At 35.3% G+C, this 60948-nt stretch overlaps 1 protein-coding gene across 3 annotated transcripts; it reads left to right on the top strand.

The window, feature by feature from the left end:
* The first annotated feature begins 256 nt into the window (after positions 1-256).
* On the top strand, positions 257-47734 carry ClpX (Caseinolytic protease chaperone subunit). Of its 3 annotated transcripts, none has more exons than XM_069835759.1 (13): positions 257-361; positions 11650-11768; positions 12880-13119; positions 14267-14409; positions 17566-17752; positions 22621-22815; positions 27327-27491; positions 33206-33306; positions 33422-33577; positions 34609-34779; positions 37393-37521; positions 40377-40469; positions 40886-47734. In XM_069835759.1, exons 2-13 carry the CDS (start codon positions 11696-11698, stop codon positions 41060-41062), a joined length of 1830 nt encoding a protein of 609 aa, XP_069691860.1. In that variant the 5' UTR covers positions 257-361; positions 11650-11695; the 3' UTR covers positions 41063-47734. The 3 variants fall into 3 exon arrangements, with proteins under 3 accessions (XP_069691860.1, XP_069691861.1, XP_069691862.1); XM_069835760.1 differs by lacking the exon at positions 257-361 and adding an exon at positions 510-649; XM_069835761.1 differs by lacking the exon at positions 257-361 and adding an exon at positions 713-887.
* The last annotated feature ends 13214 nt before the right edge of the window (positions 47735-60948 follow it).

The raw sequence follows: 60948 nt of genomic DNA, 5'->3' as shown, positions 1-60948 counted from the left end.
AGCCGGTTCTGACGGCAGCCTGGGGTTATTTCATTCGTTGTCGTATAAAGTGCAAATTTTTTGTCCTAACTCATATAGGTCTTATAATATCCAAACGTTCCTTTATAATATATTAACGTTATCTGCTTATGAAACTGTAACTGGCGTAACTACGCTAAGGTCAAGTACGAAATCATCCAGTGAACTCTACAACGTACACTTCGTAAATATAGCAATGGTAAATAACAGTATGTAGAATTGGTATTATCTTTGCGAGGTTGGCAGTCCTTCATCTTTGCCAATATGTCGCAAGATGTGGCACTGGATGCTGACCTCTAGCAGAAGTCTTTCAAGTAGTGAGAAGTTGGGGAAATGAGTAGAGGTAGAGTTTGTTTTGTTTTCTCAGAAACCTAAAACACAAAAAGTATATCGACATACATGCTGTGATGAATTGGGAACTTTTGAGAACGAACAAAAAAACTACTGTGAAAGTAATACGTATTTTAAACTTCGATTTATAAAGTGGACCTGACTTCGTTGTATTCTTACATGACGTCATGTTTATATGTCAGACTTTTTAAGCCATAGTCAAGGTCTTTCAGTTGATGATTCTGTTAATCATGTAGCAGTATTGTGGCACAGTATTTGCCTTTAGTTATTACAACATTAGGTATATATTAACTTGCGTATTAATAATGTGTTTTATATACAGTATACACGTAACTGCGTTTCGAAGAAAGCCGTCTAGACTGCAGGCCTACTGTATTTCCAAAATAACGAGTGCATTTATACATTATTTAATTATGTAGATGCATTTATTATGTTACTGCTCATATTTTGAAGTATTGTTTGTGATTTATATGCGTAGTGTGTAAGCAAGTTTGGCTGTTGGCAGTGTTTACATTCAGGTAGGTTTGGTGTGGATGGTAAACATGAACTCGTGCCAATTGATTGGGTAAGTAAGAGTGTTGTACTGTTAATGGTTTTCGTTTGGCCACTTCTGGCTGTCATTTCTACAATTAGGTACGTATTCTGAAAGAATTCTTATTGTATTGATTTGGCATAATTTGTTCTATGATTCACGACGAAGTCATTAAAACCCAAATTTCGGCGTTTTAAATCTACTTTGGGATCAGTTAATACATTTAGGAGATGATAGTGCTATTTTTAGTTTCTGAGAATTGTCATATGAGATTTATTTCTTTAGTAACAGTGTTGCTTTAACTGCTGGGATCAACTGATTTGGAATAGATAGAATCATGTAGGATAGTATGTTTTATTTTCGCTAGCAGAGTTAAGATCATAAGGCCTTGTCTTTATTATTATTATTATTATTATTATTATTATTATTATTATTATTATTATTGTATGTAGCACATATTGGCGAATCCAGAAATGTATATAGGTAGTGTGTTAGTTGGGAGGCCGGAGGGAAAAAGACCTGTGGGGAGGCCGAGACGTAGATGGGAGGATAATATTAAAATTGATTTGAGGGAGGTGGGATATGATTATAGGCCTAGAGACTGGATTAATCTTGCTCAGGATAGGGACTGATGACAGGCTTATGTGAGGGCGGGATTGAACCTCCAGGTTCCTTAAAAGCCATTTGTAAGTATTATTACTACTACTACTACTACTACTACTACTACTACTACTACTTACCACTACAAACACCACCACCACCACCATCATCATGTGTGTGTTTATTTACTAATAAACTAAACTAAGCTTATGAGAATAAATTACGGTAATTTCGAAAATAATTTTAAGTGGTGAAAATATAAAAAAAATCCGAGCTTTGAATGGACTCGCTGAGTTATAATGTACCTTAGTAGTAGGCCTAATATTAATTTCTTTAGTAGTAGCCCATGTTATTTTACTATATTACCAGTAAAGCTAAGTAATGTACCGGTAGCATGTATAGGCGAATCCAGAAATGCAGTGTTAGTTGGGAGGCCAGAGGGAAAAGACCTTTTGGGGAGGCCGAGACGCAGATGGAAGGATAATATAAAAATGGATTTGAGTGAGGTGGGATATGATGGTAGAGACTGGATTAATCTTGTTCAGGATAGGGAGTGATGGTGGGCTTATGTGAGGGCAGCAAAGAATCTCCGGGTTCCTTAAAAGCCATTTGTAAGTACAAAAGTAAAGTTAAATAATGCAAGTTATTATTTATTTTGGTGTATCTTTACAATTGCATTACCAAAGAAAGGTAAGATGTAGGTCTGTATTATAAGCCTGCCTACACACTAGGCTTCTAGTCGAGTCATACATACCGTAAAGAAAAGACAAATTGAGCTGTAACGTGAATTTCGCACTGGAATAAGAGTGGAAGGTTACTGTGAAAGTGTAGCCGGGAGAGGTGGGATTGTATGCCTTGCATGTAAGCTTTTTGGTAGGTACATAGGTAGATATTTTCGTAAGGTCGAGTGTCTGTGACAGGTTAGGTTTGGTTAGTTCTGGCTTTTGGTATGCCTTGCATATACGCATTTTGGTTAGTAGGTGAGTAATGTATGGTTTTAAGGATAGGGACTGATGGCGGGTTTATGTGAGGGCGGCAATGAACATCTGAGTTCTTTGAAAGCCATTTGTAAGTAAGCTGGGTATGGTTAGATATCCGCTTTTGTTTACGAACATAATTGTAAAGAATTATCGTTATTTTTTTTTATCATATATAGAGATAGTCAAATGTTATTAATACAGGGCGTCAGAGCCATCTAGATCAGAAAACTTGTCTGCTGCTTAAATCCAATAGCTGGATAGTGAAAAATTATTATTATTAGTATTATTATATTATTATTATTATTATTATTATTATTATTATTATTGCTGCTGCTACTACTACTACCACTATCACCACCATCACGTGTGTGTTCATATACCAATAAACTAAACTAAACTTATGAGAATAAATTAATTTCGAAAATAATTTATAAGTGGTGAAAATTAGCAAAAAAGCCCAGCTTTGAATGGACTGGCTGAATTATAATGTTCCTTAGTAATAGGTCTAATATTAATTAATTAATAATAATTATCAATATTAAAATACCCCTCATTTCTCATGAGAAACAAGAACTGAAAAGACTACAATGGACCTAATGTTGTCAGCAAATAGCTGGAAGATTGATTGCTTGATTAAATCCGATAGGTTCCTACAAGTCCACTGCTAGAATGGGTTGCGAGTATTTGACAGTGACATTGTTTGTTTGGCTTTGATTTAGTGCAGGTCGTTTGTTCTGTCATGGTGTGCGGCAATAGTAAACATATATTCATTAAGGGAACGTAGCTATAGGCTATACATATACAACACATATCTACATAAAGAATAGGAAATTGTGTGGTAAAACCAGGCGAAAATTCATACTTAATTAATATCCTGATAGATCAGAACCCTCTAGATAGATATATCAAAGTTATTTGATAGACTGAATGAACAAAATGATTTAAAATAAAGCTACCTACACAGAATTCAAATATTTCATTAACTTAATTAAAGCCCCAAGATTACAATTATTGTAGGCGTAATTTTTGTAATTGGATGTTAGAAAAAGTGAATAAATGGATTCCAAATGTTAAATAAAGTGTATAAAACGAATCCTCATATGCTAGATGAACTGAAAGAAAATACACAAAAAGGAATTCCTAGGTCTATTACATTAGAAGAACTGATGCATGTGAATGACAATTTCTTGAGAAGATGTGAAATATGTGTAAAAAAAAATGGACATCACATACAGCATTTACTGTGAACAGAATGAGTAGGCCTACTGGATGTTATTTTGTTACATATACTTAAGTCTTAATCCAGTTAACTCCCAAGAACACTCATCCCTGTTTAGCAGTAGAGACGTAGCTATCTGTCTGGTATGCAACTAAAAAATTTCCCGATCTAGATTGCCCAGATGCACTGTATTTGAACAATTCTCATTCTGTCCTCTTCTTGTTTTTGACACACTAACACAGGGAATTTTTTATCTTTTGTTATCTGTTCGTGAATGTTAAAAATTCCCTAAATGATAGCTCATGGCGAAATAATTTTTAGAAAGAGCTTGAGAATATAAAACCCTAGAAATCAAGATCGTTATTAGTTATTGTTTTTGTCACCAGAATAACTGGCATTCAAACAGGATACGACTCACTGTTTGGTGCTCCTCTCTGTATCATGAACCTTTTAAGATGTTTTTTAAATTTACTGTGACTCAAGAGAAATTGTTGGAAAAATAATTTTAAATCTATTGTAATAAAATTTGCTTCGCATTTACCCTGTGTCATACTCGATCTAATATAGGGGTAGACAAAGTATGGCCTGTGGGCTAAATACAGCCCTTCAATGTGTTCTGTTTGTCTGTAGGATAACTACCAGGTAGTGTTGGTGTGTGATATGAAGACCTGTGATTTTGTCGCTGTGATAGGGTTGTCATTGGTTGCGACTGTGACTCTAGTTCCAAAATCTTCCCCAAGAAAAGAATGAGACAATCGAATATTCTTAAGTCTCAGATGTAAGACACTGCGCAGGATCGGAGACTAGAGCACTGATATACAAGATAACGGATATATGAGTTAGGCTACTTAAATTCAGACTATTTGGTTTGTTGCTAGCACTGTTCCGAAATGCACTTCAAAAACTGCAAAAAATATGGTAATATGACGTAAATAACAGATAAATATATATACATAAATCATGTAGTTAAATCGACATTTGAATCTTCATGACTAGATTGACAGTCCGAGCAGAAATGAAAACTTCCATGTCGTCTCAATAGCTCAGATGCCAAGTCTTCTGGATAACATGTAGAAGCGAGCGGGTTCGATTCCTAGTCTTTGCCAACAACTTTTTTTTTTTTTTATTGAATAACGCTGAAATAGAGCTTTACAGATTCCTGAGATTAAGTGTTAATGATTACAGACTATACAAAATTACAAATTGTAATATTATAAACGTTAATCTAATGAATGTAATTACACCATATATATATATACAGGATGTTTAAAAAATACGGGGCATAATTTCAGGTATGTATTTACCACATGTAGACAATCAAAATAGTTCATTACAACATGTGTCCGGAAATGCTTTATTTCCGAGTTATGGCCTTCACAACATTGAAATTCACCGGAACCATACCTCATGTTTTAGAAGACACTCCACTGATCAATCGTCAACACATTCACTTCTTGCATGATGGCGCTCCTGCACACTTCAGTCGTATGGCTCGCCGGTACTTGGATCGAAGGCTTTCTGATCGATGGATAGGTAGAGGTGGCCCAATTGCTTGGCCTCCACGCTCACCTGATCTGAACCCTCTCGATTTCTACTTGTGGGGCCATTTAAAATCATTGGTTTATTCGTCTCCGGTGCCTGATTTGGAATCCCTTCGGAATCGAATTGTGGCATGTTCTGAGGACATACGCAATACTCCTGGAGTTTGGGATCGTGTTCACAGGTCAATGAGACATCGATGTGAGGTCTGTATTCAAGCAAGAGGTGGACATTTTGAACATCTTCTGTAATGACAACGACCTGGGGAAAGAAAAACGTTCCGGTGAATTTCAATGTTGTGAAGGCCATAACTCGGAAATGAAGCATTTCCGGACACATGTTGTAATGAACTATTTTGATTGTCTACATGTGGGAAATACATACCTGAAATTATGCCCCGTATTTTTTAAACACCCTGTGTATGTATATATATATATATATATATATATATATTAATAACCAACAATTAGAATGAAATTGAAAAAAAATGTAAACTGCTTTAACAACAAGCATTTAAAATATATTAACCGTATCAGCCACCGAGACAATATGGAGAGACAGACATTTATCCGGCTTTTTAGTCTCACCGCAGGCAGTTCCCATCCAAAATACTGACAAAGAATATTATAGCGCGGAGACAAAGAGAAAGGCAGAAAATAGGAAAGACTGGAGAATGCTGGATTTGCAGTGAAGATCTGCCCTTGGGGAGAATTCTATGAATGAATATTATAGCCCGGGCCATTTAGAAAGATGTTCCCAGAGGGAAAACATGCGAGTGACAGTGCTGACTTCCCCTCCTCGAGAAGGCTTTAAATCAAGTTTTTCATTTAATTTACTGTAGTCTATAGATCTCACATTAGTATTGAAGTTTCAAGATGTGGAATAAGTCACAATTTTATAATATTACAATTGTATAAATTTTTGTACTATATAGATGAAGAGGCGACATATGGCATATGAGCTGTGTGACAGGGGAAAGAATGAGCTATCAGGAGCAGAATTGTTACATGATGGTTAATACTATACGAATCTACTGACACGAAAGTTCATCTATCTTCTCCCTCTATACCCATTGGTCACAGGATAAGTCTTGCCTCTGCTACTATAATATAGCTCACTTCAAAATTAGTTTCATGGTGCTTGGCGCTTGGTAGAAAATATCCTGAGTAAATCTGTGATCGGTAAGGCTGCCGTACAGCATCTTAAGATCCCGGTTTGAGGACATTATCTACCATGTGAAACAATAGTCACTTGCCAAAGGGGAAAAACATTAATATTTGACATGATAATTGTAGGAGCATGATAAAAACAAGGACTACGACAAGGACAAAAACAAGGACGACGAGGATCACAACATGAACTGCAACAAGCACAACAACAAAGATCACAATAATGAATAAGACCACGATAACGACCCTGACGAAGAAAATAAGGATCATGATAAGGACCACAGTAAAGACAACAAGGATCAGCATAAGGGCCCTGACAAAGACAATGAAGACCATGATAAGGACTATGACAAGGTCGACAAGAACCACGATAGGTCAAAGTATCACTACATGAATCATGGTCCTTGTCATGATCCGTGTCTTGGTACTTGGGATCCTTATCGTGATCCATGTCGTGGTCCTTATCGTGATCGTTGCCATAGATCTTATAATGATCCTTGTTGTCTTTGTCACTGTCCTTATCGTGGTCATCGTTGTCTTTGTTATGTTTCTTATCGTGGTCCTTGTCTTTGTTGTGGTCCTTATCCTTGTCACTGTAATGGCCCTTATAGTTCTTGTTGTCATTATCACGGTCCTTATTGTGATACTTATTGTCTTTGTTATGGTCCTTATAGTGGTCTTGGTCCTTATTGTGGTTCAAGTCGTGAGCCTTATCGTGAACTTTGTCCTCATCATGGTCCATTTCGTAATTATTATCGTGGCCCTTGTCTTTGTCCATGTCGCGTTATATTAGTCCTTGTTTTCTTGTCATGGTTCTTATCGTGATCCTTAATTTTTTTATCGTGGTCCTTGTTATCTTTGTCATGTCCTTTATCTTGATCTTTGTCGTCTTTATCGTGATGCTTGTTGGCATTGTAATAGTACTTATCGTCTTCCTTGCTGCTTTTGTCTTAGTCCTTATTAGGTATTTGTTGTCTTTGTCATGTTTCTTATCGTGGTCCTTGTTGTCTTTGTTGTGGTCCTTTATCATGATCCTTGTCACTGTAATGGCCCTTATAGTTCTTGTTTTTATCACGATCCTTATCGTGATATTTATTGTCTTTGTTATAGTCCTTATAGTGGTCTTGGTCCTTACCGTGGTTCAAGTCGTGAGCCTTATCATGAACTTTGCCCTCATCATTGGTCATTTTGTAATATATCGTGGCCCTTGTCTTTGTCCATGTCGCGTTTCTTATATTGGTCCTTGTTTTCTTGTCATGGTTCTTATCGTGATCCTTAATTTTTTTGTCGTGGTCCTTGTTGTCTTTGTCATGTCCCTTATCTTGATCTTTTTTGTCTTCATCGTAAGCCTTGTTGGCATTGCAATAGTACTTATTGTCTTCCTTGCTGCTTTTGTCATAGTCATTATTAGGTATTTGTTGTCTTTGTCATTGTCCTTATCGTGGTCTTGGCCCCTATCATGATTCTTGTCATGATTCTTATCGTGATTCTTGTCGTGGTCCATGTTGGGATCTTCATTATGGTCTTTGTTATTATCGTGGTCCTATAGTGGTCCTTGTCGATCTCATAGTTCTTATCGAAATCCTGTCCCTTGTGATTCTTATCGTGCCCCAATGTCGTGATCGCTTTCATATCATTCTCGTAGTGCTCGTCGTAGCCCATATGATGATCCTCATCGTGGTCTTTGTCTTTGTGGTTCTTGTCATTCTCATAGTTTTTATCGCAATCGTTGTCCTTGTGATCTCTATCATAATCTTCCTTATGATAACTGTCGTGGTCCTTATAGTGATCCCTATCAGTGCTTTTCGGGACCATATCGCCATCTTTATCGTGGTCCTGATCTTTGCGTTGTCCTTGTCGTGGTCCTTGTTATCTTTGACGCAGTCCTTATCGCGATCCTTTCGTGGTCTTTTTATGACTCTTTCTTGGCTCTTATCATAGTCCTTCCTTGGTCCTTGACGTGATTCTTATCGTGATACTTATCATTCTTCATGTCGTGGTCCTTATCGTGATCGTTGTCTTTATCGCAGCCATTAGAGCGGTCCTTGTTGTTTTCTCCATGGTCCTTATCATAATGCTTGTTGCCATTGTAATGTTCTTTATCGTTCCACTTGTCATTATCATGGTCTTTATAGTGGGATTTCTTTTTTTTTTTTTTTTTGTCATGGTCCTTAACTTGTTAAATTTCGAAGTCCTTATCGTGGTCCATGTCGTGGTTCCTACCATGATCCTTGTTTTGCTTGTCGTCCATGTCGCGATTCTTATCATGATCTTTGTCGTGGTATTAATCGTGGTCCATATCTGTGATCCTTATCGTGACCCATGTCGGACTCCTTATCGTGATCCTTGTCAGGGTGCTTGTCGCAGTTCACTCCGTGATCCTTATCCTGGTCCTTGTCGTGATCCTTATCGTGATCAATGTTGTGGTCCTTATTGTCCTCGTTGTGAACCTTATCGCGGTCCTTAACGTGATCCTTATCGTGGATCATATTGAGATCCTTATTGTGATACTTATTTTGAAGCTTGTCGTGTTTCATATCGTGATCCTTACCTACCATGGTCTCTTTCGTAGTCATCGTGCTTCTTGTCGTGGTCCATTTTGTGATCCTTATCGTTTTCCTTACCGTGGTTCATGTCGTGATTCTTATTGTGGTCCTTGTCGTTCATATCTTTGTCCTTTTCGTGGTCCTTATGAAGGTCGTTGATATCTTTGTCCTTTTCGTGGTCCTTATCGTTTCTAATAGTCCTTTTCGTGGTTCGCAATCGATATTTTTTATCGTGTTCGCTCCTAATATCCGCAGCACCCCATATTATGTTTGTAACTATTCAAAGTAACTTGTAGACTTGCTTAAATTTAAAAACTACAACTTAATGATGAATCGTGATTTCTTTGTATCTTGGGTGTTTTATCCATGTGGTCAAATTTAAGATATCCCTTATTGTCAGAGATCTTTAATAATGGATCCAGCAGCTGTCTTTCCCAAGTGACTAGAGGTAGCCAATAATATTGCAATATAAGCTTACGTGTGTCGAGCTTCTGTCATATACATCACACGTGGAAGCAGTAAGTAATTAATTACAAAACTTGGAAACTTTCTATTATGACACAAGGTTGAAACACCCGAAAGTTACACCATTACTCAACCACCATTTAAGCCTCAAGTGTAATTGTTTGAATCTCCTGGTATAAATATCCGGTACCTGAACATGTAGTTGGACTTGCTTGGAGGTGGAAGGAAACAGAGAACCTTCACGGTCACATGAGTTGAAGTATGTGAGTCACGTGGTAACGTCATATTACAGTAATCAGAATCCCCGAGTCTCTATTCTGAATGTCGTAAGAGAAAATGTCTTATTCATTGTGCCACTGTTGATTTGCTTTTTCATAACATTATGTCTGATTATAAATCAGAAAGTGTAACAGAAATGTTAGCGCACCTGCGTAATGTTAGTAATATGGAATATCACGTTCGTAAATAAATGAGGTGACTCTGGAATTCTGTTCATTTTATTTGTCTCGTACTTCATTCACTGCTTTGAAGTATATACTCGTGACCTTGAATGTATTTAATTCGAGCACCTCCTAGTGCATTTTATTACGGACTCAATTTTCCATTTAAATTTTTCCTCTCCTCTCCTGCAGAAAAAGCAGCTGAGGCAGATTTTTTTCTATACTGAAATCCAGATAAGAAGAATATTCAGGCAAACAAACATCTGATGCGAAATATATTATGCCGCTGTGATACGTAATGCGATTTGTTATCTTATTGCAACGCAGGAACGCTCCACGTGCGTTCGGTTAATATGGAAATTAGTTTCATTTACTAAGAAGACAGGCATTGAATTCTGTAATGCATTTTTATAATACCTTGTTGATGATTAATCCAATTTTTCCATACAAGAACGATGTGAAGGTAAATAAACGTTTAATAATTGTATGGATTTGTATTACGCAGTCTTAATGCTGCTGCATGTGCAGAGTGTTAATTTTCTTTACGAGTATTACAATTTTCAGAATGGGCCTAGGGATCACTAAATCTGTCACATGAACACCAGTAGTTCTTTGACTCAATGTGTAATATGTACCATGACATTAGCTACCCGTCTCCCAATGCTAAGGTTATTGAGTCATGCGACTTATAGGACATCTTTATTACTTTTGTCCAACATATAATAACTTAGCTCATTGCTATGTTGGTATTTAATATACCTAACCATAAATTAGTTACTGTATCCTTCATATTCATGTTACTAAGATTGCTAAGGACAATTGGATTGGTTTACAAAAGCCACAAAGCAGAAAGTGACCAACTTAATTTTACAGAACATTATTGTATGATACTAATATAATATTTAATATTAAGTTACTATACCTTATTTATTTATTATAACTATTTATTAAGAGGTATTTGATAACATTTTGTATTATATACTGTACATACGTAAATACATTTAATCCATTCGTGAAAGCAGATTCACATATGCCTTACGCATGTAGGCCTGCCAAATACTTCCACTCGTAAATAAAATACACGTTCACTTACTTGTGTAATAAATAATTTTTACTGATAGGGGTAATGTGACTAATTCCAGAAATAGCACAAGATTTATGAGAAATGTTTGCATGCAGCTTATTGTATCCAGAATTTGAATAATTATCTATGTCTAATTGCTAAGCACCGCCTCTGAACGTAATTTTTTTAGATCTCGCACATTCTTCTCTGTGAGTCAGCTTTGTGAAACCCTGCGTTCCAAGTTCTTCGATATTTTCTTCGCATTTGTATTCTGATGTTAATGAAACATTTTCAACTCTATTTTATGTCGTTAAAATTGAATATAATAATAATAATAATAATAATAATAATAATAATAGCTATTTTTAATTCAACTGGCTACAGCCTGGAAGGTCCCGGGTTCAGTCCAATGTGGTGGTGAAATTTTTCTCCAAAACTTCCAGAACGACCCTGAGGATCACTCATTCTCTCATGCAATCTTTTCCGGGGATAAAAGGTGGTTGGAGCATGGTACAAACCCACACCATCTCATTCTAGTGTCAAGGTCATGAAAACCTGGAGCTCTACCTCCATGCCCTCCAAGCACCTTCGTAGCTTGTAAAGGGTATCATTACCCTTATTATCATCATTATTATTATTATTATTATTATTATTATTATTATTATTATTATTATTATTATCATCAACGTGTTTGGCACTACAGGGAGTTCTTTTTATCTCTTTTCAGACAAATTCAGCATATTGATTTCGCATCATAATTAAGCCAAACAGCAATGGGTAGTGTACGATATGGTTTTGTTTCTGCTGGAAAGCTTGTAAATATACGAAGATGCAGTATTCAACATGGTAAGTTTTTTTTCACTACATTCTTGTTTTCTTTGTAGTAACAATTGGACCGTGACTTTGATTTTGCAGATTTAATAACGTTAATAAGCAATAAGATTTTTTTTTTGTATGGCATTGCTTTTGAACAAGCAGATTTGAAAAACATCAGACCAATAACATTGGCAGATCCTGAATTCTAGAAAACAGAATTTTCTGGAATTTGAAAAATAGTCTACAATAGATTGTATACGAATTTTGAAAAGTGATAGTAAACTTCTATTAAGACTAAACATTTTGAAACATTTCCATCAAACAATGAAACTACATATTAATATATAACAAATAAAATGTTGCCTGTATCAAATTAAAATATTAAGATTTAAAATAAAGGTGATAGGCTAATTCAAAATGCTCAAGGAACCTTCGATAATGCTTATGATAATTTTTTCCACAGTAAATACCAAAAGTTTTTAATATGCTTTATGTAAATTTGGATACACTACCCGTACTATCTAAAAGTTATCCCAATTTCAACCAAGATGTAAAATTTTGTCTTCTTTTTTGTAATTATTATACATATCAAGATAATTATTGATGTTATGATAATTACTCCTATTATTATTAAGTAGAATTCGTGATATATTTCTCAATTTGTACACACCACGCTGATCAATTAATGACAAAAAGTGGAGTGCAATTTAAGCACAAAAAGGTGTTTTATTTATTTATTTATTTAATCTGGTGGAGTTAAGGCCATGAGATCTTTACCACAACACCAGAAATAAATAAAAAAAAAATGCAGAGAGAAGAAGTAAATAAGAAAAAGAAATAAAAGTACTAATACAAAGACAAAGGTCTAACAATAGAGTCGGCCTGGGTAACGCAGTCGGTATAGCATTGGTCTTCTGTGCTCGAGGTTGTGGGTTCGATCCCAGCCCAGGTCGATGGCATTTAAGTGTGCTTAAATGCGACAAGCTAATGTCAGATTTCTGGCTTGTAAAAGAACTCTTGTGGGACCAAATTCTGGTACACTGGCAACGCTGATATAACCTCGGCAGTTGTGTTGTTAAATAAATCATAATTTAAATTTCTAACAAGTAGTTCAAATTTTTAAGTAATCTTTATTTTGTAGGAATTATGTGCTACGTGTTCCGCATGGGATCGGCATCATTAATAAAACGTGGATTGATGACCACCTCACCCTTCTTCAAGATGGTAACGAACACTCCTACCAACGATTCTGGAGGAGGTGTTAAAGTTGAAGGTGGTGGGAAAAAAGGAACATCTGGCAAAGGAACAGGAAAAGATGGTGGAAATCATCTTACTTGTCCAAAATGTGGTGATCCCTGCACACATGTCGAGACCTTTGTATGTAAGTTGACATTATTTACACATCTTCATATCAATATTACATTTGGTATTTTTTTTATTTAAGTAGTTCATGCATTTGATATAATTTTTATATTTCTATCTGTTTAGTTAAAAAAATTGTGAATTTGAACCTTTGGAACAAGATAAATATATGAGTTAATAGTAGCAGGACCCTTCATAGATCTGGAATAAAACTACTCACTTTGCAAAATTTGTCACATTGAAACTTTCAAACACATACTATTGAAATTCTCAATAAAAGAAAAAAGTCCTTCCAAAATGAGGTAAAGAATTAAATACACCATTCTGAACGAAGTATACTGAAATCTTACCCAATCTGAAATATATACAGTATAATGAGATATGCAGTTCCAAAACCCTCTGAATTGATTCAAGCAAAGTTTTCAGGAAACTGAAAAATAATTTACTGCTTTTGTTTTTATTTTGAGATGACTAGTTATTTAGAGGATATTGGATAAGTGACTTTTTTTTTTTCAGATTAACTTTTTCACTATATGTAGAGCTCTTTGAAACATAATTGATATACAGGATGAGTAAAAAGTATGGAACAATGCTTGTAACTTTCTTATTTGTAATTTTATGAAGAAACTATTTATACAAAAGTTGTAGGGTATCAAAGAAGGAATATTTTGAATATATTTTCAAATACTATGCTTTTTATTTATAAAGGGTGTGCCAATGAGTCTTTTTTTTTTAAATGGCACCATGTTAATAGATTTACTGGTCTGTAAATCCATTCCCATTTTTGGATTCTCATATTTTTTACGCCATTTATAAACTATTGTTTTGTAAAAATTACCTCTTTTGATGACATGTATGTGTATTGAACAAAGGGAAATTTTAATGCTTCAGTATATCAATTTGAGGAGGCTTTGGATTAAACAATTTTACTGCAGACAAAAGCTAATAGAAACATGTGAATAAAGATAATTAAAAAAAACACACACACACATACACGCACGCACACAGCTATATCTCCCCCTCCCTCTTCCCATCTCCCTGTGTGTGGCAGTATTATGCAGTAAAATCCACTATATATCCTAATCTGCAGTGTAAATGATGACGTTATATCCGATAAGCATTGTAACATTATTAGAATAAATAATGAATAAACATTTCACTTGCAGCTTCTACAAGATTTGTAAAATGTGAAAAATGCCACCACTTCTTTGTGGTTCTGTCTGAAGTGGACACCAAGAAAAGCTTGAAAGAAGGGCGTGAGGATCAGAAGAGTGGATTTTTTCGGAAACCTCCACCTCCTCCTAAAAAGGTAATTTAATTAGTGTAATAGGAATTTCTTTTGTGATGTGGTATGGAATAAATCTGCATATATTAAGAACTTGTCTAAATGCTTTGAGGAGTTTATTTGTGATAAGAAAATCTTTAGTGATTATGGAATTCTTTTTGAAGATTAGATTAGATTAGATTTAGGACAAGATGTAAGCCTTTTTGCATATCAGTTAGTGAACTTTTTTTGTACATCCCAAGATATATGAGATTATTAACCCAGTTCCGCACCTTCAGCAAGATTTAACAACCTTGTTAGAAATCTTCAAAATCTTTGTAATCATACTACAGTCTGATTTTTATTTTCTTGATTAGACTATTTCTGCAGTTTTATAGATCTGTCTTAAGTCTAAGACATGAGACCGTCAGTTCGACTTTCTTCCCTAAGAAACTCATACAGAAGAACTTCATTACTCGTTGCTCTTGGTAGTTTTAAATCTGTGCACTTTTAGTTCAGTAGGAACGACTTGACTACCTACCATTGATAAGTTTTATATACACTGTGTATGTAAAGTCATGGTGCACTTTTTGAATAGTCACACGAAAGCAATGAAACAAGATAGAAATGTAAAACCTTCACCAAATGAAAGAAAATCTCTCCAAGTTTGCATACCTGTTCAATGCAGTTTGATGCGGCTTCCGTTTGTTGCTCTACACACATCTAAACAATATTCTAATTCTTTTCATATACGACTAAGGACATGAGATGGTGTAACAGAGTGAGAATATTATCTTTGATTCTCTCTTTTAAATGATCAATGTCATTGATACGAACACTGTACACACGTTGCTTGACATAGCCCCACAAGTAAAAGTTTAAAGGCGTCTTCTATCCACCCCTTCCTATCCACTGCATACAGAAACTCGCAAATAATGTGGAAGATCATCATGTTGAAAGATGACACCTTCATCTTGAATTTGTGACACTGCATACAATTGCAAAATGTCAAGGTAATTGTTTGATGTCACAGTCTGCTTCGTAAATAAATATGGGCTTTTAATTTTATTTTATTATGCATGAGACTCACTGATTTTCAGAAGCTCATATCCTCACTTTATGTCGATGAACATGACCACACACATGGACTGTGGCCTCATCACTAAACACAATCTTCTGTAAGAATTGTTCATCATTGTCCATCTCATCAAACATCTGTACAGCAAACTCAAATCGTTTGGGTTTATCAGTTGGACGGATAGTGTGTAACAACTGCAGTTTGTAACCTGTAAAATGGAGACATTTCTTTAAAACATTATGAACTGTAGTCTTCTTCAAGCCTAGATTTCGAGCACAAGTATGGACTGATTTCTTGGGGCTCTTTAGGTAGCTATCCCGTATAGCTTCAACAGACTCGCCACTAACCAAAGGCCTACTAGAACGTTTTTGTTCCAGCAAGCTGCCAGTTTCCTTCAGCTGCTGACGACCTGGTTGGTGAGTTGGTATAGCGCTGGCCTTCTATGCCCAAGGTTGCGGGTTCGATCCCGGGCCAGGTCGATGGCATTTAAGTGTGCTTAAATGCGACAGGCTCATGTCAGTAGATTTACTGGCGTGTAAAAGAACTCCTGCAGGACAAAATTCCGGCACATCCGGCGACGCTGATATAACTTCTGCAGTTGCGAGTGTCGTTAAATAAAACATAACATTATAACATCCTTCAGCTGCTTATCACGCTGGTGAATGTTATTTCTGTGTGATGGCTTATCATTATACACGCGACAATATTCGCGACAAATACACGTCACGGATTCAAATTTTGCAAGCCATAGGATGCATTGAACTTTCCTTTGCACCTCCACATCTTGACTAAATGGCGATTCGCTTTATTGTTGTGTTGCATCATTACCTCTGCACGCACAGAATTGAAATTTATGTATCAGAAACTCTTTGAAATACTTTTCAATGTATCATAAGTTTCATCCTTTGCTTTTGTTTCGTTTAGCCATTATAAGTGTTCAAAATTGCACCATGACTTTATGGACACAGTGTATATATTGAAAAAAGTGAAAGGACCTTAATCCACAGTGCAACATTGCAGCTAGAGAAGGGAGCACAAGGCAGTACACGTACGCTGCTTACATCTGTATTGCGATATGAAAAGAGACTTTTACCGGCAATGTTGCCAGACTGCTGGAACTTCCAACTTAATTTTCTAATTAACTGTGCATTTAATCACAAAACTTAAACATAGATATTCTATTCATTTAAGTGTACCCTGACGTCCCTTTCAATGTGCAAGGTTATTTCACTTCCACTCTGTATAATTTTTTGGGGGAGGGGGGCAGGTGTGTACAAATTTATATGAGCCATAATATATTCCTCGTCCAATATAATACAGATGTAAATAAATACAGATGAAGAATATTGATGCACCATTTGCGTGTAGTGTTCGTAGTAGTCAACCATAATTTACGTCACGGCAAATATGTGCAGTTCTTGAGAATGCTATTTCAGTATTTGGGCAGTAATGTATTATTTATATATAAAAAAAGGATCCAATTTAATTCAGAATACAAATACAAGCCTACCTTTTACATCCATCAAAAGACTAATTAAAAATAAATATAATATCAAGCAAAATCAAGCACTATGTACCAAAGCCAAAGATAAAAAATGGAGCATTTTAATAAAAAAAAAACAGAAATTATTCCAGAAATCCCACGTAAATCTGCAGTAGCAAAATTCAGACTGCTTACGGAACACGATTATTTGGCCAAACATTTGAATAAAATAGGAATTTACACAAATCCAAATTGCCCTCTATGCAACAAAGAAGAAGAAATGACTGAAGATCATCTACAAACCTGTGAAGTTCTATCTGATGGATCCACTACAGAGAAATATTGGAGAGCAAGAACGCTAATGGCTTCGTTGCCAAAGCCCGGCATTAGATAACAACAACATATATATATATATATATATATATATATATATATATATATATATATATATATATAAAACGTAAAAATTAAGAAGTGACTAGGTGTTATGTCACTGTAACATAAATTTAAATGATTCGGTTACTCTCGTTTTGATATCCATTCAATTTTTATGGAAGTAATTGATGACTATAATTGAATTTATATTGTATAACAAAAATCGTCACTTTGTGTTTAACTAACAAATCCTTTATACTTACAGATATACGAGTACCTGAACAAACACGTTGTAGGACAAGAACATGCTAAGAAGGTTCTATCTGTAGCTGTATATAATCATTATAAAAGAATATACAACAACATCCCACCTCAGCAACAGAATAACAACAGTCATCGACAAGACATGGCTGTTATGGAACAAGGACCCCAACAATCATTCACTCATAGAGGTAAGGTCATTCTACCAGTTATAAATCAGTAAATTTGTTACTTTGCTAGAAGAATTTCATTGCTGATGTGGAGGCATATACAAGGTTCTGTATGATTTATTACTTTCTGTAATAAGATGGAGAGGACAGTGATTAACAGCATTGAATATTGACATAGACCAGAAACAGCTTTCAAATCTTGCCTGATCCACTTATCAAGAGACAGTGATCTTTTCTGTGTTGTTATTCTGTTCTATCAATGAGAACACTTTATATTTATTCATGTAATTATTTATGTATGATTGTAGTCGAAAATAGATAAGATTACAGTGTGATTTTACAAACTGTGTTGTTAAAAATGTAGTTTGTGAATGTTTATTTTACTATCAGAGAACTAACTATAGTCCCGTCACTCTAATTTCTGGCAGCCAATCACGTTGCAGGTCGGCTACATTTAAACGTGTGTGTCTTGTGATTCACTGATTCATTTCTTAAGGCTCGATAAATACTTAATATAATCGCCCGCCATTTTAGCTCTTTCGTTGGCGTTCGCAGAAAGCACACGAAGACGTTATTTGCTGCTCAATTATTTGCTGAATTACAGTGCGTTTGATTTATTATCATAGGAGCTACGACATGATAATGTTTAACGGTGTGGCAAATAGATTCCTCGTATGGTAGCTCGGCAACGTAAGAACAAAAATGGCTAACGATACTACCTACCTAGACTTTATAGAGCCTTCACTTTCTAAGACGTAAGCAAAGAGGCGGAGTCACGCCGGAAATAACAGTGTCGGGACTATAGCATTGTTGACGACATTTTCGTTGTCACCACCAACACCACTGCTGCTGGCACCACTCTGTCATTATCACTATCACTACTACTATCACATCATCATCATCATCATCATCATCATCGACCTCTCTTTATTTAACTTTGCCCTACGCAACTACCTAGGTTGCCTAGGCTTAAATCCGGCACTGCCAGGGGCCATTAACAGAAAGAAAATAATTTCATTGGAAAAATTTGTTGTAACAGACAGAGCAATTGTTGAGCTATTTTTCAACATATTCCCCACCGGAATTGAGACATTTATCATATGGAATCGATAGAGAGGTGCAGATGGCTGTCAAACACTGGTTCTGATCCCAGGCGGCTGACTTCTGCGACACAAGGATATAAAAATTGATTCCATGGTATGACAGATGTCTCATTTCCAGTGGGGGATCTATTGATAAATAGTGCTACAATTGCTGTATCTGATTCAATAAATCTTTTCATGGAATTGTGCTTTTTTTCTGTAAACGGGCCCAGGGAAAATCACTTTCTGGATTGCCTCATAATTGCAGTCAAGTGGCCAAAATATGTGTGAGCACTTCTTTTGACATTATTAACATGGTGAAAAAAAAATTTAACTTTCTTGTCTGCCCCATCAGAATGTTTGCTTATAAGAAGTTTTAGTTTTACCATTTAAAGATCACTGTGACTTGACTCATCATCATCATCATCATCATCATCATCATCATCATCATCAATATCATCATCGTCCTCATCCTCATTGTCATTATCATTGTCGTCGTCGTCATCTTCATCATCATTTTTTCACTCAGTTGTGGGTCATCTCAGAACATAAACTCCTCCACAAAGTCCTGTCTTGTCACAGTTTCTTCTCTTGAATTCCTTCCCAATCATAGCCTCTCTCTTTTAAGTCTAGGCATATTTGATCTAACCATCTAGTCTGATTTCTTTCTAATATTCTTACACCTTTGACGTCCATTTCCAATGTCCTTGGTATTCTTCTTTCATTTATTCTTCTCAAATGACCGAACCATTTCACTGTTGTGTTTTTTAATTTTTGAACTCCTAATGTCTGTATAATAACTTCATTTCTGATTTTGTCCCGTCTTGTTTTCTTTTCTACGCTTCTTAAAAAACTTCATTTCTCCTGCCTGAATTCTACTTATGTCCTTCTTAGTCATGGTACAGGTCTCAGCACCATATGTAACTGTGTGACTTGATTATTAATGTAAATAAGCAAATTATATAGTACCATAGAGTGTTGAAGATAAGCTCGACTTTTTGGAATATGAAAAGGCAAAATATAAACTTGGACCACTAAAAAATAAAAGGATAGCAGAAATCTTAGACTGAAATAATAAGTGTGATAGAATTTTGTTTCTGCTTCTCCCAGACAAAGACACTACAATTCCCATTTAAATTCAAAACAAACTCTCAAGTAAAATAAATGTACAAATAATGAAAAACTAATAAGGAAACAAAGCACTGGATGTCTGAATGAAAGGTATCCAGGATTAAAAATTTATATTTCGAAAATAATTAATTTATCTACATTGAGCTTACTTCATCACAAAGGGAATCTTTGAAAGTTTTTTTCGATACTCCACGTAAGTGCATACACCAGTTGGTGACGCGCATACATGAGCTTAGTAATGATGGTGACACCACAGGAACAGGTTCAATGTGTGTTGTGGGTAGCAGAGTTACAGTCTGTTACATCTGTGCAACATTGTTTCAGACATCAACCTCCTACACAGAAAAGCATTCAATTCTGGGACAATAAACTGAGAACTACAGGTAGTCTACTGCATGTAAAATCTCCTGGAAAATCCCAGATCTCTGAAGAAAATGTCAATCACATTAGAGAGGCATTTCAATGAAGTTTGTGTAAAAGACTGTGTCTGAGGGCATACAAGATTCAAATGATTCATGCACTGAAACCCAGTAACATAGTCGCACATATAAACTTCGCTGTAGACATGCTAGAGAGATTTGATACATCACTCAACTTTCTCCTCCAAGTATGCTTCTCAGGGTTATGTAAAGACCATCGTCTACCTGGTTAAATAACAATCTTCCAACACCTAAAAAACCGCATAAGGGATGCTGTGGCTATGGTAACACCAAACATGCATCATGCCACATGAAACATAGTCGAGTATCGTCTGGATATTTGTTGTGACACCAGAGAAGCCCATATTGAACTCTATTCAGAAAGTTCTATACTCAGAGAAAACTTTGACAGTTTCCCTATGTAGAGATATAATCAATAAGTGTGTATAATAAATGATTTGTAAGATATAATTTTTTTTTATTTTGGATATCTTTCATCCGGACATCTTGTAATAGGAATGGACAGTGCTTACTTGGAAAAGGAAGGAAGCAGAAGACGACTAGACATGAAGTCTCTAAATGTGAGTGAAGTGAAGAGAATGTTGAAACGTTGGAAGTTAGGAAAGGTGTTGAAGATAATAAGAAAGGAAGAAATGATGTCTCGAAAGGGTAAGAGGGGGTAAATCAAAGCTGTGTGTTCAAGTAAGGAACTGGAAGACTGCTCAAAATTTCTGAAACATGTTCATATAGACCTAAGTGTATTTTAATCTTCTGAAGTAATAAACCTCTCCCCTTCCCTCCAGAAATCACATCTTTAGTTCTTCAGATGAGGGAGTTTGTCTCTCTTGCCCAACTCAGTGCTTTTACATAAAAACTAGTTACCCTATTATGTAACTGCTAACATCAGCTATTATTATATTGTATTTAGTTGCTTTCTGCTGTAGATTCTTGCCATCAAATTTATTGATATCTAAATTAATTGAATGTCTGAAAATTATATGGTGTAAGCCACAAAATGCAAATTTTACAGGAGAACTGAAGTAATACGAGTTCTTAGGCTTTTGTTGTGGTGATTGTGTTCAGATGTATTTTGCCTGTGCAACTGTGTCCTGGAACTTAACATCTCCAAACGTTCTAGGACACAGTGGTATACCATAAGGTCTACATTTGCATTAAATAATCTATGAAAATTTATATAATTCACGCAAATAACCTGTTCCAAATTTGAACTTAGACAATCTAATTAATGACTAAATTTAAAATTTAAGTAATTTATTTATACTTACATTATGATGAAGTGAAGAAAAATGATTGGAAGAATTTTAAATGTGAATATGGAGAAGAATGAAGTGTGTGAAATGGACGGACAAAATAGGCAATGAAATTGTGCTAGAAAGAGTGGGTGACGAAAGAATAATACTGAAACCAATAAGAAAGAGAAAATAGGTTGGGTCATTGGCTGAGAAGAAACTGTCTACTGAAGGATGCACTGAAAGGAATGATGGATGGGAAAAATGTTTGGGGCAGAAGAAAACATCAGATGATGGACAACATTAAAATATATGGATTGTATATGGAGACGAAGAGGAAGGTGGAAAAGAGGGGAGATTATAGAATGCTGGGTTTGCAGTAAAGGACCTGCCCTTGGGCTGAAAATTATGAATGAATGAACGAACTTGCACATTGTAGCTGCATGGTCTAAGACAGCATCGTGTGGGGATAGTGTTTTGTAATAAGCTCTGGTTTTAGTCCTTCTAGGAGAGTCCTTATTAAATTTTGGCCAGCATAAGAGACCGATTGCCATCCAGTATCATGATGAATTTGGGAAGCTACAATGAGTAGTGAAATCTGGTTCCTAAATCAGCTGTAACTGCTGGAGGGGTCATCATGCTAACCTCAATGTTACCCCCATACTGTTGGATGATCGTTCACCTCTGCTGAGGGATGTGGACGTGAAATCAGCAGTCGGCTGGTTGGCCTTGATCCTCCATGGACTGTCACGCGAAGGAAGGAAGAGAAGAAAAATATTTGCTTAGATTGTAGAAATTTTCAAATGTGTTTTTTCTCCTGTGAAACTTTTATTATGTGGCTTACATTTGTGTCATTCTGAACATTTCAGTTATATTTAGATTTTGTTCACATTTATTCATCTTAGTTGAGTATGTAATATTTGCCTAAGTTTCCTTATGAAATGTATCATTGTAAGTATTATTGTAGGCATTTGAATAGACAAACCTTACCATGGTAATGTTTGCAGATCTGCTGCACATAACAGGAATTGGACATGGTACTTCAGGTCTCGGTGTGGGTTTTCAGCACACACCACCACCTGAACCAGAACCCCGAAGACCTGCATCAGGCAACACGCTAGGAAGTGATATTCTAGATTCAAATAGTCATGAATTGAAGTTGGAAAAGAGTAATATTCTTCTTCTGGGCCCCACAGGATCAGGTTTGTATTCAAGCTGTGATTATTATTTTTTATTTATCTATTTGTAAGAATGGAAGCTTGATATTTTCTGCATGCTGCCTTAAATATATACTGGGTGTTCATTTCCAAGTGTGTCATGACGTCACTGTTGTGAGTCAGCGATTTGAAGCGAGTTTCAGCTTTTATGTCAGAGAAGTTGCCTATTATTCAAGGCATTCAATCTGAACTTGAGAACGTGTACGGTATAACTTGAACGTCATAGCAACAGATGGCAGTCTGTATGGTCTGTGTGCTACCATTACCTCTTTCGAATTGTGTTTTGCGCGGGCAAGTCGTATGCAGGATATTTGTTGTCATCAGTTGCGTATGTCAACATTCCACACACAAATCCAATGCTCTGTGTCCATGTTGACCGTCGAACTTAATGTCAACAAATATGTACGTAATCGTCCTAACCCTCTCGCCATATCCCGACAGTAAGGAAAAAACTCAGTTCAGTACGTGTTTCCAAACAGTTCACATTCCTGCCACTACCGGCGTTACCATACGTATCAGTACGTACTCTTCAGAGTGAACGCCATACTTGCTAGGCAACTTCTCTGGCACATAGGTAATATGCCTTTGCAGAAGTGTAGGAAGATTGAATTCTCTAGGCTCATCTGCTAGCCACATAACGGCATACGGCGAGCCATGACACACTTTGAACTGAACACGCAGTATATACAGTATATATATATATATATATATATATATATATATATATATATATATATATATATATATATATATATATATATCACGTATAGCTGTCAAGTGTTGCAGTTTTCATGTGGAGCTTCTTTAAAATGTCTGAATTGAGACTTCTTTTTGTGCCAGAGATTTCATTGATTATGATAAAAATTACAGTTAGATGATGATCAGGAGAGGAATAGGAGAAGGGGAATAATGTGATGAAGATAGAAGACATTGAGACATTCATTATATTTATATATAATATGCGGCAAAGCAAACAACACTGAAATATTATTTAATTGCGTTGGTATAGTATGTGTTCAAAATGTGTACCATCACATGCCACACATTGTTCGTAATGTTTTTGAAGATTATTCAACATGTTGATGAACAAAGGTTGCTGTAAGGATACAAAAAAAAGACGTTATCTTCTCGCATAATTCGGGAATATTTGTAGGTGGGTCATCTGTCTTGAAAATTGATTCTTTCAACATGCTGCATATGTAGGCATCTGGGGAACAGGAAGGGTATAGGAATAGACTTCCACGAGATATTAGGTGATCTCCAAAGTGTCGTTGCAGAAGGGCAAGTGATTCCCTTGGCTACTTAGTGACTCGTGATGAGTGCACCTTTGTGCTTGTATTATGTCTACTGTTACACATACATGAGGGTAGGCCAACAAAGGGCAACACAGTAGATAGAACTTAAAAATGAGAGGAATTCAATCTGGCATCGGAACTTGAATCTGATGTGGCTTAGTGACTAAAGTGCCAGCATGTAAAGCTGGAAACCTGGGTTCGAATCTTGGTGCCGGAGAGAATTTTTCTCCATTCTACTGGTTCTTCACCATATGGAAACACAGAATTACTGTACTGAAACTCCATATGGGCTATTCCATATGAAATCGATCAGTAAAAAACCTCGCATTTTTTTAATACTCTAATTTTTTCCCTATTTATACAAGGTGCTGAGGAGAGTGCATTTTCAAAAATATACTATCGAAAGTCAAATGGTTTTCGTACTATTGAGCGATAAATTTAGCGTATTTTATAAAAACAAGCCTCTTTCAGCGCTCAGAACTCTGGAACCATTTACTGCAGAACATTGAACGGGAGCTCATTTTGAAGCTGACATTTGGTAGGTTATGATAAGAAGTAATCCTTATTTTTATTGTATACAGAGAGCCACATAATCTGATTTTACTTACTTTTAGGCTTTTTGCCCATTTGTAAAAGTGTAAAAAATATTGAGAAAAAACCTTGCATTATTAAGAGGGATTCGGCATTGTTTGCTTAGTGGCTGGCAATAAGTTTCGAGGCTATTAAATAAATTATTTTCACATGCCTAGACTTGAATGGCGCAGTACCGCATGCACTGGCCAAGAGATGAAGATAAGCGAGTGTTGGGCGTCATTTTACTCCTGTGTTTATGAAAACCTGTGATAAAGCTAGCCCAGCTATGCTCTTCTAGACAAAACACGTGTTTATGTCTCCTGGCCTTGCTTGTCTCGGCTAGCTCCCGCCTCAAGGTCAGATGGTTAGTTCATGCGCGTACTATTTATTTTCTTTATTTGATATTTTCAATACTTTCTTATCAACGGTGCACCAGTAAAAAATATGTGTTTATTTGTACTTTCAATGCGGAATCTAACCATATATTTTAAAAATATTTTTTTCGTGGTCAAAGGTGTCTTAATGAAGAAAAATCTAAATTTCTCCATTTCCATAAAAAGTAAGAAAAACTGTTTACATGTCAACATAAACTTTAATTTCTCAGCATCAAATAAACCATGATTTTGATCATTGGGTGAAAGGGTTTCGTAGCCACAACAGTTTAAAGTTGCTAATTTTATGAAAATACGATAAATGAAAATATTTTAAATTTAAACACTATGAAGTTGTGATGCCTCAAACTCTGCACAAAGCATTGTATCATAGTTGTCAACGGACAGAAAAAGTTTCATTGTATTTAAAAATTGCAAGGTCAATTTTCTCTATATTTCGGTCGATTTGAGATGGAATAGCTCGTATGTACTTCGGTACATCATAGTAATATTCTCTGTTGGTGCTTCATAAGAAATGTAATGGATTTAACCATTTTCATTAACTTAAATCTATGTGATAGTGTTGAAGGATATTATTTCTTGTTATACATAATTTTGTTTTGTAAGATATTACCTAAAAGAAATGCGTTTATGTGTAGCTAGGTTTTATTTTTATAATGAATTATTGCTGTAATATGAGTTTAAATAATTTTATTGTCGTCATTCCGGTGAATGTTGCAGTTTTGTGGAACAAATTAACAATGGTAATGGATGCTCCATGGTATATATAATCCTCTGTGTGTTAGTGTTTATATACAGTGAGTTCGTAACTCGGCCAGACCACTAAAACATTCAAATTTGAAAATTGTACTTTCAATAATTGTTCCTTTTAAAATTATTCATGTTTATTTTTTATTTCATCATCCTTAATTAAAAGTTTTCTTGTTTATTTCATCATCCCTAATTAAAACTTTTCTAACACTTGTGTAACTCCGCACTTCGATTATTGTGACGTTTTGTTAAGTGACCTAAGTTCTGAATTGTCAGTCAAGTTACAGCGAGCTCAGAATATGTGCGTCAGATACGTGTGCAACATCCGACGGTGTGATCACATATCACCGTCCTTCGCAAGTCTCTCGTGGTTCCGACTTAAAAAAACGTAGAACTTTACACTCTTTGTCTTTACTCTTTCGAATTCTGCACACTTCAACACCAAATTACCTTTCGTCTCGTTTCTCTTATCTATACTCTAACCACGACGTAAATACCAGATCACTTATCTGTGGCACGCTAAGTATACCTCTTCATAGAACATCTTATTATTCATCATCTTTTACAATATCCACCTCGCGTCAATGGAATTCCTTGTCACAAAGTATTAGGGGCTGCAAGACAATAAACACCTTTAAGAACAGCTTAAAAGATAACCTTATTAGCATTTCACTCCAATCATACTGATTTAAACTATCACTGACTACATTGTTACTTTTTTCTTTAGACATCATCCTGATTGTGCTGTATTTTAATTGTCTCATAATAATCTCTTTCTATTATCTAATATTATTTGAGATATATTAACATTCTATGTATTTTAGTTTAATTCTGCTACACAGTTTATTTCAGTGTTTAATTAATAGTTCATAGTATTTTGTTGTTTAATTTGTAAATAACTTTTGTATACATGTAACTCTCATCTAAATCAAATTGTTGAATTCTTTGTAAGTTCATGCATATGTATATACACTTTTTGCTGGTTGAGTGGAAGAGAAGGCCTTACGGCCTTAACTCTGCCAGCTAAAATAAATCATTATTATTATTATATTATTTAGGTTATGTTATAACGGTCCGGCCGAACTGCGAACACACTATATTTATGGCTTTCGGTTTAGTAAACTCAATCTCAACCTTAACACAATGGTGGAACTGTGATATTACTCCAGTTTTGGAAATATGATGGTGTCAGTGGTGAATTCAGGCATCTTTTAAGTAGCAGGTTCTGCCTTATGTAATTATATTATATAAAAGAATAAAGATATCTTAATCTTAACATTTTTCGTTGCATTCACGGTCTGGTTTGCATCATTTCACCACTGAACAGAATCATTGGGACTGTCTATTTTATCTGCTTCGTGACTTGAAATTTTTTGGTTGTTATGTTTTGACATGTCTAGATTTTTTCTGTTCTTGCTTTGCAGTTTATGCCATATTGTAATAGAAGTCAGGAAATGATTAATTTGAAGTACTTTTTTTTATACAGGAAAAACGTTACTTGCACAAACAATTGCCCAATGCCTGGATGTGCCATTTGCAATCTGTGACTGCACAACATTGACTCAAGCAGGTTATGTGGGTGAAGATATAGAAAGTGTTATTGCTAAGTTACTGCAGGATGCAAACTACAGTGTTGATAGAGCTCAGATGGGTATGTTGACAGAATTTTCATATAATGGAACTGAAAAAATTACATATGAGCTGTCTAAGATAATTCTTTATTAATACAGTTACTTCCAGTATTTAATTTTGATATGGACAGTAAATGGCCAATAAAATTTGCCTGGAGCCTCTCATTCAGAGACTGGGTTGTTTTACATGCAGTAAATAAATTTGACACACTAGCCTCCCAGCTTTACGGCCATCTGAAGGTAAGCATGCTAAGGATTTTTATTGCCATTAAAAATCCGTATCTCTTAACCAGGTTTAAACATTGTAAATACTAGATCAGTGAGAGTAACTGTGAGCATTAAATTTATTTGTACTATGATGCCACAGAATACGAACTCTTTTCTAAAAAAATTCATCATGTTTTAATTTATCATATTGTACGAAACTGTATAATGTTTGTGATGTTCACTTTATATTTCAGAATTCCCGTTTGTATGATCAGACCCAAAACTGTTCTGTACAAGTTCACTATTACAGATTTTACAAAAAAAGAGTTCCTTTTACATTTATCTTCACGTAATTAGAATTGTCAGTTCTTTCAACATTCAGTATTTTATCAGTACTTCTTTTATATAATGGAGGATAGTCTAAAGTAGGGCTGCCATATTTAAAAATTGAAAATCCAGGACATTAAAAAAAAAAGAAACTTGATATGGGCTATGCAGTAGACTCTTGATTTAACGGACTAATAGGGACTAAGGGGTGTCCATTAAATCTGAAAGTCCGTTTAGTTGCGAATTTTTTAAAGGGTAATATTTTGTAATACAACACTGAAATTTTAACACTGCAGTACAGTACAATCTATTACTATTTTAATATGAAACACTATACAGTATTAGGGTCTGATTATAAATACAGTACCAGTACAGTAATAAAAAACACTTTACAGACTGTTTTAGTGATAAAAAATCCCCTTTCTGTTAGTTACTGATGGTCCAAAAGAATATGCAAGCATTTATTGGTAGAAGGTTGCTGTGAACTAGTAGTCTGAATGAAGAAAGCATCGATCTTCAGTTGGTTTCCAATTGGATGCTATTTCTTTATTACTAAAGATCGAAACTGTCTAAAATAATTCAGAAACAGAGATTTTAAAATATATCTGTTAAATCTGAAGTCTGTTGAATCGAGGTCTGTTAAATCGAGGGTCTACTGTATTGTTATAAATGAATGAAAAACATTATTGAGATGTTCTTGTTTCATTTTCATCACTCTGGGTCCATGCGTGGATATACTTCCTGGAATAATGGATTTGTTGCAGTAATTTTTTATGTTTATGTTCTGTATTTACTTTTGTAATCTAATAACAAGATTTACCAACAAAAATGTAATTTTCTTCGTGGCATTATTGTGGTCATCAACTGTAAAATTACCAAGGAATTTAGGGGAAGTCAATATAGTTACATAAAACTAACTTCAAATATGAAACTCTTCAGCAAGAGACTGATGGAATCAAAGAGTAATACCGACAACAATAACCATATCCAGACTTTTGTCCGTGATGTACCAATGAAACATGTTTAATTCAATACGAATCTACATGGTTGAATAGTGATCTTATGTCCAATGTTGCTGCCCTATTGAGCTGTCATACCTATAAATTCATCATCATCATCATCATCATCATCATCATCATCATCATCGTCATCATCATCATCATCCCTCCAATATTAGGCCATGTGGCCTGTTACAGTCTCAGAAGAATTGTCCCTCCAGCGTTTCTTGAGACATCCCAGTGATCTCTTTCCTTGAGAGAGATAACGAAGTATAGCTCTTGGGATTCTGTGTGATGACATCTGTTGTAGATGGCCCATTCAGTTGGTCTGGTAATTTTGTAGCCTATATAGTGGAAAATCGGCTTTAGTTCCGATTTCTCCATTACTTCCTCATTTCGTTTGTGGTCCCATCTTATATGTATATCCTGCTGTATATAGCATAAATCACATCTCAGTAGCTATTATTCTGCTTTCATCCCTTCTTTTTATTGTCCATGCTTCACTACAGTAGCTTAACACTGGCCTTGCAAGGGTTTTATAGATATATATTCTTGTGGTTTTTTGTACTAATGATGGTTTCATGATAATTATTCCCATGGGTTTTGTAAATTTTGTAATTTTGTTTGCTATATCTGCTTTTTCCTCAAATGACAAATTATAACCCAAATATATGAACTCATTTACTCTTTTCAAAATTTCAGCGTCCAAAACTATTTTGCTTGGTACAGGGTATTTTCCACAAAAGGCCAATATGTCTGTTGTATAACACAATACACATCCTGAGAATGAGTCAGTTGTCGGCAACAACTTGCTGCAAGTAGTGCTGAATAAGCACCAATCACCATCTTCATCTGCGGATGAACACAGTTTCTTTTGTTTACATCAGGATCAACATTAGGTCGCCTTTAGTTTAGGGATTAAGTAATGAAAAGAATAATGTGGATTAACCTTGTTATCAGCAGTGTGAAGTCTTGCGAATTCATGATGCAGATAAATATTTAATCAGAGTTTAAAGAAACTGATAACTTACAGTGGAATTTAGATAGAATAAAACTTCGATGAAATACTCTCCAACTCGCAGAACGAAATTTTGAATTGTTTTACAGGAAACACTTTAAACTTAAATTTTAGAATTGAATAATTTAGAAGAAATATAAGTGTTATGTGTTTTTATGCTCCCAAGGGAATTTTTAATGAGTATGAATTTCGAAACCTCCCGTAAAACTGTGCACATTTTACATTATACTTCTTGACACTGTAAATCAGCAAAAATGAATGGATGCATGCAAATCGTATTTAGGTATCTTTACACCACTGAAAAAAAAAAAGTGCAAAGAATATTAATAGAAAACCAGAACGAATATAGACTTTCTACAAGAACTAGGGTAACTAACTTCAGATCACAAAAATGCAGGCGACTTGTCATGGCAAATTTTAGTGCAATTTTTTTGGGGTGTGAAGCCAGGATTCATTGATGGAATGGTTTATATTTACAATATAAAACTATGAATTTAATTGTGATACAAATATGACTTAAGTCACAATATTGAGTAAAATAATGTTTAAAAATATGCATCTTTTTTTAACTTTAACTTTTTTACATTTGTCAACAGGATGCTGAAGAAAAAAAATAACTTTTTAAAAATCATATGTGTAAACAATTACACCAGAGATTACAGGATCACTAAAACAGAATTCTATATTCTATTGATTGATACCTGCTGAACTATCGATTTTAATGTCAGATTGTATCTAAATATATTTGGCAGGTATTATTATTAGATTATATAAAAAAATTAGCTATCATAATTGATAAAGAAAAAATATTGGAGGATTAGAAAGTCAATATGGAAACTGGGAGAATAAAAATAAATTCAAATATGGGAGTTACCAGAAAATATGAGAGAGTTGGTTACAGTCAGAGGCGGCTCCTCAGGGCAGGCAGGGTAGGCTAAGCCTACCTCAACACATTTAGAAAAACCTAAAAGTGGATATTTATTAACTACCCCAACACATTTGGAAAACCTTATATAATTATATACTCTTGTCTAGGTGCTTAGAAATTCTTCAATTAACTATGAATGGGATTTTTTGAGGGTTAGTTGGACGTTGCTTACTACTGGCAGTTCGATTTATGCGACAAGAATACACTGGACAGATCACGATGTGTCAGAAGGTAGGCACAAGCGAAGTTAGCCGACCTTCCACGTAACTTCAAAGCTGGCCCTGGAGTAAGCATTAAAAGAGATCGCTATTCTAAATGCTTTCTTAGCGCATGCGTTCTATGCTTAAGCCAGCGCGCTAAAATTCTGCCTGCCCTAACGAGAACCCACGAGCATTATCGAACACCTACGATTTGCGAAATTTCTGTTTGAAAGTTTCACGAGTTGGAACGTAGATTGTTACGAGTAGTATAACAGTTTTTAAACAGTGTGTTTTAAAAGATGTTTTTTTTAACAGTGTATTTTAGAAAATGTGATTTTTGCAAGTACGTACTGTATATTAATGTTACGTATATTTGGTGATTTATAGTTAATTTAAGTGATAACAATAATATTATATTATGACTGATATAATAAGTAAACTGTTACGTTGTCGTTTTCGCGTCGTAATGACATTGAAAAGAGAAGTATTTTGGACAATGGACGACCCACTCCTGCATTAAGCTGTATTGTTCATAAAGTCAATGCTAAAGGTGCAAGAAAATTTAATCCTTCATGGTATGAAATGGAAATATAAAAATTGGAGGTTTATCTTTCGAACAGGTGGAAAAATTCAAATATCTTGGAGCAACAGTAACAAATATAAATGATACTCGGGAGGAAATTAAACACAGAATAAATATGGGAAATGCCTGTTATTATTCGATTGAGAAGCTTTTGTCATCTAGTCTGCTGTCAAAAAATCTGAAAGTTAGAATTTATAAAACAGTTATATTACCGGTTGTTCTGTATGGTAGTGAAACTTGGACTCTCACTTTGAGAGAGGAACATAGGTTAAGGGTGTTTGAGAATAAGGTGCTTAGGAAAATATTTGGGGCTAAGAAGGATGAAGTTACAGGAGAATGGAGAAAGTTACACAACACAGAACTGCATGCATTGTATTCTTCACCTGACATAATTAGGAACATTAAATCCAGACGTTTGAGATGGGCAGGGCATATAGCACGTATGAGCGAATCCAGTAATGCATATATAGTGTGTTAGTTGGGAGGCCGGAGGAAAAAAGACATTTGGGGAGGTCGAAACGTAGATGGGAGAATAATATTAAAATGGATTTGAGGGAGGTGGGATATGATGATAGAGACTGGATTAACCTTGCACAGTGTAGGGACCGATGGCGGGCTTATGTGAGGGCGGCAATGAACCTGCGGATTCTTTAAAAGCCATTTGTAAGTAAGTAAGTATGGTATGAAACACATAAATGGCTAACAGGAAGTGAAGTTAAAGCTAAGCTGTAGGTGGTCACGTTTGTTATTGTAATCTAAAGAAGGTACTTGGAATCAGATCATATTTGTAACTCGGTAAGTCTAAAGAGACTTGAAAAGAATTTGAATCCAATTTCGGAAATGTTGTCTGAACAACAAGGGTTGCAAGACAACAGTATAACAATAAACTAGAAAAAACCGACAAATTATGAGACGGCTCATTGATGTAACAGTATTGTTATGTAAGCAAGAGTTAAGTTTTCAGGGGGCATGATGAAAGCGAGCTGTCATTGAATCGCGGGAATTACATAAAAATGTTCTGTAAATTTTGCCTACCCTGAACATTTGACTACGAGCCGCCACTGGTTACAGTACAATTTGATCAGTGTTGCCAGTAAGTTTGCAATGACGAAAATTCTGGTGTGGGTGGACAGGACATCTACATTTTAAAATTTATATGCTATATCAGCGATATGCTTCATTTCACCCAAGTATTTGTACGAGTTTTCAGAAATCTGCTCCCCCTAAAACCTGTTGCCTTGTCAAGTGCTTGTTTGCCACCTTCTTAAATACTGTCCTGGATGAATGAATAAGTGAATAAATAATTTACGAATTTTAAAAGCTATAGGTATTGTAAGAGAGATTAATCATAAGGTGATTTGTTTGAACTAAATTTTATTTATTTAAAAGATTTTTATGCCAATTTATGTTAAAAATTAAACTCATTGCATTCAGGGAAATGTGGCTCCTTTTTAAATTTGTAAATTACCGCAGGTATTGTGTTCCTGGATGAAGTTGACAAAATTGGAGCAGTTCCAGGAATTCATCAATTGAGGGATGTAGGAGGTGAGGGTGTACAGCAAGGGATGCTCAAGGTAAATAAAACATCTTATTGCACATAATTTTTTTAGACCAATGACTATTGAATGGTTTTTCGTGTCATTTTCGAGAACTGTTTTTCCATCACTTTATTTGTTGTTTATTTAATAGATGTTGGAGGGAACTATTGTAAACGTGCCAGAGAGAAACTCCCCTCGGAAATTACGTGGAGAAACTGTGCAGGTGGATACAACAAATATATTATTTGTAGCATCCGGAGCGTATACTGGCCTAGACAGGTTAATCAGCCGGAGAAAGAATGAAAAGGTAAATCTGTATTTTGTATTGCTAATAAAGAAAATAGTTGCAAATTTGCATTATTATAATTTAATACTATCTCCTTGTGTTCATTAAATTGTACAGAGTAGCATGATGAAAAATTAACTGGTTACATTTTGTTTGTTTAGTTACTGGACCATTTTGATGATGACAATTATTGTCACATTAGTTTGTTCTTAGTTAATCAAAATTGAAGGAATTGGAAATAACAGAACAAAATATATTCATTCATTCATTTAGTGTTCTGTCTAAGGGCAGGTCTTTCACTGCAAATCCAACTTTCTCCAATCTTTCCTATTTTCTGCCTTCCTCTTTGTTTCCTCATATGATCCATATATCTTAATGTCGTCTATCATCTGATATCTTCTTCTACCCTGAACTCTTCTCTCATTCACCATTCCTTCCAGTGCATTCTTCAGTAGGCAGTTTCTTCCCAGCAGTGACCCAATCAATTCCTTTTCCTCTTCCTTATCAGTTTCAGCATCATTCTTTCTTCACCCACTCTTTCCAACACAGTTTCATTTGTTATTCTGTCTGTCCACTTCACACATTCCATTCTTCTCCATATCCACATTTCAAATGCTTCTATTCGCTTCTCTTCACTTCGTCGTAATGTCCATGTTTCTTCCCCATACAATGCTATATTAAACATATTAATAGAATGGGAAATTCAAAATTACCCAAATAAATTCTAACTTACCAGCACATGGAAAAAGAAGATTGAGAAGACCTAAAAAGATAACATGAGAGCAGAATAGGTCACTTACCCTAATTTCCCTGAAGACAACGATGTTTTCAACTAACATCAGTTGTGGTGGACTATGTATGCTAGTCAAGATTTTACACTTCCTATTTTTATTCACTATGCTTTGATCTTAATTGTTTTTAGCTGATATTTTCTATCATTCTGTCGTAATGTAAGGCTGATAATGGTTTTGTGGCACACATGTTAATGTGAATTTTTCTTTATTATCCAGTGTTCCTGATATACTAACCTTGTATTTGCTATTTTGTTGTAGTACCTTGGTTTCGGTGTACCTGCCAGTGAGTCTCCTGGCAGACGAGCTGCATCATTAGCTGACCAAGCTCACCAGAGTGCAGCAACATCAGCTGAAGAGGATAATGCAGAAAAGGACGCTTATTTAAAACAAGTCGAAGCGAGGGATCTGATAGAATTTGGCATGATTCCTGTAAGTTTGAGACAGCAGTATCCTTTTGATGTCTATGAGCAGAATCGAGAAAAAAAGAAGTTTCTTAACCAAAAATTCATCATCATCGTAATCATCATCGCATAGATTAGACTAGAGACCTATTCTACTTACGAAGCACTCTATATTTATTTAGTTTTTTTCCTTGGACATGTCAGTTTTCTGTTTTTTGTGTAGTTATATTCAAATAACTCTTCAAATATAATATGTGACTTCATTCTTGCAATGGTCTGCTGAGTTAGCTCTGTGGTAGCGTGTCTACCTATCCGGCCCAGGTTCGATTCATGAAAATTTCTACCTAGGGACTAGGAGAGATGGTGATGCATAACTTCTAATCACTAAATTGTGCACCAATATGCCTGGTTAAATCCTAAATCTCTTCACAGTCCATACAAAGAGAAGGCATATGTCACTGTTGATAGTGATTCGTCCATCGAATGGGGACATTAAGCCTGGTGGCTCCTGTAGTGCTATTCAATAGGAGTAGGCTACGTGCTGGTACCAGGTTTTCCCTTCTCCCTTCCTCACCATCATCATTCTCACTCATTTCCTACATTACACTTACACGAACACTTACACTTACCTTAGTACACGACATAACTCACAGCTACACATCATGCATAATGTGGCCTACGGAAGTGGTGTGCAGTTTGAAAATGGGTCACAGTCCTGCCATCTATACGCAATATGCGGAACCCGAATCACGCAAGTGAAGTGGGTGAACATTAGATACATTCATACATACATCATTCTTGCAACGTGTCATTTTTAATTACAGTAAAACCTCGATAAGACGCGCCCGCTTATTACGCTATCCCATGTAATATGCTTTTTTTTGTCTGGTCCCTGCACATTTCATATATAACGCCTTTATAAAATACCCCGTTTGTTGCACTCAAGTCCCGCATAATACACTATTTTTGTGGAATATTTTCGATGTAATTTTCAGCAATGTACTGTAACAGCAATGAAACATCTTGGTCACTGAACTCTCTGGTGCCATTAACCTGAAAAGTATTGGTATTCGACCCTTTACCTGCACATTTAAACCTTCATACTTCATAACTTAGTATACCCCACCCTCTTGTTACGTTCTCTTATTCGACTATTTACCTGTGCGCTTAAAGTCTACATACAGTTACATACCTCACCCTCTTGCTAACCCTCTATCTCAAACAGCATTCCTCACTCGGGCGTAATAAAATTCTGGAAATTTTTGCTGGGCAGTTTGTTGTCCTTTAGTGTATTGAAGTGTCTGTGAATATCATTACAATGATTGTTAAACAAAAAGCGCTTTCTGTGTCGGAAAAATTGGAAATCTTACGAAGTATGATGAGAACAGTATTCTTACTCAGAAACAACACTCTGATGCATTAGGAATCCCATAATCAATATTAAGAATGATAATAAAAAAACCGCGACTCAATTACTACAGTTGCGACATCGTCGGGAAGATATAATCGCAGGAAACTGAAGTGTGGTGAACATGAGGACTTGGAGAACACGCACACAGCAAACAACTATAAATGACTTTTTTTTCCGAAAGAATTAAGTACAGTACATATTGTAAATGTCTTTGACAGTACAGTAATTACATAATGGAGTAATACTATATTACCTTTCATGAATCATGTATTTCAATAAAGAAAAATGCTAATAGATACTGTATATAAGTCAAAATTAATATACCCGCCTAATACACGGTCCTGGTTAATATGCGGTTTACACCCGGTCCCTTGAACAGCGTCTTATCGGAGTTTTACTGTAGTTCTATATTTTGTACTAAGAATCTTTAATTAATTATTTATGAGTAATTTTGCAGATGAAGCATATCATGGTTATTCTGTTTACATTTATGACTTGATTAATATAACCAGAAATTGATCTTGCAACAATTAATTTCATTTCTTTCATTGCTCTAGTATATGTTTATTTACTAACTTCCATATCTCTGAAATGTGTTAGTGAAGAATTATTCATAATTCTGTGAAACTTTACTATTGTTTATTAGGTGAATATCTTGGTGTGCTTAAAAAAAAGAGTACCGGTACACAATAGGGTGTTATTTTACATTTCTCCTTCAAAAGTGTGCTTCAGTGCTGTTGTTTATTAGTTATCAAGTAAGTAATATACTCAAAATCTAATTATAACCCCCCCCCCCAAAACCTCACAATATTTTTTGATAATACGAACTATTTCTTACAAGAACAGAATGAATCTGAATTTTTATGAGATGAAAGTAAAAAAGAAAAACTGTATATTCATCATCTTATACAGTCCAAAGATAAGCATCTATTCTCTTATGGTAACTGGTAATCATTTTTCCTAAGACCTCCTTTTACTTCAAAATCTAGTTTCTTTGTAATTCAAATTTTTTTTAGAAACTTGTTGTCTGCTATTCTCTTCAAATGTGTTGTTCATCGGATTTTATTTTATAAATAAGTAATTTAATATACAGAAATGGATCTAATTTTGAAACTGTAATATCGCCTCATGAATGAGGTTCCACTTTTAGTCGGTACCCTGAATATACAAAAATTATCTTATATTTAATTTACTCAAGATGTTAATTAATGCTGACACATTTTTTTACAGGAATTTGTTGGTAGATTCCCAGTTCTGGTTCCATTCCATTCATTGAACACAGAACTTCTAGTACGAATACTTACTGAACCAAGAAATGCTATGGTTCCACAGTACCAGATGTTATTCAGTATGGATAAAGTAAGTATTCTCTTAAATTTTGTAGTCTGTATTAAAAGAATGCAGAAATCATGATAATTAGTTATGCATTCACACAATAATTAGCGCTGCCCGTATTAGCTTTACACACCTGAACACAGCCATGCCATTTCTATTCACCATGCTAGACATCCTGAGATCCCCATCCTCTGTAGCCTGCTGTATGATCATTGTGAGCCTGGTTTGTTTCTGGTACAGTTTGTGGTAGATAATATTAGGGATTTTTCTTTGTTCATAGAAAGAACATGATCGAGTTGGTATATATCATTATTTTTTCTTGATCTATAACAACTTCTTTTACACAGTAAAACTTGTACTTTATGAACTACTTTATAGCAAAAAAACTCCGTAGGCCTATTTCGAAGCAAACCTTCTGTTCTGCCAAAATTATATACATTTTAATGTATCTTTACTTCTATTAACGAACACGTTTTTGTGTTCATTATAACGAAGCCTCTCTTAAACGAAGTTAGAAAACTCCAGTCAGTTATACTCCCCTCCAATTAGCGAATTCTTGGTAGGACAGGTTATTTTATTTTGCTGTGGCATATTATTTATACATAATAGCCGACAGGCTACTCATACTTATCTGCTTACATGTGCCATTGTTAAAGACTTGGAGGTGCACACTAACACAAAGTTAATTCTTAACAGTACGATACAACTACACTAGCATTATGTTTCATTGTCAATATCTTTGTTTTTTCTGAATTCGTGTTACTGTTACAGTATTTCAGTGTTTTTTCACCGTCTGTGTTGCATATTAATGAAGTTGTAATTTCTTTTAACAGTGTTATAATTGTTATATACGAAAAATAAAATGTGTGTGTACTAAGGAAAATGTCACTGAATGTTACCCCTTTATAAAGAACTCCTTTACAACAAAGTACGTAAAGTTTGGTCCCATCAGTTTCGTTATATGGAGGTTTTATTTTTATCCACGTTAAGAACACTAGGATTTTAGAAGCTTGGTGCTCTGCCAAAGATAGTGAATTTATGCTACTTATTGTTGTTTTCAGTTTCTTTTCCTAGGGACTTAGGGTTCACCAAATAGTTATCCAAGATTTCTGAACCATTTTCGTTTTGGCTCAAGTTCTGGAATAATTTTTAATGTGTTATGGTTTGTCATGTAATGTTATTGGAAATAGAATAGGTAGTAGCCTATACATCCAAAATGTTGTTGTTTTCTAATGCCAGGCATTTGACAGTAAAGACCTCTTGCACTCCAATATTTTTCAAAGATATTGTCATGGTCAGCCACTGAAGCACAGATTTTGAGGTGTTCTGAATCCATTTCTTGATTTGAATTGCACAATGGGGAGTTAGGGGACTGATATATTCCAATTCTATGCAGGTGCTTGGCCAAACAGTCATGGTCTGTTGCCAGTCTAAATGGAGCTACAGACGATTTGCGTGGTAACTCGGGAATTAGCTGTGGATTATGATGCAGAGAGTTCCATTTTTTCCCTTGAGACTGTGTTATCAAATTTTGTTTGTTGAAGCCTAAGTAATGTAGACTTAATAAATCTTTTCACAGAGTAATACGTAGATTTAGTAACAGGTCTGTAAGTAGCAATGCTGCTCTTCTTTGCTAAAAGCATCCGCATTCTTGTTTCCCAGGATTCCACAATGGGATGGTATCCATTGGAATACAATTCTTTTATTGAGTGATATTAATTGAGAGAGCATTTAATTTATTTCTGCTGTTTGAGATGAAGGTGTGTGTTTAGAGACTATTGATAGAATAGCTGCTTTGGAGTCTAACAATATAACTGCATTCCTAAATTTATTGATGTGGCATAGAAGATTCCTGAGACTTTCACTTATTGCAATGATTTCACCATCAAAACTTGTTGTTCCACATCCAAGAGATCTATAAAGTGAGAAGAGACAGCACGTAACACCTGCACCGGCACCTTGTTCTCTGGAGATCAAGGATCCGTCGGTGTATAAATGAAGCCAATTTTGTGGAGGGTACCTAATATTAATTGTCTCTAAAGACAATTGTTTCATTATTTCAGTGTTTACTTCTGATTTCAGTATTTCTTGTGTTAAATTTAGATTATACTCTAATTTAATAGAATTAAAGGGTTTGGTTTAATTTGTAAGTTTTCTTTTAAATTCGGGGTATTGATTTTCTGTTTTAATTCTTGAACCATGGATATGAAACTTTTTTGAGTTTTTAATCTACAGAGAGGACTATATGAATGCCAATTGTTTCCTGGTAATCTGATAAGTTTTCATATTGGATCAGTGCTTTTTCTTCTGTTGTCATTTTGATGCTGTTAATATTAGTGAGGAATCTCATAGAATCTATTGGAGTTGTTTTGATTATAGAAAAAGCTTACAAAATCTTCGGTAGAATTATTCATTACATGTTGAAAAATTAAAAAATATACAAAATTTTGACTGATAGATGCTCCTTCAAATAAATGTCAGCTTTCATAAATGAGGATCTTGTATGAAATGCGTCTTTGTTATGGTAAAAGAAAATAACACTTTTTCACTAGACAAGAATGTCTTTCAGAGCTCTGGTTTGAAGAGGGAAAAGAAAGTAGATGTGCGCAGAGGCCCCTTCCCAATTTATCAGTTAATAATGTTCTGCTCCAAACAAGCAGTCGACAGTTGTGAAATGGCCTCGAAGTTTATAATGAAACGTAAGATAAAAAAAAATGCATCTGCCTTGAATAATTTCAGTTCCATTGTATAATTTTAAAATAAAAATCAGTAAGATGCACCTGGCTGGAATAATTTTAGTTTCACTGTACTTTTATAAAAATGATTATGATGCATCTATTTATGTTGCTGAAGTTCATCCCGTGCTCTCTTTTTATCAGGTTGATCTAACATTCTCACCAGAAGCATTGTTGGGTATTGCACGACTTGCTATGGAAAGAAAGACTGGTGCTCGTGGTTTACGAGCTATTATGGTAAGTTGCTTTCAAGATGTCATTTGTGCCAGTACATAGAGCATACCCTCAGATGGAATTCACAATGTATCGAATACAAGCCTACCCTGCAGAAGTCTCTCTAGTTAATCTTTTCTAATATCCTCGCTTCAAAGAACGTATGTATTTTTGAGTTTAATGTTGTTGTCTATGTTTATGTCCGAAGAATTCATTACAACATACAAGGTGTCCCAGGAGGAATGTAAAATACTTGAGGATAATGTAGTTGTAATATTTTAAATGTTGCAACTAATCCTTGAAGCTTCATGGAGATCTTGCTTCTAAATATTGAGATCCACAAAAGAGAATAACTTCGATCTTGACTTGTGAGCATTAGATACACATACACACAGTAATCTCATTAAACTGACTGAATTTTATAAATGTTTGTTTTGCAGGAAACTTTACTTCTTGATCCTATGTTTGAAATCCCTGGCTCAGATGTAATGAGTGTTCATATCACAGAAGATGTTGTAAATGGAACGAGTACTCCTGTTTATATTCGGGGGAAACCAGTGTCACAAGATGAGGAAGAACAGACAATTGAAGTGCAAGCACGTGCTAAAGCTAAGTAGCAGACATTTCCATGATCTTTGATGAAGATATCGATTATTTCTGAAGGACGGTCTCATACTAAAAGCCACTGTTTAAATTTTAAATCATCATTACAGTTCAGACTTTTAAATGCGTAATGTTAAGAGACAACTGAATGGAAAAATAAACTTGTAATTATACTTTTAAAATCTTGTAACTGATTTATGAGTACAAAACATTTTAGAATTATATAGTGTACAGTTACATTATGAGTGCACTAGTTTGTTTATTCAAGAGGCTGGATAGACGGAATTTTTATTTCTCTAGAAGCAGCCAGAATGAAGTGTAACTTGATATCATATGCACATTTTTTTCTGAAAGATTTCATAATGATCATTTTGGATGAAGTCTGAACAATACAAAGAAATTTAAACCTTATATTTCCATCTTATCTTCATTTTGCACAATTATGATGCTTAAAGTTTGTTCCTTAAGGTGTTATATTTGACTGCCTAAATAAACTATTGTCGTCGTAAGTCACCAATAATTTATAAATATTGTGTGTTTCTGGAATTTGTAATGTTCATTTGAATATGAAATTCAATGACCAATTGCACTATGTTGTAAATGATAATTTACAGGGTTGTTAAGAAATAATGATCTATTTCAAGAATCTAATGCTCAAAAACAAAGTAAATATATTATTGAAATAGTCTATGTTTAACTAAAACACTCTTTACATTTTTACACGATCTTTAAATTTTCATTGTTCAATTTGTAGTATAGCAAACATTAAGCTGATCTGTGTATTCAGTTATGAGCATATCTCAGTTGGCGTATGAACTGACAGAATGTCTAAATATGAGGCAGTCAGAGGTGATCACGTGATATTTTTCCTTTCTTTTCCATACTTCAGCCTTGGGTATACCTTAGCATATTGACTCATTGCTCTTGCTCTCAGATTACACATATTTTTGACATTGTTATACATGTTAGAAATACTTCGAAGGTTCTGTTGTCTTCTGTTCAAAACAAAGCTCTATGGTCCATATTTTTTACTGTTGAACATACAGTCTTAGAAAAAAATTTTGTCGCACAGATACTTTATAAGTTCCAGAAAGGAGGCAGTGTGCATGATCAGGCATACAGCGAAACAAAACTAATTTTATTACATCAACTAGTCCTTCTTTTGCGAACCAGGTCGCTTGTCCTCTGATCATGCGCACTGCCTCTTTCTGGGACTTTTAAAGTATCAATGCGACAAAACTTTTTTCTAAGACTGTACAGTTACAGGATTTGTTCATTGACAATACAGTGACTGATGCCATTTTCTAAAGTTTCTTGGGAATGACTACAGGTTACAAGTACAGACTGATTATTTAGTCCTGACAGCTCAGCGACACGAAAGAGGGAAAGTAATAGGAGGAGTGGGGAGAGTTCCGGAATAGAGTTAAGGGCGAGTGGTTGGTAAAGGAATGCAGTACAGCTTAATTGTACTGGAAACATATCGCTCTACCGCACGCATGACATCTGATCACTCCGAAGGCAAGCAAGTGAATAAGCCAAACACCCCTTGGCATAACTAAATGGACTCACCTGACCCAGGCGCAGATCACTGGCGACTGTCAGGACTAAATAATCCTACTGTAAGTGGTCCACTACTACACTGGCATTTAGATGACTGTAGCTTCTTAAATGAGAGCATTTCTGGTACAGATGCCGAATTTTGTTGATTGGTGGCCTTGAATATTCGTATATGGAAGGGAGTCAATAACAAATGCATGAACAACAGAAGAACAATGGGAATAAGGTCACCAGATTGTGCTAAGTTTTCCCTGTATTGTTACGATTTTCTGTTATTATTACAACTTATCATTTTTCATCTCCATAAATTAAGACCACCATGGTGGCTCAATGCTAGCACATTGGGCTTTTAAATCAATGCCAGGGGCCCAGGTTCAAATCCTAGTTGATTCATCCCGAATTTATAACTTTTGTTGAGCGAGCCTGTGGTCAAGACAACACAAGAGTTTTCTGTGGGTATTCCAGTTCCAGTTCCCCTGTGACGTCCCAACAATTCTCCCTTATTGTCATTATTCATTATGAGTGTAATGTGGATCCACTACCTGGTGGTACACTCAGGATAGTCTCTGATGAGCTAAATGTTTATGCTTCTCAGCTTGTGAGCATGCTTGTAGAGTCAGAGTGAATAACAGCAAGTTAAGAGCCCTTTTGGAAAAAGAAAATTTCTATAAATTAACTTTCTTATAGTTTTCTGAACTTCAAGCTGAACTTGACTAAGCTATATGCTAAATTGTGTCTAGATTTCTTTAAATTTATGAAGGAAGACATCAAATCATTAACATAAGCTAAATTATAAAACTATTAATACTTGTTTGCATTGTGTGTGTGTGTGTTTTTTTTTCACATTCATTCCTCATATATTCAAGAATGACACTCTTGCTAAGGATGAATTGAACGACCTCCCAGATTTCCTGATTTGACCCACTTGGGGTTATATGAAGGACACTATTTGTCATTTTCTTACCACACTGGCGTGAAGACTTACAATAAGAACATGATAAGCTGCTGAAACTTTGAGACCTGAACAACCTTTGTTGTAATGTTAAATATGCTGGGTTCAGTAGAGTGAGCATTGAAAAATGTGTCAACAGTATAGTTTTTTAGTTGGTTATGTAACGACGCTGTATCAACTATTGGATTATTTAGTGTCGATGGAATTGGTGGTAGCAAAATGAGTCTGAGGATTCGCCATAGATTACCTGACATTCACCTTACAGCTGGGGAAAACCTCGGAAAAAGCCCAAGTGGGAATCGAACCCTCGCCTGAGTGCAGCTCCTGATCAGAAGGCAAGCGCTTCTGCGAACTGAGCTACGCCAGTGGATTCAGCAATGTAAAAACATTCAGGGTAATTCGTAGACATTCTTAGCGCGGGCTTCCAGTGGATGATCAGCAAACTAACGTTTTTCGTATTCATAAACCAGTGTTAGGGATATAATATGATATGATATGAATCCTGTACAAGTAATCAGTCGATAGCCGAGGCTAGTTTAGCACACACGTAGCGCGGGCTAGTGAAATGTCTATGCATAGCACCCTTAGTGTTTCATAGTTAAAGCCCATTTATTTTATTTTTATACCTTTGGTTCTTGAGCATTAGAACCTTTAAACAGCCCTGTAATATTTCAAAGCAATATAAGGAATACTTTTGAAAGTAACACTACACTTCCACTATAAACGTCTATTTTAAAAGATTCTTTCTCAGTAATTTTTCACTTCTACAATAAAACTCGATTCAGATGTATTAATTTATTCCCATACAAATATAAGATAAACTGATATTTTAATAAAGGAAGATATTTTCAATATTAGTGGTTATTTCATACAGACCTGATTGACATTGTTCAGACTTCCTGCATTGTTATTCATACTTGGAAACTGCTTGTTGGGAAAAGGCATTGCAGCAGTGAAGGTAAAAGTTTTGCTTTGCTCAGTCATTTATATTAAAATCTGGTAATATTTCTGGTAGAATGCAGGATTATGCAACTGTAAGTTTTACTCATCAGACTCTGCCTTTATTTAAAAGTGGATGTAAGAATTTTATTTCAGGTTTGACATTGTTTTGCTATTAACAATTTATTTTCGAAGAAAGAAAGAATATTGGAAGAATATATTAGTGTCTGTGATATTTCTTATTACTAGAGATAAGAATGTGATCTTATTACATGTGAATATGACTAAAATAAAACTTCTATTTTGTTACTTTCCCTGATCCTAAAATAGACATATGGTATATTCTGAATATTGAAAGAAAAATTTGTGAGACTACGCTTAACCTAGGTGCAAAATTCCTTTTACTTTTGTTTACAATCCTGTTGAAATCCCTTTCTTTTGAACTGAATAAATACATTTCTGTGAAGGACGGTGAGAAAGTAATGCCGTAATATATTTTCCATATTTATTTAACAGAGAAAAAAAAAATGCAAATTACACAGGATAAAGGCATAACATGTTTTTATGAGTAATTTTTCATTGTAGTCATTGTCCTTTTCTTTTGTTCTTTTCCACTTAAATGATGGCGTGATGCCAATACAGTACAATTCGGAATTTTTCTTCTTTAGTCACTGCAGCATGGCAGTTTTTGGAGCGTCACCATCCTCAATGTGATGTCCGCAAATAGTATCCTTCAAGAGATCAAAGAGATGGAAGTCTGATGGTGCAAAATTGAGACTGTAGATTGAATGTGGCAGGACAATCCATCCAGTTCTTGCAATGCTCTCCTTAGTCCATGCTGTTGTGTGTGATTTGACATCGTGTAGAAAGAGTACATTTCATGGGTTTTCATTAAATGAATTTGATGGAATCCAAGCCTTCGGAATGTCCAGCATTTTGATGTAGCGATCAGAATTTTATTGCCCTCTTTCCAAGAAATCAGAAATCCATGCCCTTCTCGTCCCAGAAATCAAAGTTACAAGCATTCCTTCCAATTGCACAGTTACGCATTACTTCATCTTTGGTAATATGTGGGGCTGCTCACTTCATGGTGGTCTTGTAGGCCTTCCTTACAACTTCCGCCCTTGCCTTCGATTCCGTGTCTTTCCTCACCAGCTTCAGATTACTTGCAACATATGTCTTCCTCTAAATCTTCTAAAGATTCGTTCCTTCATCTGTTTCTACGTCTTCTTTCTTCAGGTTTACCAGTATATATCTTATTGACTGGCTTGTCATCTACATGCCTTGGTCATTGTAACCTACTTCTCTTAATTCCTATCATGAGGTCTGAAGTGCATACAATTCTGTATTTAGAATAATTCTTCTCGGGTTCTAAGCCAGGTGAGTTGGAGATTTGCTTCCAAGCTTTCAACAGCTAGCTCTGCCATCTTCTTCAGTACTTTTCTTAATTCCTATCATGAGGTCTGAAGTGCATACAATTCTGTATTTAGAATAACTCTTCTCGGGTTCTCAGCCAGGTGAGTTGGAGATTTGCTTCCAAGCTTTCGACGGCTAGCTCTGCCATCTGAGAACCCGAGAAGAGTTACTCTACATCAAACGCCGGGAAAGCCTCAAGTCATACAAATTCTGTATTTGTTATAATTCTCCATTATCTTGAACAGCTCCAAACATTCTACCTACCATCTGTGAAACTTTTCTTGATCCTTCTTTTAGCAGGATGAGGGAGTCGGAAGGGAAAAATGCAGTCAACACCTTATAAAAATGCAAGTATAAACATTTTTCTCACTAAGAAAGAGTGTATAATGTTTGAAGTCTGTTTAAAATGAAATAGCTATGTAAAAAAATATGGTATACAAATGAAAACATAAGGTACAGTAGTGGCAAAAAAAACCGGACCGATCCTTGTAGCTGATTTCAGAGTCACAGATTCAAATTTTGCTAGTCACAAAACACATCCATCTTGTATAATTAATTGTAACAATGAAATTTATTGCATTTGTTCGATTCTTAACGTCTTTTGTTTCCTTCAGTGCCTCAAACTTACAGACGAAAAAACTTTGAGAGTTTTATTTTCATCTGGCATCATTATTACATTTCTACCTCTATTCGGCAAAGATAACTGCGTATTTTTACATTAAAAGCAGTACATACCTCTGGCTTCACTATCCATGTTGAAATTGCCACAGTTTGACACAATACACAACACAGGATTATTTTATATCAGCTACAAGGGTCGGTCCAGTTTTTTTTTTTTTTTTGCTACTACTGTACAAATTCCCACGCACAGACACACAAGTCCACTAAATGAAAAAAAAAATACGAGTTTCTAAAAGACCAGATTTTCGAGTGGCCCAGATCTGGCAATATATATATATTAATTTTATTCATTGACAAGTGCAATAATGGGGGGGGGAGGAAATTATAATTCAAGTGAAATTTCATTAACATTATACGCAACATTTGAGGACTTCGTGTTTTGAGGTATATGTGGATGATGAATTGTAATTGAAAATCTTTCCTAACACTCTTTAATCCCGTCCATGAATAAAAACTAATAAATTTGGGCAAACACTTTTATTATGACATATGTGGATTTCACTAGCATTTTAATGCCTGTCATATAATGTTTAATTTTTGCACCAAGAGGTTCATCATAATAGTGAAAAATTGCATTTGAGACTTAGGTATGTTCTGTTCTTATCAAAGCTCGTATTTGCCTATGTCACTGTAAAGTACGTAAAATGCAATTTTATTTATCCATAACTGTATCTAAACTGGTCTTTATTTCACCGTCCTTAGCAACCTAAACTGTGGCTTTATTCACAGTAGTGAATTAAAATTTTTTAAATTACACTCTCCATACAACCAACACATTAGCAAAATAAAATCCATACATTCATCCATTCATAACTTCTTCACAAATGACACATTACAAAGAAAAGGTATACAATTTAAAATTAAATTTAGATACTAGTAATGGATAAAATATTGTATAGCATACGAGAGTAAACAGATTTTATGCGCTTGTGGAAATTATCAACCTCGGCTTCATCTTGGGCACTAAACTTTCCACCTGCAGATAAAATCTAATTTTACTCTCTTGTACTATAAATTACTATTTATCAATTATATAAAAAAATTAATGTATAAAAAAGTTGTAGGTAATCGAAATGATTTAAATAACAAATTATTGTTAGAAATATTGGGTATATTTATTAAATAATACACAATTGAAGTATGTATAACGGTTTTATTCTCTATGGCTGTGAATTGTGATCTGTGGAGTTGTATGTTATGGTTACCAAAGAACTGGAAAGAGCTGAGACATGAACTTAAATTGTAACAGAAAAGCAAATTATATCGTAACTTAGGTCAGGAGATTGCAGTGTTTTGATCGAGTTATCCTTGTACGTATATTTGACATAATCCCGAAGTATTTCTTGTTTTATTTAACATCCAAAAATTAACTTCCTTTACAGTACATCCCTACAATTTACAGAACAGACTTCACCACTCTTAGCCAGTAGCGGCTGGTGGTCAAAATAATGAGTGTGCTACAATTTCTATATCGGCCTACTGTAAAGGCCTACACTTATGTATTTATCTTAATTTGGAGTCTCGTCTAGTGATGAAATATGAAGTCCATACGACGTTCTTCCGTACTGCAGAACTTGTCATTTGGTGTTAAACCCCTCCATCTTGGACATCATACACTTTTCTATTGACAGTATTGCAAGAGCAGTGAGACGATCCTGGGACATAGTGTTCCTTAAAAACGTTTTTACGCGGTTTCAAGGAAGAAAAACATATTTCTGGCTCAGCAGTGGTCATTGGTGTTGTAACCAAAATATTTAACAACTTCGATACTTCACAGAATGGATCCTGTAAATTGTTGGATACTATGTATTGTGACAATTGAACAGCCATCTATATTTCGGAAGTCAGGTTTTCCGTATAGAAATCCAACTTGTATCTGGAACACTCTTTTGTTCAGTATAGTATAGCTGTTCACAGCAACTTTAACTGGTAGATGGCAGCAGCAGTCGGACACTTGAATTACCAAATGCATTGTACATAGTTCCGAATTCTTCCACAAACAAGCATTCTTTCGTTGCGCTTTACTTTTGCAATCTCCAAGCTGTGTTGTGCTGAAGCTGACTACAGCACTTTCCCGCGTAAAAATAGCCAATCAGAGCAGTGATTTCAGCTTCGCACATGCGCATAACTGTCTACATTTTTCATGTGGAGCTTTGAGTAGCACAACGAACCCCCTGAGGCACCGAAGAAGGCACGAAGACTAAACACTTTATAACGCGTCATGAACATAACCACGGGAAATTGTCAAATGACAGATCAAATACTATGGTGGTATTACAAATACATTATTTGAGCCAAAATTATCATTGTGCTGTAGCACTGTAGCACATAAGGACGGGCCGCCCCTGCTCTTAGCTTGTTTTCAAGATTTGTGTATGTAAGACAGCGTAGTTGAGAGGGGAGAGAGAGAAAGAGAGAAAATTTGCATGAAATACTGTAAAAGTTGTATTAATGCTGTAAAATGTAACCTGCTCAGATTTTCTAACTTCTGTTGAGATAACTTTCTTTTTATATCAGTCACAGCTTATTTGTTAATCTGGTCTTCAATTGGTACTACGTCTGTAAAAGAATAAATTGATCCATTCTTTCACTAGCCATTCTTTTTCTTTTAGACTCTACAACTTTATTTGCTGAACGTTTTGGCCTTCTCTACAATTTTCCGCCATTCTTTCCTATCTTGTATTATGTACCCTCAAATTTTTAATCAGCCACCGACATAGCTCAGTCAGCTAAGGTGCTTGCCTGCCTTTCCGGAATTGTGCTTGGGTGCAGATTCGATTCCCGCTTGGGCTGATTACTTGGTTGGGTTTTTCCCCAACCATAAGGCAAATGTCAGGCTTTGGCGAATCCTCAGCCTCATCTCGCTATCATCAATCCTATCAATGCTAAATAACCTCGTAGTTGATACAGCGTCATTAAATAACCAAGTAAAAAAATTTAATCTTCATTTCTTTCAGGTCATTCATTATATCATACTCCCATCTGATTTTTGGTCTTCCTTGTGCTCTTGTTCGTATAGGTTTCCATTTAAATATTTCCTTGACTAATCTTTGATCTGACATTCTGATTATATGGCCGTTTCACTGACCATAAAACATAGTTATATTGCTTATACAGGATGTAACTGAATGATTTTTTCAAAATTTGGGGATGTGGAGGGTGATATGGTGAAGATTTTTACCAGGAACCCATGACCAGAAATGAGAATTGGAGTATCTACAGCTCTCATTTCTGGTCATGAGTTCCTTGGTGAAAATCTTCACCATATCACTCGAGTGTGGCATAAATAGTAATCAAAGTATTTCCACTGTCCATCTTTAATTCAATTTCTGATTATTATACGTGACTGCATGGGCTGTGATTTTTCTTTCGTCGTCTAAACCATTTAGCTTCTATGTTTATATCATCACACCAGAATGACCAGAGTTCATTCCTCTTCTGGGTTTGGATAGCGAACATTACTTTGATGGAACCCTCTCACTCACTGGAGTCAAACTCTATTCCATTTGTGTCTCTGACCTGCGAGTGGCATATCATTGCAATGTCTCTCTCGAAACCAAAACGAAAGTTTCAAGTAGGATGGGAGGACGCATTTTTTTGCTGCCAATATGATGTGAATATTAAATGTATGATTTGTTCACAAGTATTACGAGGAAAATGGTTGTATAAAATAAAACGGTATTATACTACATATCACTCATGAAACATTAAAAGGTTAAGTGTTATCATCATCATCATCATCATCTCTGTACATCGATCCTTTTTCAGCATATGTACGAATAATGTGGTTAGATTTTCAATTTAAACTCACAGATTTACAATGTGATGTTAAATGAAAATTAGATGTAAGGACTTGACAAATGTTGAACTTTTCAAATCTTTGCCAAAAAATAAATATCCGAAGCATCGTTCTTTCGCTTCCTTTGTTGAAGCCATGTTTGCTACAACTTACATTTGTGAAAAATTATTTTCAACAATGAAAATAGTAAAAACCAAATTTAGATCACGACTGACAAACACCTTCATGATCAACTACGATGGGCAGTGACATAATACCTGATTTTGAAACTCTCAGAGACATTCTGAAGATAGCTAATTTTAGGTTGTGATAATGTGTCCTATGTTTTCTTATTCATTTCTTTCTTCGTTACACGTACTAAACATTAGTTTGTAACCTTATACTGTATAAAATTATATTTAAGTGCTTGACGTAAGAAAAATGAAAATCCGTTAATAAGTCAGACAGTTGCTTCACTTCCCCTTTGGGTGTCCGCCTCCATAAGTGCTAAGCATGTTGCAGGTTACACAGTGGCTTGGTGCATGATCACATTTTCGCCACAGCTGATCTAGATGGTGGATCACCATTGAAGTAGGCTTCATATTTTTTGCGGATCATTGTAGAGGACAGAAACACCTCTATCCATGCCACAATCTTTCGTCTTTGCTGCAAGCTGAATCTTGTACCCATTTTTACAATAGAGATGAATACAAATTCATTGTAACTGTTGAAATATGATTGACATACCTTATTTTGAAGAAGTGAAAACATGTTGTCCCCGAGGCCCTGTGTATAATCACATAAACATAAACTGAATTACTACCCGTATAAGTGTTAACTTTTCTCTTTTTGAGACATGATGTATAAAAGTCAAACTCTTATTAGTCTACCTTTTCTCCCAAAAAAATCAAAATACAGATGTATGTCAAAAAGTGTCTGCAGTGGTTCAGGAATGTTAAAGGAGGTAAAGAGAAATATTTGTTTTATGTGCAAAAAATCTTGTAACTCCAGCGTTTTCTCGCTAGGTGCGCTGATAATATGGATTATTTTAGGGTTCTATTATCACTCAACCTACCTGATATTACCTTCCATTTATGTTTATATTGTTCAATGTTGAAGCTGTACATTTGTGACCAGAGTGTTTCACTTCGAAGACTAAGACGAGCAAAGTTTAGTGTTTGTCAGCACAGTGTGTGACACTACTGCAAAAAAAAAGGTAAGACTGCATTTTTTTTCTTTTACAATACAACACCGTATGTGGAGTCTTAATTGTGCCATTCCCATAACTCTGGATTGTTAGTTACGTTTAAAATACTAGAGGTTGCACACATTCAAGTTGCAGAAGACTTTCTCCATTGCATACAATTTTTCCAATTGTTTCTGCATACTTCAGCTACCCCTGACTTCCCAACAATTGTATTGTTTGAATAATTTCAAGGAAAAATTGTTCCGGGGCCGGGTATCGATCCCGGAACAGTTTTTCCTTGAAATTATTCAAACCTGCTTTACAGGGAGCTACTACCTGAAAGCTAGATTTGCGTAATTGTATTGTTTACTGATCAGGCAATGTTCACAAGAAGGAGATTTTCAACAGCCATGCAGATCTGCAGGCAAACACATGACTTCAACAATATCAGAGAGGTTGGAATGATCCTAGATTCCTAAGCAATCCATCTTATCAACGCCCTAGCAGGAAAACTGTATATTCAAGATTTTTGGCACATAAAAAATGTTACTCTACTTCTACTTCATCATCACTGAACCCATTATAAACTATCTTATGACATATTCTGAATAAAATTATTGCTTATTCTACAATTCTTCCGAATTATTAAGTTGTTCCTGTATGTTAATATCCATTAATATTGTATTTAAGACCAGATTTGTTAACATAGCATTTTCGATCATTCTCCAGTTTCTTATTAAAATTTATAACAAAATTATTCTATATCTGTTTATTATAATCTAATTTTACGTGATTGGTAGATTTCTGTACGAATAATTAATTTATGCATTAAGTAATAATCTCATATTTCTATGTAATACAAATAGCTAACTTCGCATTGCAAATGAGGCCTTCAGCCGCCATTTTTAAAGAGGACAGGAACCTGTGTTGTCTCCAGTTATAGTAGCCTACAGTATATGCTATGTAAATGACTAGTACGGGTATGTGCACGTACTGAGTGTGATGTTATCAAAAATTCCAATGTAATGTGCCGCTTTTGGGTGCACAAGCCGAAAATATGGGAGTAATACGTACTTTCTTGCCTGTTCAATAAATTTCGAAACAGCTGATTTCCTAAAACTCGAAGATAACCAGTACAATATAGCGATCTATGCAGGTTATTCGCTTTAATATTACGATAATAGTAAATTAAATTTATTAGAACTGTGCCAATGTTCAATAATTCCTTCCCTACGTATATTTTACTTTTAATTTTAACATCAAATCTCCATATTTTCGTGTATTTAATAGGTAGCAATTTATGAACACCAACAGGAAAAGAAATGACTGATTTATTAAAGATTCTTAATTATAACTTGCGATTGAGACTGTGACTACTTCATAGCTTTAAAGCAGTGATCGACATTTCGTGTCTCGCGAGTTCACTTCTTAATATACAAGCAGGGTGGAGGGGTAAGGCATGTTCTCCGTCCCCTTAGCCATCACTTGTTCAATCAACCTGATTCAACGTTAAGCAGTTTGGATATCTTGCCCCCCCCCTCTCCTACCTTCCCCTTTTCTGTGTATTGCAGGCTGCATTTCGTTAGTCACGACTGCATTTTATGTGACGTACTCTTTGCCGACCACTGCTTTAATGCGTCTTGATCAGCGAGACCGATTACTTTCCGTTATTAAAAATATTGTAAGCCTCTCATTCTCGTAATACAAGACGTAGAATGTCCCTTATTATTTTAATTATTATCTTTGTGTTTAATATAACATCGACGAGTATGAATTAATAGCTGGAATTAATTTAGTTAGATTGTTAGTTTCCTCGGCCCAAGAAATTAATTTTCCTTTATTGTCTGAATCATTTACGTATTCGAGTTCCCCCGAATGCGTATATCATTAATTTTTGTAGTAAACAAAACACTATCTACGTGCGGTCTTGTGCGTAACAAGTATGGCCTTTTTTGTTTTGTGCGTGTTGGAACAATGTTTGTGACATAAATATGAATCGGATTGAAATGCAGCAGTAATATTCTATTTAATAACGATTACAAATTACAGAGGTTATTAAGCATCGGAAAAGTGAAATGTATATAGCGCGGTAAAGAAGTTGATAATTTTAGGAGACTTCTTTTCGTGTGTGTGTGTGTAAATAGTGCCGGTATTTACGTATAGGCCTATGATACATAATGGGGAGAGGGAAATAGTGACAGGAAGAAAAAAACAAGAATCTGGTGACGTTCTAGATGTCAAACTTAGAAAGTGTTAATGAAGATATGCTTCAGTTATTTAACTTGTGGACGGAAGAGGTTGTAAGAATTGCGGGTTGGAAATAGTGTCTCCATTCTGAGTAAGTTTAATTTGAATTTCATATTTATACGCTTAAGTATTATATGTATATAATCTTTACGGGACTGGTTCTCCGATAGGTATATTTGGTAGTTTCCTTGCCGGTGTATAAGGACTTGAAACGATCATTGTCTAAAAAATTGCAATATAAAGAAATTCTGTATGGTTAATAATATTCGTTAAGGCCAGTTTTCAATATCTCCCCACAAAACACACGGGGCTGACTTCCGATTTGCATTTCGTTATGGGTTAGATGGATTAAATGGGGGTTAAGTGACATTAGACCGGGGTATGTGACAAGACTAGTGGGTTAGTTGAGGGAATATTTAAGTGACGTGAGGCCGAGGACTGTGAAAAGGTTTCAGTGATTTAAGTAGGCTTTCTATCCCGCGTGTAGTGTGGGGAGATGTCGAAATGTCACCCGTACATGTAATTGTTTGTGTTTTATTACGACTTTAATGTTGTGCATTAGATGTGATACCGTATTGAAAGGATATTATTGAAGTTCAATCTCACTGGAACGTAGAAGTACCACGTAGGTTATACAATAAAATCCAGTTAGTTTATATTGACGGGGAATTTTTAGAAAGAGAAGGAAATTCTTACTTTCACGTACTTGCCGTAACTTCTCTGCATGTATCTTGGGGTCTTGGGGGGCGGGAAGGAATGAAACGTTTGATATATGGCCTCTGAATGAAGCAGTGGCGGATCCGTCTCTAACATCTGATTGTAAGGCTTTGTCTTCCCCCTTCCCCCCAGCACCAGCTTGAAAACTCACAAACACAAATGAAACTACCGATATTAAGTACAAAAGTATAGTACCACATATGCACTTCCGGATTTATTTATTTATTTTTTATTTTAGTAGGTTATTTTACGACGCTTTATCAACAGCTTAGGTTGTTTAGCGTCTGAATGAGATGAAGGTGATAATGCCGGTGAAACGAGTCCGGGGTCCAACACCGAAAGTTACCCAGCATTTACTCATATTGGGTTGAGGGAAAACCCCGGTAAAAACCTCAACCAGGTAACTTGCCCCGACCAGGAATCGAACCCGGGCCACCTGGTTTCGCGGCTAGACGCGCTAACCGTTACTCCACAGGTGTGGACTTCCGGATTTATGATGCTTAGAATTTATTTTAACTCAAAAACAAATAAATTAGTGAACAGCTCCACTGATAACCACCAACTGATTGACTGAAAGTGCGACAGCTAGAAAGAAGGTACGACGACAGTGCTTAGTTATTCCCGAAAATCCTGAGCCTTGGAAAAATTCTGCATTGTTTTTAAATAGGGGTTGAAGCAGGTTGTTAGCGAGGAAACTTTCTCTTCTTAACTGCTTGTGCCAACATAAACCAACTGGACTTTAATTGTGCTATTTACATCACAAATAAGAGCTCCTTGCTACAATCAATGGATTTTAAGTTGTGTATTGTGTGAGACCACTCATCATGTATACCGATATTTTAAAATCAAGTAGCAGTTTGAATTAACTGGTAATACAGACAGTGCAGTGGCGTTAGATTACATACACGCTATTGCGGACGCAGGATTTTTATTTAGAGGCACATTGGAATGAATAGAATTTAATCAAGATTGACAACTTTCAGTAGCAACGTGATGGCCACTACAGCTCCCATGAAATGAAAATGGGAGGTTATTAGAATGACTGCTGTATTTCTGATCCTATTCTATCCTTTTTTTTTTTTATACATATTTTGAACATTAGTTTTAGCGGGCAGCCACAACACAGGAGTGCAAAGTGACAAGAGGTCGGGACTGTGACAAGGTTGTCACTTAGCTATCCCTTCAGCTAACCCATTCTAACCTTGTCACACACCTCGACCTCCTGTCACTTAGCTATCCCCTCATTTAATTCACTATAACCTTCTTACAGCCTTCGGACTCATGTCACATAGCTGTCCCCTTATCTAACCCACCCTAACCTTGTCATAGTCCTCGGACTCTTGTCACTTAGCTAATTCCTCATTAATCCACTGTAACCTTGCCACAGTCCTCGAACTCCTTCACTTAGTTATCCCCTCAACCAATCCACTCTAGCCATGCCATAGTCCTTGATCTCTTGTCACTTAGCTGTTGTTGTGGCTGTCAAAGGTAATTTTTAGCCTTATTTTAAATCTATCACTCTTTCTGGTATTTCTAAAACTTATATTAATCTGTACGACATAAGAAGAAGGGGACTTAGTTTTGTTATCTTGTTAATGAGTCTTGGGGTCCAGGAAGATAGGTGCATGGAGAAGCGAATTTTATGATACCGGTACCCCACTGATAAGCATCTTTTCTTGTGCCCCACACTATTCAAATTGAAGCCATTATTACAAAACCAACTCTTGTCAAAATTGCTATTTTTCAGGAGAACAATAAAAAATAAAAGAATAACACATGTCAGCTATTTCCGTTCAACTGATGTTTTATCCTCATGTCTATTGCACTTGACACAGGCCATTTTTGGAGTCTATAAACATTTAAAATAGTAGCAACTGTGTCCTTAACTAAATTTCATTAAAATTGACTAGGGCTGTTTTTGTAATAATGTCAATTGTTTTGGGAGTAAATTGTTACTGGTCAAGACTTATGTTTCTGATAAAATGTATTAGTGTTAAGTATGAGTAACATCCAATTAATTTTCTGTAGATTCAAAAATGAATATTGCCGGTTTATGTACAACGGTAAGATAAGAGTTAATTGATTTTCAAAGAAAATTCTGAGTTAAATTAAGAGTACATTAAGTTAGAAGTGTTGTGAAACAAGGTTAGCAGTACTTTCAATATTTGTGTCGAGTGAAGGGGCAAAGGTAGGGTTCCGGCTGGCTTTACTTCTGTAGACACTCGCTCACAATGTCTGTGTTATCCTGTTAAGTACCAATATCACAGTGTTGTACGTATAAGAAGAAGAATGAATTGTAATTAAGTTACTGAAACTTATCGTAGCACTGAAACTTGAGAATATTATTTTTACAGCTACGTACATGATATACGATACATGAGACATATTTCAACTGTGTTAAAGATTTTCTTGATTTTAATGTATAATGTGGTCTGATGAGCAAAACTGAACCAAATTAGGTTATTTGTGATATGGAATGATACTATAATACTTTTGCAGCATGTGCTTTACTATGTTTTTTTTTTTATGTGCGGATGGTTTTTTAGTAAAAATATTTTGTTTTATAAAATGGTATGTGGATCTCGTTAGCTGATATTTGACAGATTTCATATTTGGAATGTAAATATAAATAAAATAGGTTATGTCAGTCAATATTTTATTTATAACATAAATTACCTTGTTATTTATTTAAGGATTGAAATGAATGGAGTTAGAAGTTCGTGTGTATCATAATGTATATAGTTTTTAATATATGCCTTGTATCAAGACTCTCACATACGTTTTGTTTTTCGTTCCATGTCCAGCATTTAGCATTTATTTTAGTAATGACACTTGACAAACTTTTAAAACTAAAGAATATATTAGCGTTTCTCACAGGGTTGCCAGATTCTCTCATCAGGAATCAGTACAGGTGGTGATACTGCATACCGTAACGTGATTACACATTTTAATTAATTGAGTTTGTAATATAACTGATTTTATTCGTTTTATGTATTTCAACTAATTATATAGGGCCTGAACTTTTAATTTTGTTACATTTTTCGTAGATTATGAGATTTACTTTGAATTATTGATGGTCTTGAAAATAATGTCATATTACAGCTTGATCTATACAGAAAAAATGTATGATACAGTGTTTAGATTCTTACTTACTTACTGGCTTTTAAGGAACCCGAAGGTTCATTGCTGCCCTCACGTAAGCCCGCCATTGGTCCCTATCCTGAGCAAGATCAATCCAGTCTCTATCATCATATCCCACCTCCCTCAAATCCATTTTAATATTATCTTCCCACCTACGTCTCAGCCTCCCCAAAGGTCTTTTTCCCTCCGGCCACCCAACTAACACACTATATGCATTTCTGGATCCGCCCATACGTGCTACATATCCTGCCCATCTCAAACGTCTGGATTTAATGTTCCTAATTATGTCAGGTGAAGAATACAATGCGTTTAGATCCTACCAATAATAAATCAACTTCCAAAGAGAGTAAAGAATAAAGGTTCTGTATATAATACCTAATATATATATATATATATATATATATATATATATATATATATAGTACAATATTATCGTTTTTATTTCAATACAACCTGATAGTAGGTGCCAGATGGCGATGACAGTGATGTTGAACATAGGTTGGATAGGATCTTAAAAAAATGAATAGGGAATTCTTAAAATAATTTCATAGAAACGAGCAAAAAAATGGTATTTTTCCAATCTTTTTGACATTTTTGGACAAATATAACTCAATCCAGAACACAGGACACATAATTGAAATCCAGAACAATCCTGGGAAATCCAGGACATCTGGCAACCCTGGTTTTTCAAAGTATGTTAAATTTTATTTTATACTCTGAGAATACTATAAAATATATCCAAAAATGACTAAAATGTGAATCAATAATAGCATAAAATATCACCAGTTAGGCCTATATTGCATTATAATAATACGTAGCCTAGGTATATGGAATTTAAAAGCAAGAAATGTAGCAAAATTAAACTCAACAGAAATGAATTTTTGGCGACGGCCATCTAGAATGTCTAGAAAGAACAAAATTAAGAATACAGTAATTAAATAAAAAAATGAACGTAACTAGGTCCTTTATGGATGATATTAAAACAAAAGAACTGAAATAATGACAGGGCAAGAGGATGGAAGAGGGCAGGTTGGCAAAAGAAATTATAGAATGGTGTCCACCAGGAAGATGGAAACGAGACCTGTCTAAACTTACTTGGTTACAAGGAATTTGTGGAATGAGGAGAGAGAAAGGGTTTACAGAGGGAGAGGGAGTACAGATGCAACTGGAGGATGAAGATAAACTAAATCGATGCAGGAAGATGTTGTAACATTGTACAACCTGCAGAATAATAATAATAATATATATATATATTATTATTATTATTATTATTATTTTCCAGAAGGCGCTCCTCCCAAATGTTTTAACCAAGTTTAACTATACACAGAAACAAACCAAACATAAAAAGTTCAATACCGGTACTATGTCCAGATGAATGAGGTTCTGTATTTTGAATCTTGGTTTGAATTAATATTCATGCATGTATTTGTAATACTACAATAAATAGGATTTTGTAAAATTTGAAATACAGAAGGGTCCAAAAAAATGTATACTAAAAAACGCACAATACGAACTCTCAAAGTTTAACTGAATTACTGCGGGAATATGTAGTGTGATATTCTATTAAATGATAATGCTAGTCGCATAAATAGCAGAGTAACAATGCAACTAACAGGACAGTAAAAAAAATATGGTGCACGTTTGTCATTGAAGGAAGAGGTACACAAGAGGTGGAAGAATTTGCGAGCAAAATGATTTGGTCTAACAAAGCACAATCTAAGTAGAATGGTAGAGTGAATTACCATTATTGTATTTATTGAATTCCAGAAAATCCACACATTTACATAGACAAGGATTCAATTTACTGGGGTTCTATGTCTGGTGTGGACTGTCATCCAAGGATGTAATTGGATTATCCTTTCTTGAAGGAACATTTACTGGCCTTGTGTATCTCGATGTGCTTTGTACATTCATTTTATCTGCTAGTCGTGCACTCTATGGGAATGTGGGATTTTATTTTCAACACGATGGCGCACCACCACACTGTCACTAAGACCATACCAGGTGAATGGATAGGACGAAGAGGTACTGTTGAATATCCTCCACGCTCACCCAATTTAACTTCACTCATCTTTCGGCAAACCGACGCTGTAAAGCACCTCGACATTTCCCCCCGTTAAAGTAAGTAGAGTGCATATCCCTTTCAGTTCTTCGGTAAAAAATCTTTGCATTCACATGGATAATAATCTCAACTGGGACATGCAAATCACAGAAACCTGCAGAAAAGTATATTCTATTATCCATGTGCTAAAAAGAATAAATGTTCATCTTCCCTCTTGCTTAAAAAAGTCCCTTGTGCAGACGCTTGTATTTCCCTATTTTGACTATGCTGACATTTTACTGACTGACCTTTCCAGTGACAACAAAACGAAACTTCAACGTGCTCATAATTTGTGTGTACGTTTTGTAAGCAATGTTCCTAAATATGATCATATTACCCCATCCCTGGAAACAATATGTTGGCTTAAACTAGATAAGAAAAGAAATTTACATTCACTTCTCCTTCTCTTCGAAATCTTGAACTCTTCTATTCCTTTGTACCTGTCATCTCGCTTCACATACCTTTCTTCCCACCACAATCTGAACACACGCTCTCGCCATGAAACAATACCATCCCATCGCACCTCCTCATACTCATCCTCTTTCACAATAGCCCTGCCAAGACTCTGGAATTCATTACCTGCTAGCATCAGGGACTGTTGAAATAAAATTGAATTCAAACGCAAACTTACTAGGCACTTGGTCAGTAATTGAGACTCGTTCAGACATGGTTTCTTGTAAATAGTTCTCTTAATCTATCACAAAATATTTCAATATCCGGTAATTTCATCACTATAGAATTTTGTTATTGTAGGTTTAATTTGTAATTCAGTAAATACAGAAATAGTCTTTTTTCTTAACTTCTGTGTTAAAATTTCTAGCTTTCATTAATCAGGTAATCTTGTACTTTAATTTTTATTGTAATTGTAATTGTAAATTTAATATTAATTGTAATTTTATTGTTCATATTATAGTGTAATCCCCTGGTAGAGGAGCAGAGAAGGCCTGACGGCCTTATCTCTACCAGGTTAAATAAATAAATACTAATACTAATACTTTCACTTACAAGGGACCCTAAAGGATTTGAGATATCACAGAAAACCAGCTATATTAGTGGAACATGAAGAAATTGAAATGGTGTCTGCAATTATCACAATGGACACATTGATTAATGTTGCACATGTAATAGTTCATCAACCCAGATGCATCTGGATGCTAATTAATGGGAAGCACTTCGAGTAGACCT

This window comes from Periplaneta americana, chromosome 9, assembly GCF_040183065.1.
Source record: "Periplaneta americana isolate PAMFEO1 chromosome 9, P.americana_PAMFEO1_priV1, whole genome shotgun sequence".
NCBI classification, from domain to species: Eukaryota; Metazoa; Arthropoda; class Insecta; order Blattodea; family Blattidae; genus Periplaneta; species Periplaneta americana.
The sequence above is the reverse complement of the archived record's forward strand: the minus strand, read 5'-3'. Positions and strand labels throughout refer to the sequence as shown.

Coding starts and splice junctions, on each gene's coding strand:
- ClpX (XM_069835759.1), top strand. CDS start 11,696: ATGGGTAGTGTACGATATGGTTTTGTTTCTGCTGGAAAGCTTGTAAAT. Junction 37,522..40,376: donor TGTTATTCAGTATGGATAAA/GTAAGTATTCTC, acceptor TCTTTTTATCAG/GTTGATCTAACATTCTCACC. Junction 40,470..40,885: donor GTGGTTTACGAGCTATTATG/GTAAGTTGCTTT, acceptor TTTGTTTTGCAG/GAAACTTTACTTCTTGATCC.